Genomic DNA, 62,790 nt, shown 5'->3' on the forward strand with positions numbered 1-62,790 from the left:
AATTTGGAGAAATAAAAGTATTTGCTACATTCAAAGCATAGGGTTACTGTGAGAGTGACACGTCGCTAGACAAAGCTAGAAAAGTGCATTTTTAAGTTCTATCACTATTTTTAAGAAAAATATAAGCCAAAAGATATAAGACAAATTCAAAGACAGAAGAGTATTCGAGTAAAAATTAATATTTTTCATTGTTATTCAGATTATTTCATTGTGAGTGTACAACTCTTTATCTTTTATAATAAAATTTGTTGAAGTATTTTTCTGAATATTAAAGAACAGCGTAGATCGTTTGCCGCCCCAAGACGTTGCGCCCAATACGTTGCGGGGCGGGTAATGTGGCTAGCATCAGAGACGAAGTGAGTAAAATTGCTAAGCAAAATAACACACTAACTGACAAGTGTACTCGTCTTAATAACAGGATTGCATCAGTGGAGGAGAAACTCAAGTCTCATCCTGATTTGTCTGTATCCACTGAGGACATTATTGCTGAACTGTCTGAAAGGAAAAAGCACCAATCAAATGTAATAGCCATGAATGTGGCTGAATCAATAAAAGTCGATGGTCAAGATCGTTTGGAGGAAGATAGAACAAAAGTCCTCGCAGCAATACCACCCAGTCTCGCTAGCAACACAATGAATTTTAGAATACGGCGACTTGGTCGTCCGTTAGCTGGCCGTACACGGCCGTTACTCATTGAAACACCATCACCAGATAATGCGTTAACTATTCTCAAATGGAAATCAACAGCTGAAGCAGAAGGACCTCAGATTACCTTCAAGTCTGACTTAACACAAGCGCAACAATAACATCTTAAAAACCTACGAGCTGAACTTGACGCCATAATAAAGGGTGGTTATTTAACAAAAACCATTAAATATATCAATGGCATTCCTAAGATCGTTACTAAGAATTTTCGCCCGCTCACCAAGAAGAATCCATCCAACAGCGCTGATAATTAATTATCAGAACGTGAGTGGACTGAGAACAAAACTAAACAGGTTCCTAACATCGTCGTCAGCCAATAACACTGATGTATTTTGTATCACCGAGTCTTGGCTCCATCCAGCTATACTGGATGGTGAAATTATAGATAATACTTATTCAATTTACAGGAAAGATAGAATCCCTTCAACCAGTGGCTGTATACGTGGCGGAGCAGTATTTATAGCAATAAAACGTTCATTTCAATCTGAGCTCGTCACAACTCCTGACGATAGTTTGGAGCAAGTATTTATTAAGTTTAAGTGCAATACTTTAGATATAATAATCGGATGTGTTTATCTACCACCACAGTCAACACATGAAGTTTATAACACTCATCTTCACCAAATATCTTACCTGAGAGAAAAATTTAAAAATGTCAAGCTCGTTGTCATAGGTGGTTACAACTTACCAAGCAGTTCACCCCGCCTTGACTGTGAAAACTTACTATATGAGGTCTATGCATCGCTGGGATGCACACAACTCAACGACATTCTAAATGAACATCAAGCATTGCTGAACCTCTGTTTCTCCAATTTTGATGTCAGCATTCAAAATACCCAGTCCATCACGTCTTTAGACAAATATCACCCAGCTCTAGAAGTCACAATAGACATATTACCTCAACTAAAGCCAGCTAATATACCATCGTTATCGTTTAAAAAAGCGGACTACGCAAGTCTAAACACATTTTTCTTAACGACCGATTGGTCACAGTTATACAGTCATGAATCTCTAGAAGATAAAGTCAATTATTTGTACAAGATAATCAAATATGGTATCTCGCTCCACGTGCCAGTCTATATAAATAAGCTAAGTAATTATCCATGTTGGTTCTGAACTGAATTAATTCGCAAAGTCAGGCTAAAAAAGGCAGCTCATTCAATATATAAAAACAAAGAATCCAGTCAGAACTATAAAAAATTTAGCCAACTCAGACGCGAATGCAAAGAACTCAGTGCCTCATGTTACAAAAACTATGTAAATAAAGTTGAACAATTGGTCAAGTCAGACCCAAATGAATTTTGGAAATTCGTCAGGAATAAAAGAAGAAATGGCTGCGACATTCCCTCCACCTTATCGTGGAATAATCAATCAACTAACAATGGTGAGGAAGTCAGCAATTTATTCGCTGCTTTCTTTAAAAGTGTATATGAGACAGAGGTACAGCAGCTAGGATTTGTCCAGGATATTCATCATGATCGCTTACACGCGACTTTAGATAACTTAGAGGTAACTACTGACAATGTCTTTAGAGCAATTTCACATTAAATCCTAAAAAAGGTGCGGGACCTGATGGGATCGCCAATATTTTTCTCAAAAACTGTGCAGCAGGACTTTGTGAACCACTAACACACATCTTCAGCGTCTCACTACAACAGAGTGCTTTCCCTACAATATGGAAACTTTCATATGTTAGCCCGATACACAAAGATGGAGAAGTCTCAAACTATAGACCAATATGCATTCAGTCTGCGCTAGCAAAGTTATTTGAAAAACTAGTCTTACCTCAGCTGAGTTTATTCTTTACAGACATTATTACCAATAGACAACATGGATTTACTGGCGGGAGGTCGACATCATCAAATCTATTTACATATGTCAACTATGTACTTAATGTAATGAACAATGGGCACAGAGTATATGCTGTTTACACTGATTTTAGTAAGGCCTTTGACAGAGTTAATCACAGCATTTTGCTGAATAAACTAAATTCGCTCGGCGTACAAGGTAATGCCCCGAACTGGCTCAGCTCCTACCTAACAGATAGACAGCTGCAAGTCAGAGTAGACGGTCACCTGTCTGCTAGTTATGATGTAAAAACAGGAGTACCACAAGGATCACATCTTGGACCTGTCCTGTTTAAGGGGGTCATCCCATGTAATGGGCTCAAAAAATTAATTTTTTTTTTTTCATAAATTGCTATCTTATCATGTCTAGAATACAGTAGTAAAGGAATTTTTGAAAATTCCAAGTCGTTTTAAAGATACAGCAGGTAGAAGCAAGTGCTGTTCGGAACGCTGAGTTGGCAATCACGTCATAGTTTTAAATGGACTTGAAACTTTAAACGCGTTTTTCTCAAAACTGTGTTTTTCAAACTTTCCTCCATCGTATCTCAAAAACGGCTTGACCGAATGACTTGAAATTTATAGGACATACTCAACACACATAAACGCATCGAATGAACTATTATCAATCGAAATTTCTATTTTTTTACCGCAAAAAACACAAAAAAAAAACGGAAAAATCGCAACTTTTATTTCAAATGTCTACCAAAAGTCCAATTTTTTGTATATTCATTTGATGATTGAATAGTTAATTCCGTGCATTTAGGCATCAGTTTAAAACGCCGTTTTTTTTTGTCAGATAAGCCAATCCACCGGAATCGTGGAGGAAGTGCAAGCTCATTTTTTCGAGACGGGGGTGTTCAGAACGCTGTAACTCCAGTTATACACAATATTTTTATTTAAAAATTTATATTTATATTGTCGAAATATATATTAACAAATAATATTAAACTTAAATCTCTATCTATTTACTGGTCGTAGAAAAAAAATCCTAAAAAATCCCTAAAAAACAAGCCATCACATGGGATGACCCCCTTAATATATTTATCAATGATATTGGTACAAACTTCAGCTCGGAGTACCTTCTTTACGCCGACGATTTGAAAATATGCAGAGCAATAGTAAACGACTCAGATATCCAGGCACTTCAGCACGATATAGATCAGCTCTCTGCATGGTGTCTCAATAATAAATTAGATCTAAACATAAAGAAATGTGCAGTGATCTCTTTCTCGCGTTCACATACCACGCACCCCACCAATTATATGCTGAACAACAAAGTAATCTATGAAGTAGAGGACATAAAGGACCTGGGCATCATTATAGACAGCAAGCTGACATTTACGAAGCACATCAGTAAAATAACTTTACAAGCACACAAGATGTTGGGCTTCATTACCAGAACTTGCAGAGATTTTGCTGATCCTCGATCACTTCTCTATTTATACTACTCACTAGTCCAACCAATCCTGGAATACGGCTCAGTTGTTTGGTCTCCATATACAGATATTCTGATCAGTAGAGTTGAGAAAGTCCAGAGAAAAATGTGTAAGACATTAATTTATCATCGTGCCCAGCCAACGCGGAACATCTCTATGGAGGAAATCTGCTGCCAGTACAAAATTAATAGTCTTAGGTCACGCCGTCAAATTGCTGATCTGGCCTTTTTCTATAAAGTGGTGAATTGACTCATTGATGCACCTGAGATCAACAGTAGTTTCGAATTTGCACCTATAAATTTAACACTAAGACGCAAACGTCTGCTTAAAATCACTAAATCCACTAAAAACTATGTTGTGAATGAACCGCTCAATCGCATTGCAAACCTTGTCAACTCGCTACATAACGACCTGGATTTCTACGGCGGAACATATAGTAACTTCATCACAGCCACGAAGAACAAGCTACTCAACTATCATTGATTAATCAAACTTGAATTTTATAACTAATATTATTACCCTTGTCTTGTTGTATTTTCCCTTATATTAAATATTAATTATTCAAATGTATATTGCCGATTGGCGTTGGTTTAATTAAATAAATAAATAATTTTTCTAACATTTCCATATTACAGAGAGAAAATAGGCAAAATAGGACAACAACCACGCCTACTTCTCTTATAACACAATTTGAAATTCCATTTGATTCTTTCACTTTCCAGTACACAAATAACGAAGTAATTAATATAAGGGAATACAATTTTGCTGTAATAATTCCCTTAAAGTGTGCCACCTTTTGATCAAAAATTGTTTAAATCCAATCAAGACCCTAGGTACCGAATATGTGGACCCCAGTATCTATAGATAACTTTTGACCGAAAACATCGGTCAATGGGTGAGATATATAATTGAAATTCAGGAATAATTTTCCTCTGAGAATGGTATGTCCGCATGTCAAAAATGTGTCGAATTGGGCTAAGACTTCCCTGAGCTCCCATATACCTAATATAAATATTTTCGAACTTCCAGGTGACTATGCTGGCTATATCAGCCAATATCCCTGACTTTAATTCGAGCAAGTTGCAGCAGTATAAAATGTTCGGTTGCACCTGAACTTAGCCCTTCCTTACTTGTTATATATGGGTTCTTAATGTTGCCAAGTATTTTAATCAAGCTTTTGCACAAAGTGACATGATTCGGTCGAAGAAGACGTTCTGAATGCTTACTCACTCTCAGAGGTAAAAATAGTATCAAATGACGTTATATTCGTTAATTACAGTTTAAAATGTTCATCGACAAAAGAAAACGCTATAAGTAATGAAGAGCCTGAGAAGTAAGGAATGTCAGCTTCAAGTAGTGTGAAAGAATTTCCGGATTTAATGCAAGTTTCAATTCAAAGAAAATACTAAAAATAGATATATCTACGACTTGTTTGAAATATACTCATGTATGCCGTCCAAACATTTCATAAAATGTTATGAAATGTAAGATAAGGGGATAAAATCTCATAGCTAAATAAATTGAATGCTTCTTAAAGAGTTAAATAATAGGTTGTCAAAAAAGTCTTGCGGTATTTTCGCTAGTTGGCGCTACGCAGTTTTAGTTTTATTCGTCGCATCGGCTCATGCTATACCTTTTTGGAAAGCTCATTTCACGCGCTAACACGATTTTGATTGATTGTCGTTTCTTTTAAGTCGTTCGTGAGTTATAGCGTCGCAAACATAGAGCAAAATAAAGAGAAAACACGGCATATTTTACAGTACTACTACGATAAAGGCAAAAATGTATCTCAAGCCGCCTATAAAATTTGTGTAGCTTATGGGCCCGATACAGTTTCCATTTCCACCGCACAAAGATGATTTCAACGTTTTCGTTCTGGTGTAGAGGTGGTCGAAGAAGGCCTGTCGTCGAAAATTGCGATAAAATCACTGAATTGGTCGAAAGAGACCGGGCATGAGTCATCAAAAATTCATTTCAATTTCAATAAAAAAAAATCAATAAAAATACCGCAAGACTTTTTTGACAACCCATTATGTTAGTTAATCAACAATTGTTATTACTTCTCGACAGAAAAAGTCGAACCTCGAAATATATGTATAGGTATCTGGCAACAGGAAAAGTAAATTAAATTTTTAATAGACGAAATTTGGACAAAATGTCACTAATTCACAGTCTTCACAATGGAGTTTTTTTGAAAAAATTGGTTTTTGTCGCTGTGAAGAACAATTAATAATTTCCGTGATGCTAATCAAGATGAACTGTCTGAAATAAATAGTTTTAAATCTATTTTTATTGCATTCGTTATTTATTTGATTTTTTTGTCATTATTACAATTTTTTCGCGCTTACGTATGTACTCATACACATATATGTATATGTACATACAAGTATGTATGTATTACTTAACATGCGAACAGCATGTGCTACATTAGCAGATAAAAACTTGGACGAATTTTGACCCGCAAATATTAGAAGTAAGGAAGAGCAAAGTTCGAGTGCAACCAAATGCTATGGACCACTACCATTTTAGATAAACAATTTTTCTCGAAATATTATGATTCCTTTCTGGAGAATCAATGTCGTGGCATCTTCAAAATCTTCCTATTCAATATACTCCAATAATGAAGTAGATAGATTGTCACCTAATTTTTATCCATTCCGTATATGCGCGCAGTCTAAGTGGACCCTTATTATATAAGTAGGTATATACATATTTTTAATATTAAAGCTCGAAAATTCTACGAAATAATGCGGCGACTAACAGAAGGTTTCAAGACCGGAGCATATTCTTGTAGAAACCCCAGAGGTGATCTAGTGATTGATACCCAGAGCATACTAAAATTATGGAGGGAACACCTTTCCAGCCTGCTGAATGGCCGTGAAAGCAAAACATCTGGAGATGGCGAACCCGATTCCCCAATCGATGACGATGGAGCAGTCGTTCCACTGCCCGACCATGAAGAAGTTCGAATAGCAGTTACTCGTCTGAAGAACAACAAAGCGGCGAGGGCCGAAGAATTGCCGGCCGAGCTATTGGATGCATCATCTATGTAGAATATAGTTGGACAGAAGCATGTCCGATTGTGCTCTGCCCAATCCACAATAAGGAAGAACCCATAATCTGCGCCAACTACCGTAGAATAAGCTTTCATAACAACGCATATGAGGTTCTATCGAACATATTGTGTGAAAGATTAAAGCCCATTGTCCACAAACTAATTGGACCTTATCAGAGTCGCCTTAGGCCTGGAAATCAACAAGTGACCAGATATTCACTATAAGCCAAGTTTTGAAAAAGACTAGTGAAAAGAGGATCGATATACACTAGCTCTTTGTCGATTTTAAAACTGCTTTCGACAGCAAGAAAAAGAGCTACCTTTATGCCGCGATGTCTTAATTTGGTATCGCCGCAAAGCTAATACGGCTGTGTAAACTGACGTTGAGCAATACCAAAAGCTCCGTCAGGGGTCGGGAAGGACTTGTCCGAGCCGTTCGATACCAAACGAGGTTTTAGACAAGATTTAAACGAGGTTTTAGACAATCGCACGCGATTTCATCAATCTACTTTTGTAGAAAAAAATTCGAGCTGCAGAACTAAATAGAGAAGGTACCACATTCTATAAGAGTGTACAGCTGCTGGCGTACGCCGATGATATTGATATCATTTGTCGCAACAACCGCGTCGTTAGTTCTGCTTTCTCCAGACTGGATAAAGAAGCAAAACAAATGGGTCTGGTAATGAAAGAGGGCAAGACGAAACATCTCCAGATATCGTACGCCACTATTGACAGTCAAAACTTCAAAGTCGTAGACAATTTGGCTTATCTTGAAACCAGTATCAACACTAACCATAATTTCAGCCTCGAAATCCAACGCAGAATAACTCTTTCGAACGCCTGCTACTTCGGACAGAGTTGGCAATTGAGAAGCAAAATCCTCTCTTGACGAACAAAGATCACAGTTTACAAGTTACTCATCGTCCTCGTTCTGCTATATGGTGCACAGGCATGGACGATGACATCGTATGAGTTGATGTTACGAGTTTTCGAGAGAAAGGTGCTGCGGAAGATTTATGGTCCTTTGCGCATTGGCCACAGCGAATATCGCATTCGATGGAACGATGAGCTCTATGAGTTATGCGACGACATTGACATAGTTCAGCGAATTAAAAGACTGCGGCCACGCTGGCTAGGTCATGTCGTCCGAATGGACGGAAATACTACAGCTTTGAAAGTATTCGTCGTAGTACCCGCCGGGGAAAGCAGAGAAAGAGGAAGACAAGAAAGTGATATTTTTTTTACTGCTTCAAATATATTAAAATTTATATAATAAAGAGATTCTAGATCAGAGCAGGATATAAAATTTAAATCTGCTTGTCATCGTAACACTACTTGGACATTAGCTAAGAGTGCTCTTCCGATTAAAAAAAACAAAATTTTTGAACATAATACAATTATTTCGACTTTACTGGTGGATGGCTTAACATATAGTAAAATGGGACATAAAAATCTTTGGCTTTCGTCATAGATTGTCATGCTTCAGAGATAAGCTTGACTTATAGTATAACTACAAAAATGGCAAATTCCGCACTACACCTCCTTGGTATGTACATTTGTATAGATAAATCGGAGTGCATATTAAGATAATAATATTGCTGATTACATTGAACGAAATATAATCATAGAAGAAGGTTGAAGGTTGTTTATATCAAACAACATGGCTAGAATAATACTACCCATGTTTTCCAAAATAATGATACATTTGAGTAACAAAAACATAATCTCAAGGACTGTCAACTGGGCCAAAATACATATTTGTGAGATGTTGTTGCTGTTAACACAAAAATAACAACTTTATCTGCTAATAACGGATGGTTTTTTTTAGACCTGTGGTATTCAATGTGGCAATACTAAGTTACTTTCTTTGGCAGTTGGTTTGTCATTTCATAATCAGCAGTCTTACTCCGGAACAACTTTTCTAAATCCTTATTGTTGACTTGGATGAATCAGTAAACAGAGCCGATAATTTGAGCAATAAAGGGTCGTTCACTCTAGTTCTCACACACGCCGTACAGTGCACACTTTTTTATTTTATTTATTTTTTTTTTTATTTTGTTTATACATTGCAACTAGTCCAAATAAAAAAATAACTAACAAGCAACTTAAATATGATTTAAACGTATAATTACAAAATTACAAAGCTACTATGAGAGAATTGCCTAATTTGAAAGATCGCTGGGTTCGAGGCTTTTGAGCCGTCTTGGTGGTCCATCTCTGGAAGTTGGCTACTTCTTCGTTACAATGCTGTAGCAATTTTGCACTATGTGCTGTTGCAATTTTTAATATTTCTGCATTAACCGAGTTTACGCCTAGATCACGCTCTGTATCTGCACATCTACAATACCAAGGCGCTTTGACAATTAGTGTCAGTACTTTGTTTTGAAATTGTTGGATGACTTTATTATTGTTTGCGTTAGTACATCCATGTCGCTCGGAGTATTTGTTTATAGATAAGTAACTTATTTTCGATGGAAGACACTGATTTGTTACCGATTAACCAATTATAATTTTTAAGCTCCTTACGTTTGTTTTTTACGTGAACTTTCCACCGTTCCTTAGAGTCAAGCGTCATTCCTAAGTATTTAGCGGAATTAAAGTACGGTATTCGTGTATCGTCTATGAAAATTGGTAAGTGCTGTATCTTGTTGTATGTGAAAACAATGTGTACAGACTTAGCTTTATTCAGTTGTACGAGGGCTGCTATATATATTCTGGCCTAGGGCAACACTAAGTGTTGCCAGGTGCAATCTGACATTTCCATTGGAAAGTTTGACATTTTTTAGCATAACATCACTCAGAACGTTTTTCATTTAATAGTGAATTGTTTTATCTACAGCCAAAAAAAGGAATTAACTCGTGAACATTTTCGTGCGATCATTTTTCACAACTTTCGACGTGGATTATCACGACAAGAGTGCATCGATGAACTAAAATCTTTGTATGGGTATGAAGCACCATCCTATAGCACTGTGAAAAACTGGTACAACGAATTCAATCGTGGCCGACGCTCGCTCAAAGACGAATTCCGTGAAGGTCGTCCAAAAAACAGCCGTTGTGCCAGAAAACTTCGATGCCGTACGTGAACTGATAATGCAAGACCGTCATGTAACACATGCCTTCAGATAGAGGCATACCTATGCATTTCTCCCACCAGCATACATTCGATATTGCATGAACACCTGGCCGTAAAAAGGTTTGTTCTCGTTGGATCCCGCACAATTTGACAATCGCTCAAAAAAAGGCTCGTGTGGCTTGGTGTAAAGAAATGCTGAAAAAATACGATCGCGGTGCTTCAAAAGACATTTATAGGATCGTCACAGGTGACGAATCATGGATCTATGCGTATGAGCCTGAAACAAAGCAGCAACCGACAAAAAAAAAATAAAAAAATAAAAAAAACCATTTTCGTTGATAAACATGCCTATTTACATTATTAGGCCAGAAATATATATAGCAACCTACGTATCTCACATTTCTTTGCCCATTGCAAGACTTTCTTTACAGCTTTTTGGACTCGTGTTCACTACTACCAACAGCAAGCAACGCGGTATCATCTGCAAATGTGGCTGTTGTATAATTGCAGTCTACTGGCAGGTCATAATGGTGTTTCAGTAAAATCAGTTTCAGTTTCGAAAACAGTTCTTTTTGACAAACTGTATCGAATGCTTTTGCAACATCCTAAAACACGGTAGAACAGAATTTTTTTCCTCAAGGGCTTTTTCAATAATGTGTGTAGTCCTGTGGTTCGATCAATCGTAGAATGGTTGGTCGAAACCCAAACTGATGCGCTGGAATTATGGTTTTTCGTTCTATGATTTTACTGAGACGTTTTATGAGAATTTTCTAAAAAGCTTCGATATTATCGGTAGAAGTGATATGGGCCTGTAAGAAAATACATCATATCCTTATTTTTTCGGCTTTGGAATCATGATAACTTTTTTGCTTGTGGAAGTTGAGATTTCTCCGCTTTCTTGACTGGAAGCAATTTTTTTGGCAGAATATTTTGGCTAAATAATTCGAAAATACTTCGGCTTTTTTTTGTGCGTACTAAAGACACTACTTCCGCTATGGTAATTATTTTGATAAGTCCGAGACAATTGATAACTTGAAAAAGAATATTCGACGCGTTTTGCTGAAAAACGCAATAACCCTCTCATTCAACTCCAATTTTAGTCAGTGAATAACTTTTTGAGGTATAGAAACCAGGGAGGATTTCGTGATTCGTCTAATTTTGGCCATGTATACGGTGATGTTATGGGCAGTGCGATTTTATTTCTTCATAAATGCTACTGTTTTTCTGCAATTTCACGTCTATTCAACCCAATAGTTCAACATAGTCAACATAGTATATACGTGTTATCCTCCATCGCAGCCGCTTTCGGGGCACCTGGGCGTGGATAATCAAGAAGCTAAGCGTCCAATTAAGAATGATTGCATCCTCTTGGATCAACTCGGAGATTATGTATCTACCGCGACTTGAAAGCTATTTGAGAATAATAAGACATTTAATAGGGTTTGATGGTCAAGTATACTATAAGAACCAATTAAACTTGTCAATAATTTATGATTTTCATAGACTCCGCTGGCACGTGGTGTATTTTTATATTCAAAATTGAGAGTGTTTGTTTATTTACGGTGATAGATTAATGATTAAGCGTATACATATGTATGTCTGTCTTGCAGATAGAAATTTTATATTTCATTCTTTGGTATTTAAAATATCACGCTTCCGTTTACAGGCAAATCGTGTCCGTTATCAATCCGAATTAGTTACAAATTTTATAGCTTTCTTTGCTATTCTAATGCGTGCTTATTACGCATAATTCAACAAAAAGCTTAAGTTCGTGAACCAGTCGTAGTGTTGCTAAGGCACATCCCCATTAAATAATCCTGCTTTATAAAATTTAAGCATTTAAGTTACATAAATTTACAATAAGGTAACAAATATGTTCAAAGCATGATTAAAAATCACATAGTGAAACACCGCATCACTCCGATATAAGTAGGTGACAAAAGACAACTCAACTGAAACGTACATATATGTAATAAGAAACGAATATCTGATGAGAGTCTGGTGGAGCTAACGCCTCCTTAAGTAAATGTTTTCAGAGTTAAAGGGCAACTCATATAAACCTCCGGTAAGATACCCAAATGCAGACAAAGTTTGAATGGCTATGATATGAGACTTGTACATATATTCTCTCATAATGAGACACGTACATTTGACATGCCAAACTTCTTACAGATGCTTTTGCAAAAAGATAAATGACTCTCACTGCTACTAGCGCTGTAAAAAGAAAAATACTCCACCGTTTAGAAATTCTTTTGATAATAGTGGCAATAGTGGCAGGAATTAGACCCTTCTATTAATATATTTACATGTAAAGCACACGCAACGACAAAACTCCTCGCAGATCAAAGGTATTTGAATGCTTTATAAGCACTTTTTTAATAGTGGGCAAGAAATACCGAAAAAACTAACATCGGCGTGTTGTATTAGCCGTTTCATCTACATATATGTATAGTATATATATAGGTACATACATATGTACGTGATTCTTATCGTGTTTGTGGTTTGCTGTTTATTGTATTAAGTATCAAAATGATAATTAGTAAACAGCAGCGAATCGACAGCACCGACGAAGCTGTGGCCGAAGACACAGTTTTTAGGAGGCTCTTTTGCGAATTGGCTGTGAAACGGCGAACAACACGCGCTGTGCTACATATAACGAACTAAGCAATTAGGAAATTCAGAAAAAGTTTAAAATAATTAGTAAAAGCATTAAAAAAAAACAAGTTCTGTTTCTTAAAAAGTATAAAAATCCAACATTTATTCGGTCGAAAGCTGGTGAATATCTTGAAAGACTTTAGAAAAGTTCATGTCGAGTTATTTGAGTGAGAATAAATTGAAAATAAACTATAATTCAGTTAGCTACATTGATTACCTAATAAATAAAAAAAATTAACTATCAAACAATTCACAATCGCAGTTAAGTTTTCAACTCTTGTCAAACATCTTTATTAGTATATAAAAATATAAACAAGTGTTTAGCCTTCGCACACAATGTTAGTAATACATCAGATGTGAAAACCCACATAACATAGGAAACCACAGTAATAACACAACAACAATATATGATAAAAACAGCAATAGACAAGAAGTAATAAACTCTAACATCAGCCGCGCTGCAAACGCTCTGACGTGCCGCAGTGTTTGTTATCCAGTTGTCAAACCCACCTGCGGTGTCAGTGAATGCTCAAACATCGCGTCTAACTATAGCACAGATCAGGCTAAAAATAGAACAAACATTGACAGCCGCGCTATAGATACGCCAAGGAATCCACCGTCTTACACTTACACCTAGCAATACGTACATAGAAGGTATTTAAACATAAATTTGTGCGCTGTTAGGTGGCAAGCAGCATACTCGTAGGCAGGCATTGGGGCTCCAAGCTATAAGCGCTCATTCGCGCTCTGTGGCTAGCTGCTGCTGGACGCTTGCTGAAGATAGGTGCCACGGCTATTATTGTATACTGTGTCGTAGGCAAAAACAGGTCCAAAAATAGTCACTGGCGTGTCAAACATTAATGCCGAGCAGCAACACCAATACACAACAAACGAAAAAGTGGAAAAAAATACTGAACAATCAGCAGCAAACAGCTATATTCCCTGCAATTGAACATAGATTCATTTGTAACGTGGACACAACTTCAAGAAAACAAACACAGTAATTTTAATAACAAGCAGCGGCAGTAGTGCATTGAAAAAGTAGTCAACATTGTAGCCGACTAGAAGACTCCAAAGCACCTCGCGTACGAGCGCTTGGACCAGAGCGATGTTGAGCTCACACCGAAACAGTGCGAACCGCGCACCACAACACTGCAAACGTCAATAAACATAAACGAAGAATTGCATTATTCGGTGGCGTTACCGTTAGTCACATAAGTAAAAATCATAAAAATAAATTTAAAAAATAAATTGCAATTTTGTTTAAAAAGAAATTAGCAAAAAGAAAAAAATATAATTATATGTTTTAAATTGCTAGTGATGTGCAACTTGTGATCTTCAATTACGCGTTTACGTAAAATATAAATTCGATTAATATAGTAACTCAGTTATCTCAAAATAAAAAAAGTTCCTGAAAAGGTGGTTTTGGTGAAAAGAAGCGAATCATATAGTTAAAGCTTTGAAGTGGAACTACAGAGTACGAGTGTAATAGCCAATAAATATAACAAAGTTTCAGAAAATTTCGGCAAAATCTGTTGCTGTCAGCGCGGGAGACGTCAGTTTGTTTATTTGTGTCCACAGGCATATAATGTTTAGATATCGCCTAAGTACTCATATACGTAGCGGTCAGACAACAACAATCACACAAAGTAAGTAAAAATTTCAATATGGTATTAGATATTTCTGCAAACATTGACGGCAGGCATTTTTTTCTTTCGGTATCAGCTGCTTTATTTGGATATTCTTAAAATCGCATTGACATTTTAGTGCACGTAATCATATGCGCACAAGTAAAAAAAATCGGGCAAATTTAATTTTTTTTTGGTATATAATCGACCTCGTTTAAATTGATGTCAATGTCTTTTTGTGCATTCATTTTACGGTCAATGCCAACAGTTGAAAGAACTAGATAATTGTTTATTAAGCTGGGATTAAGAAATCTAATATACATAAGTATGTACATCAAATACATTAAAGTTCATTAATGCTGCTAAAAGTAAAAACAAAATATTCTAAATTATTTTAAATTCAAAAATAAGTCGCTGAAAAGTCAGTCATTATTGTTGTTTCTATAAAATTGTCTCGATATTATGACAAATAAGGATCAGGAAATGTTATTCAAAAAAGGAATTAATACTTAGTCCACACATACACCAACATACTTATGAAAATAAAAACCGTAAATGGTTTAGAGTCAGCTATTCGACGCTGTCCATCAGCTGAATACTTGTCTGATTATCAGTTCTGACGGGGAAACAGTTATTGCTGAAGCTTAAGTAAGCAATAAAAGTAATAAAATCGTACTTGAAATCGGCATTTAGAAGCCTTTTAAATTAGCTTTACTAAAACTGCGCTAAAGCTAAATATACCTATATATAAAACAAGTAAGGAAGGGTTAAGTTTGGATGCACCTGAACATAGTATACTCTTGCAACTTCCAAGAATCAAAGCCAGGGAAATCATGAGTAAAGTAAGCCGGATGTTCGAAAATCCTGATTCTCGTATTGGTTACATAATAGGTTGTCAAAAAAGTCTTGCGATATTTTCGCTAGTTGGCGCTGAAAGCGCGTGGTTCTAGCTTTATTAGTCGCATCGGGTCATGCTATACCATTTTGGAAAGCTCATTTCACGCGCTAACACGTGTTTGATTGATTGTCGTTTCTTTTAAGTCGTTCGTGAGTTACAGCGTCGCAAACATGGAGCAAAATAAAGAGAAAATACGGCATATTTTACAGTACTACTACGATTAAGGCAAAAATGCATCTCAAGCCGCCAATAAAATTTGTGCAGTTTATGGACCCGATACAGTTTCCATTTCCACCGCACAACGATGGTTTCAACGTTTTCGTTCTGGTGTAGAGCTGGTCGAAGATGCGCCACGATCCGGAAGGCCTGTCGTCGAATATTGCGATAAAACCGCTAAATTGGTCGAAAGAGACCGACATAGTACCAGCCATAGCATCGGTCAAGAGCTGGGCATGAGTCATCAAAAATTCATTCCAATTTCAATAAAAAAAAATTCAATAAAAATACCGCAAGACTTTTTTGACAACCTATTATATAGGGGATAGACCAAGGTTTCATTCAAATTTATCAATTTTTGGCACAAAGATACACTGTTGTGAATAAAACACAATCTTTTATTTTCATCAGGATAACTAACATATTGGCCGATATATGCGGTACAAAGTCACCCGGAAGTTCGAAAATCTTTATATTAGGTATATGGCGGTTAAGGGAAGTATTGGTCCGATTCAAGCCTTTTTTGACAACAGGCACACCATTATAGGAGAAGGATTATACCCTAATTTCAGTTATATACATACTATATCACACATCGACCGACATTTTCGATCAAAAGTCAGCAATAGGTACCGGGGTCTAAATATTCGTTACCTACAGTTTTTTATTGGATTTTAACAATTTTTTTCCATAAGGTGGTACACACTAAAGACATTATTCGTACAAATTTTTATCACGTTATATCAATTGCTTCTTGATTTGTGTACTGGAAACTGAACGAATCAAGTGGAATTTAGAATTGTGCCATATGGAACGTAGACGTGGTTGCTGGCCGATTTCGTCAATTTTCACAATGTGACATAATAATGTAAGAGGAACGTACTACATTTTCACCAAAAAGTGGGCGATATCACGCCCATCGCCCAATATTCACAGCGGCTCCTCTAAAGCTCTCTCATCCCATCCCGATGGTAAAATTTAACGTCTCTGTTTAAACACTGTCGGTAGAAGTTCTTATAAGATGTGTTCTCAGCAAATTGGGTTGTTGTAGCTAAAGTGGTTTAGGAGGTATGCTCATTAAACCTATTAGGGACGGGCTCATCCCACTTTTTCAAAATATTTTGCCCACAGTGCATCTTGTTACTGCGATATTCTGTACCAAATTACAGTTTTATATCTTAATTGTGTGGTTAAAGTTGTGGCACTTTATATGTTATCGATTAATGACCATTTGTGGGCGTGCCAGTGGTCCGATTACGCCCATCATGAACTCGTATTTTTACTCAAGTTACAGCTTGCACGGAAGACAGACTCATTCTGATCATTTAAATATGTATATTGTATATAACCCTATAGGACGATGGAGTCATGTCTAGAAGTTCACGCAAGTGAGGATGATCGCCATTCACTTGGGAGTGGCCAGAAACGATTATTTTACATATGGCTCAAGCAGCTCACGACTTCTGGTCTTTGACCAAGTATCTTCTGGGTAGCTTAAGAACATCCGTTTGAAGGCGAGCTAAAGTGAGAAAGCGAAACATCCCCTACATAGGGTTGTGCGCAGCGGCTACGCCGGCTATTTCATGTCGTCCGAATGCACGAAAATACTCCAGCTGTGAAAGTATTTGACGCAGTACCCGCCGGGGTAGCAGAGGAAGAGGAAGACCTCCACTCCGTTGGAAGGACCAGGTAGAGAAGGACCTCTTCGTTTGAAATCTCCAATTGGCGCCACCTTGCGGAAAACAGGAAACGACTGACGCGCTGTTGTAAACTCGGCTATAACCGCGTAAGCAGTTTCAACGTCAGTAAAGAACAAAGATATAACCCTATATCAATCTCGCTAGTTTTAGGTAATACGTACAACCGTTAGGTGAACAAAACTATAACACTCTGTACCAACTGATCGTTAGACTATAACTAGTAGATCCGACGATGGGTTGTTCTCTACTATTCAATACAGTGAAAATATTATTTACGAATAAAGACGAATATTGCGTTTTACTGTAAATTATAATAATAATACTTTTTTGAGAATTTTGAACACATGCTTATGTTTAAAAATATGTATACAGTGAAATTCTCCATTACGCACAGTCCTTATAAGCGGAATGATGCGAAAATTTGCACGGGTATTCCTTTAGTCCTGGAGTAGGTCCTAATAACCCTCGATTTCGCAATTTATGTATATATTTATAACTCAAGAACGGCCGAAAATTGGTGATGAGGTAGTTTGGAACCTCGGGACGGGCATAGGCTACTTTCTAGCGGTTTATCTTAAAAGCCATAAATAGAAAAATATATTTCAAAACAGAGGTATTCACGTAAGAATTACATATTTGAATATTTTTTTACTTCAAAAACAAAAATTGACATCATGCAGCTACTGACAGGGTACAGTAGTTTATTACATACACATCAGAGAACTGCAACGAGTTATAAATTTTTGCTCATACTTAAGTAGATACTGATCCATTACTCTGTCTGATTCTGTCAGTTCAGTTCATATACACGAAGCGCACTGTTTGTCTTTAAAGCAGCGATAGAGAACAACTTTAAATCACTAGCGATCAGCTTATACCTGATTTGTTTATGAACGTTCGTATCAGCAGAAACTAGCCGAAGTGATGCAAACTTATGCTTCAATGATTGAAATGATCAACAGAGTTTGGTTGATCAACAGAGGGGATCAACATCCCCTAAACACTGATTTACTAGTGCACTTTTGTTCTATTTCAAATACATATGTTTGTATATACATGTAAGTATGTATATATGTACATATGTTATATGTATAATGGAAATTCCATCGAGTACATATGTACATACAACAAATGTATGTATATATGTATGTATGTACGTTCCCGATGGAATTTCCATTGTTTACGCTTCGAAAATTTATAACATGCGCACATATTCATTTGTTAATAGGTTGTTACATCATACGTACTATTTAAGTATGTACTATTCCTTAAGTGATTTACGAAGTCAACAAAAAATGTAGATTGCCAATTTAACTATTCCATTATATTGTTATCAATTAATTTTTACGGAACTGATAAATGTCCTACCTGATATTGGCATGCATTTATTAATTCAGTAGAAATATAGTTTCGAGTTGCTGCTTCTGACTCTAACAATACATTTTAAACACACGGTTTTGCCACGCTCAATATATGGACATCTCCCATAGCCGGACAAAAACACTGCGACGGTGCATGTCTGATTATGAGCAATTTTACAATAAAATATTATTTTAATTGTTTTACTTTTAATATAATTGAGATATAAACTAACCTATCTTATACTCAATTTGAACACAGTGTACAAAAATCTTCATTAGCTTAGAAGAAAACGTGACACATAATTTTTATATATGTGACCTGGTCTACGAAAAGGGAGCTAACGTGCGAAAACTAGTTTTTAAAAATAACTAGTTGTTAAAAATAAACAACTCGTTTCGTCAGTTTCTCGTTATCTCATTAATTTTGACACCTAAGCCGCCTTTCCGTAGACCAGGTCACATATAGAATTAGATAGACAAGCAAACAAATTCTTTACTGATATATTTAATAATATTTCAGTTTTTCTTAAAATGACATCACTTAAAACTCATTGAAATAAATTTTATTAAAATATAGAAACAATTATGTATATCTGATACAATCAATCAAAATCATAATAACCGCTCTTTTGCTTTGACGTACAAATAAATTGTAGGTTCAACGTGACGTATGCGTAATTTTTAGTTCCCAGCGTTTCCAACCTGCTAAAAGGATTATGCTATTGTAAATTAAAAACTAACATCTCCACAGAATGTTGCCACTTCTGGAGAAATATACTATAATTATTCATTAAGAGGAAAGTTATGGAATTAAAATAGTGGGCGAGTTTTTAACATATCACACACATTATTTATATACGTTTTTTGTATATTCTTGAGGAATGAAAATTGTAATCATTCCATTTTACTGCTCATCCTTCATTTCTCTAGTGCATTTAAAGAAAAACGATAATATTTACTTAAATTCCACAAGTATGAAAAATACTAAAGTATACCATATATCGCAATCCGACCAACCGTCCGACCATTATTTTAGTAAACATACAAACATAAACATTAATTATATTTCACAAATGTAAGATGACCCTTTGCTAGTTATCACGCCATAATAAAAATCAGATTTTAATCGCACCTCCAGTTTACTTTAAGAATCAATAATTGTGAAAATAGTTCAGTAGGAACTTAATATTTTGGGATGATAATATTTATGTCCTTTTATTAAACATTGGCAACTATTTTTCTAATCTGCAAATTACTTTGTATACAAAATATGACTCCTGCAATCAGCATTTGTGGTCTTTCAATCTGATGAGCAAGTCGATAGCTTTCTATGGGCCGCACTTTAATTCCGACGATCGTAATCATTCCTTTACCTTAAAAGCATATTTCTATATTTATTCAGTCTTTCACTACGATGCCCACCATAATCTCTTTGTCAAAAAACCTTTTCCGACGGACCAATAGATCTATAATTTGAGCAAGGTACTATATAATGGGTTGTCAAAAAAGTCTTGCGGTATTTTTATTGAATTTTTTTTTATTGAAATTGAAATGAATTTTTGATGACTCATGCCCAGCTCTTGACCGATGCTACGGCTGCCACTATGCCGGTCTCTTTCGACCAATTCAGCGATTTTATCGCAATTTTCGACGACAGGCCTTCCGGAGCGTGGCGCATCTTCGACCACCTCTACACCAGAACGAAAACGTTGAAACCATCGTTGTGCGGTGGAAATGGAAACTGTATCGGGTCCATAAACTGCACAAATTTTATTGGCAGCTTGAGATGCATTTTTGCCTTTATCGTAGTAGTACTGTAAAATATGTCGTATTTTCTCTTTATTTTGCTCCATGTTTGCGACGCTATAACTCACGAACGACTTAAAAGAAACGACAATCAATCAAACACGTGTTAGCGCGTGAAATGTGCTTTCCAAAAAGGTATAGCCTATATATATGACCCGATGCGACGAATAAAACTAGAACTTCGCGCTTTCAGCGCCAACTAGCGAAAATACCGCAAGACTTTTTTGACAACCTAATATTAAATTTGCTACAAAGTTTCTAACACCCAGAAGAAAACAACAGAGTTCTTAAAAAATATATATAAAGGATCAGTGTAATGACCGATTTAACCTCTGTCTGTATATACGCGAGCTAATCCCTCACCTTTTGGTATATAGTTGCCGATTAAAATCAACTTACCCTGTGAAGGATATAGCTTTGTTGCAGCCAAAGATAACGTTTTTTTTTCTTGTTAAAATACAATAGAAAATTCACTCGCGGCCGTCAGCGTTTGCTGGACTTTTTCTTCATTTCAATTCTTTTTCATATTCTTTATACTACGCATATGTTTTCTTAGACATACAAGGTCTGTCGCAAAAGAAACAGGACTGTTAAAAAAAACAACGAAAAATTAATATTTTTCAAAAGTTATATTTTTTATTCAAAGTAGTTTTCTTGTGCTTCAATACAGCGTTTAGCCCGGTCAATTAGCATTTCAAATGAGTGTTTAAGGTAATTTTTCGGAATGCTCTTGAGAATATCGGTCGTCGCCTTTTGAATAGCTGAAATGTCCTGAAACCAGTGTCCTTTCATGAGCAAATGAAGTTTTCCAAATAGGTAAAAATCACAGGGTGCCAGATCAGGTGAGTAGGGTGAGTGATTAATGGTTAATATGGAGTTTTTGTCAAAAAATCAGTGACAAGCGTCGACCGATGACACGGCGCATTATCGTGCAACAGGCGCCAGGACCCTGCCTCACGGTATTGTGGTCGAGCACGACGAATGCGTGACAAAAGACGCTTCATAACACCAAGGTAAAACACAGCATTAATCGTTTGGCCAGGTGGGACGAACTCTCAGTGTACAATACCCTCGGAATCGTAAAAACAAATCAGCATTGTCTTTATTTTTGACTTCTGAAGACGACTTTTTTTCGGTGATGGCTTCGGTCCTCACGACCTTCTTGGAATCGCTTAAACCACTCATGCACATTACTACGGGATAGGCACTGATCACCATAAACTTTTTTCATCATTTGAAATGTTTCAATAAACGTTTTCCCTAGTTTAAAACAAAATGTAATATTTGCTCTTTGCATTTTACGGCCGATGACCAAAAGCTGCTGTCACTTTTTGATCGATAGCATCGATTGCAGTTATCCAATTGTCTTAAAATTTTTACGAAATGTCAACAAGAGATCAAACTTTTTATTTCATATACCCACCATTAGGTGGCGCGACCAGAAACAGTTATATTTAAAAAGTTCTGTTTCTTTTGCGACAGACCTTGTAAGTACTGTATATAAAACAAAAATATATGTAAGAATTGGTTTTTTCTCTGGTATCAATTTTCATTAAATAGAACAAGGAAAAATAATATTTTCAAAGTGAAAACAATTGTTTATTGAGCAATTTTTTCTATTTAAAAACAGTTGAATAAAACTGTTATATATACGAACAATTTAAAAGATTTATAGGGTTTCTATGTAAGATGTTGGGCAATTCTCATCTACGCTTTGCCACACTCCAATCGCCATTTTTATTAGAAAAAGACACTGAAAGCAAAACGTTCACTGTGGCAAACCCTTGGTTTTTTGCGCTTCGTTGTTTAAGTATGAACTGTCACACAAAGCCAGGAAACTTTTATGTCAATATGTATTTATGTATGTTCGTACCAAACGGTACTTTCGACTAAATCCGATTTGATACCGTTATGATAAAGGTAAACTGAAAACACATTTTTACCCGAAAGTACATTATAACATAGTATCTATCAATTATCATTGCTAGTGTTACGAACACTATCGGCAAAGGTTCAATACAATGAAAGGTCGCCTTTATAATAACTGTCAATCACAATATTCAAGAAAAACACGCTTTGAACATAAAAAATTTAATCTATTCAAATCAGCATTTAGTTTTAAATGAATGAATTAAGTCAAGCTTATCTCTGTTTAGTAACATAAGCACATGTGGGGTAATGCAAGTTTCAAATGTAGATCCAAATATAAACTCCAAACACGAGCATGCACACTATCATCTATATACATATGTTTATATGTATGTACATTTATAGTAATTGCCTGGTATGCAGTCAGTATTATTTATAATAATTTGGATTTTATTCTCTTAAGTACTTAATTGCATTCTTATACTAAGTACGGATTTCTATGAGAGCGCAAACGAATGCGAGCTGGCGTCTTCTGGTAATTTTGTGTTATTATATTTAAAATAGTATGCATACTTGTGGGATGTCGTTGTTAAATCGGCAAATCTATGCAAGCTATAATTACATAGTTGCTCATACATTTGTTTGTTCATGTTGGGTTCCGAATTCCCCAAGGCGGTCAGAGTTTTTAAAGTCTTTTTTTGTCGTGGCTTTATTAAAATAGATTATCTACTTTTTCCCAAGCAAAACTTAAGTGACAACGCTACACCAACGCTACACCAACGCTTTCGAAGCCAACAACTGAAATGTAAACAACAATAAGTTTAATTACAAAAGCAACAGTGGCGGCGGCGGCGGCAACAACAAATCCATGCCCTAAATGATAAGAAATGCATTGAGCGAGCTCCTCCAAAGTTATTCGTAAACATTTATACATACATACAAGTATATGTGTAAATGTTTATTTTTAAACATTGAAATTTATTTTAATAAGTACACACGCCTGTACTCTTAATGATTAATCGAAATACAAAGCATACAAGGAATTAAAAACAATTATATATGTATGTATAATTATTTATACTCAATGTAGGCGATAATTATCTACCAATTTGTAACCATATACACTCATGAGTACATCTAGTTATAGTATGTACAAGGTCTGTCGCAAAAGAAACATAACTTTTTAAATATAACTGTTTCTGGTGGCGCCATCTATTCGTGGGTATATGAAATAAAAAGTTTGATCTCTTGTTGACAAAAAATTTTGAGACAATTAGATAACTACAATCGATATTATCGATCAAAAAGTGACAGCAGCTTTTGGTCATCGGTCGTTAAATGCAAAGAGCAATTACTAAATTTTGTTTTAAACTTGGGAAAACGTTTACTGAAACATTTTAAATGATGAAAAAAGTTTATGGTGATCAGTGCTTATCCCGTAGTAATGTGCATGAGTGGTTTAAGCGATTCCAAGAAGGTCGTGAGGACCTCTGTGACGATCAGAAGTCGGTCGTCTTTAGAAGTCAAAAATAAAGACAATGCTGATTTGTTTTTACGATTCCGAGGATATTGTACACCGAGAGTTCGTCCCACCCGGCCAAACGATTAATGCTGTGTTTTACCTTGGTATTATGAAGCGTCTTTTGTCACGCATTCGTCGTGCTCGACCACAATACCGTGAGGCAGGGTCCTGGCGCCTGTTGCACGATAATGCGCCGTGTCATCGGTCGACGCTTGTCACTGATTTTTTGACAAAAACTCCATATTAACCATTAATCACTCACCCTACTCACCTGATCTGGAACCCTGTGATTTTTACCTATTTGGAAAACTTCATTTCCCCATGAAAGGACACTGGTTTCAGGACATTTCAGCTAACCAAAAGGCGACGACCGATATTCTCAAGAGCATTCCGCAAAATGACCTTAAACGCTCATTTGAAATGCTAATTGACCGGGCTAAACGCTGTATCGAAGCACAAGGAAACTACTTTGAATAAAAAAATATAACTTTTGAAAAATATTAATTTTTCCCTGTTCCTTTTGCGACAGACCTTGTATATTGAGCGCTCTTAGTGTTGATATGTAACAAATCTGACAATTCAAAAATTTATTCTGCGAGGAAGCAAAGGTTATCTACCTCATAACCATTTTATAGTTATGTGGTCATGTATGTATATATTTTGTTATTGACATCAATGAGAACAACACCCAATATGTGTAGACTCCCTGTAGCCGCTTCATGAACATATATTACATGCACCAACATTTGATAATTATAATAATAGTACTTCGAGAAGGTAATTTTTTTAATCTCTGGAAGTAAAAACTTACGCCCTAATAGTCTTCCTTGACGTAGAAAGCGCTTTCAGTAACGTCCAATTTAAGGGCATACTGAAAGCGCTTAAAGATCTGAACATCACCGAACCTCCATAATTTCATGATGTGTATATCTCTCTAAATAGGTAGACTTCAAGGAGGGATGTTATTTTCACTTTTCTGGACCTTAACAATGAATTAAATTTTGTTAAACCTAGAAAAGAAGGGGGAACATGTTGTGAGCTACGCTGATGGTGTGGCGGTTTCGGTTAGAGGTAAACTCTAATATGCCCCCGCAAACCCTATGCAAACAATTGTAAATGACATAAATCGATGGGACGTATCGTGCGGCTTATAATTAAATCGGCATAGTACTGTTCATTAGGAAACAAAGAAATCCAGACGTTATGCCGGCATAAATAAATCGTACCAGGCTATCAATAGGAGAGAAAGCACGCTACTTAGGTCTAAGGATTAGAGGCACAGGGATACGTATGTAAAATTAGATACTAGAATCGCCTTCCGACTACCAGAAAACTGCAGTGTTTTCCAATCGGAGATCGCAGGTTTTCCTTGAAGAGAGTGAAATAATGCATCGATCTCTTAGAGGATCTAACACCATATTTTACGATAAACCTACAATGGGTTCCAGTACACAGTGATATTCCTGGAAACTGCCTATAACATGCAATAACTATTGTTCTGTCAAGACGTTTAAGAAAAAGATACTTTAGAACACATTCCTTGTGAAAGCAGGGCTTTGTATAAGAAAAAAATCGCACCATCGGCCGAGGGTTTTTTGACGGTGTCTCGCAGGTTGCACAGATAAAGCATTAGCAGCGATTTAATAATTTCATTTTACAATGGACCTCCTTAGAGCCTAAGTGCATCGTCACATGTCTACCCTACCTACCTAAATACCTGTTCCTTTCAAATCTATATTTTATCAAATGGTTTGAATTCCTTCTCAATTTTGTCACAGCTGCAACCTTCCCCGAGCTATTATAACGCTACTCTTGAATGCCAATAATATTTCAGCTAAATAAGAACAGCCTTACCTTCATCAGTAACCCGCCACTTTCTATAAATAATCAGCAAACACATTTCAGAAAAAATGAATTTCACTGGATGAAAATGGATAAGACTATTGTCGATGAGTGGTCGATTTTAAAACCGTTACGCGGTCTTAATGCTGGTATTTATAATTTTGATAACACATTGTCTTTTGCGATTGACTTCCTCTAAGTTAGTGGCTCGCAAGAAACACTTTGTAAAAATAATATACAATACATACCAATAATACATTTACATTTATTCACTCGCTCATAAAACAATTCGGTATTTATGATCCTAATGCCCGGTTTCACAGTTCATACTTAAGTTGTGCTTAAGCAGTGGCGTAGCTACAACTTCAGGCGCCCGAGGCCAAGGATGTTCTGCCGCCCCCCTTTATCTACCTACGTACAAGTTTCATGAGGTGGTTCGAACAAAAGTGAATTTTTACAAGATATCTTCGATATTAAGTATATAAAATTTATTAACTAGAAGCCACGCAAATTCTGAAGTTCCAAAATTGAAAATCCAAAGGAAATTGATAGTAAATTTACAAGCCATCTTATAAAAATCCATAGAAAAAACCCATTTTCGCCCTATATCTTGTACACTTTTGACACAATTTGCAGGAATTTTTGACCGAATCGGATTTTTAAATACCATTTTTGAAAATTTGGAGAAACAAAAGTATTTGTTACATTCACAGCATAGGGTAACTGTGAGAGTGACACGTCGCTAGACAAAGCTAGAAAAGTGTATCTATCACTATTTTTAAGAAAGTATCAAAAAGATATAAGACAAATTCGAAGACTGAAGAGTATTCGAGTAAAAATTAATATTTTTCATTGTTATTCAGATGATTACATTGGGAGTGTACAACTCTTTATCTTTTATAATAAATTTTGTAAAAAAATTGTTGAATTTTGTTGAAGTATTTTGCCCCCCTTCGGCCCCCTCTAGCTACGCCACTGTGCTTAAGTACTGAAAATGGGAGACTTAAACAGTGCTCAAGTAACAGCTGATTTTTGTTTTGAATTTTCAGTTATTTGTCAAAAGCAGAATAATAAGAAATAAGAAATTATTTTTTGTGAAAAAATATGGAATCGGATTGGGATTTCCACCAGTGCTAATAGGTGCTCTGACTCGCTAGCGGTGAAATTCGGGGTTCCTTTATTGTTTTCATCCATTCCCATATAACTTTCCTCGCAAATTTATGTATTGTCTGTTATAATTTAAATATTTCAAACATATTTTTATGGATTTGTAAAACATGTGTTGCCCATAACGTTGCCATATATCATAACAGAATTTTATAGAACTTAAGCATTGATTGTGAAACGCAAACGACTACTCAGTTTGCAACAATGCTTAGCTAAGATTTAATTTGGGCACAACTTAAGTATGAACTGTGAAACCGGGCATAAGTCTTACATCTTTTGCTTTTATAATGTAGTCTTTATTCTATTTTACTCGATATTACTTAATTTTTTTTTGATTTTCAAACGGGGAGCATATTTTAATTATTTCATAATTTTGTTATTTACTTACAGATGATGTTTCCAAAACACACCGTAAATTTTCCTAACCTGCTGTGCCTTAGTTTAGTCGTTATCAGTTTTGTATTTTGTGTGGAACTATCGCCGCACTGTACAGAAGCTCTACCTTTACTTCCTGGTGGCAGTAATGATGTGGAGTTCAAACGCTACTGTAGTACTAATCTCTCAGATGCGATCCGTCTCATATGCGGTGGACGCTACTACTCACTGTCTCGAAAATTTCGTAAATATACAAACAAATTTCAGTTTTTTTAACACAATTTAATTTTGTATTATGTATTGTTTATTTCATGCAGCCGATAGTGTTGGCATGGGACACGTGTCCAGCCTGAAGCGGTTAGCCGGTGAGGAAGGTGAATATCGGCAACCTTTTCAAGGTGCCATACACGAGTGCTGTCGCCGTCCGTGCGGGTATCCGGAGCTCAAATCATATTGTGAACCCGATTACTGATCTTCAATGATACGATAAAGACGTATGCGAGAGATTGGTAATAAACCATTTGACTTAGGCTCACGTCAAATTTCATTAATTTACATACTATACATACGTATTAGCCACAACCTCATGCATTTGAATCATACGAATTTGTTTTAACGTCTTTTTAGTAATTAAATTAAAATCAATTATCTTAGTTTAAGGATTAAATGTCTTGGACATTATATGTATATTGCTATATACATACATACATATATTTATGTATACATAAGCGCATTGTGTGTTAGTTATGAGTAGTGGAAACAGGAGAATTTAAAGGTTGATAATGTGACCCATGTGATATAATACGTGAAGTTAAATAATTTTTATCAAACAATGATGAAAACAACAAAGCAGTCAGCGGCAATTTAAGAACTGGAGAAATGCTAGCCCAAGAAAGTTTTTGAAATGAGTGAAAGCTGCCAATTTGCTGTACTTTGTTTTGCATTTTTTGTTTGTATGTACATATGTATATGCATATAAATATATGTACATATATGTGTTTATATGTATGTATATATGTATATTGAAAAACGTGGCTTGTGCTGTTTACAAATTTTATATTAGAAGTATTTGTTGAAATTATTGAATAAATTATTTGTTTTGTTTTATTGCTACTAAAATGCATTATTTCTAGTTAAATTGAATTTAGTTGAATTGATAAAAAGCAACGTACAGCGGATTTATAGTTAGTTAAATCATTTATAATTTAATATAATTTAAATTGTTCGCTATAAAACTTTGTATGTATTTGCAAATATATAATTTATATAAATACAAACTAGAACTAATGGCTAATAAAAAGAAAAATAATGTAATTCAAGCAAATTAATGTGGTTTCCTTCGAACTTGAAAACGAATTTGAGTTTCGAGAACTAAAAAAATCGGACGGAACAAATATGATGAATAGGTTGGCCGAACAATAATCATGAGAGTAGACTTCCAGAAATAATTTTTCGCAGTAAAACCACGCACACGAAGGTGCAGTTTCTACCAATATGTATGTATATGAAAAATTATATTGATTCCGCTCAGAAGTGTGTTTTTTATACTCTCACAACATGTTAATACAGAGTAAAATAGTTTCTACAGATATTGAAATGTTTTTTATTAATGTAAATTTTAGCACACTGTATTCAATTTGATCTAATAGCATTGACAGACGGCAGCGTTAAACCAGATTAATTGCATTTTTCGGGATTAATTCAGGAGTTACCACAGCTAACTCCGTTGCTGAATCCAAAAATAACTCTCAAAATTTTAGGGAGTTTGTGAGATTTTCGTTGGCAACATTGTTAAAAATGGCCAATTTTCATCTATTGTGAATGAAATACAAGCAACCCTGACAGCTGTTTATCAAATTCTCAATATAATATCAATAAAACTTCTATGTTATGATGCAGTTTTAAAAATAATGTGTTGATATGCTTTTACAATAAAAAATGGTTTGGTAAAAATTGGTCGGTTAACAACCGTAATGTTTATCTTCTATCAATTTTCATTGAAAATATTATAAAAAGGACAATGAGCTGTTTATGAGAGTTTCAAACTCGCATAGCTGCCGTCTGTCACCTACAAATTTGGATCTGATTAAGTGCGCAATTAATCCGGATTGACGCTGCCGTCTGTCAAGGCTATAACTTAAAAGATAAGACTATGCCCAAAAAAAAAAAGGTGACATTTGAATTTAAACTGCGCGCGTCGAAGGATTTGGAGAATTATTTTTTTTTTAGGTTGGTAGTACTGTCACATTTATGTCCAATTCATGTCAAAATATTCATTAGTGTTTCAGATACGTGTCGTTTTGTGAGCTGCTAAAAGTGAGTTTTTCGTTTTTTGCGATGTCGAAATTTGTTGAGCAAAGAATTTGCATTAAATTTTGTTTACGGAATCAATTTTCTGCTGCGGATACGTTGAGGATGGTGCAGAAAGCCTTTGGTGATGAGGCTATGTCTAAAAAAAATGTTTACAAGAGCGTCCAGGGCGACCATCAACCTCAACCGACGAAGCTCACGTTCAACAAATCAAAGGTTTGGTGTTGAAAAACCGTCGATTAACAATTAGAGACCTTGCTGATGAAGTTGGCATATCGAAAGGCTCAACCAATACCATTTTGAAGGATGTTTTGGGCCTCAAGCGCGCCAAATCTCGACTGGTATCGAAAACATTGAATTTTTCGGAAAAAAGGCGTCGCGTTGAAGTGTGTGAAACGATGCTTTCCGACTACCAGGTTGTCATGAAATACGTTATAACTGTCGATGAGACTTGGATCTATGCTTACGACCCTGAAACAACCGATCAATCGAGCGAATATCGTGCCAAAAGAGAGCCGATACCAAAAAAATTGCGCCAAAGTCGCTCAAAAATCAAGGTCATGTTGACTGTTTTCTTCGATTGTCGTGGTGTTGTGCATTATGAATTCCTTCCAACCGGTCAAACAGTCAACAAGGAATATTATTTGAACGTTATGCGTCGTTTGCTTAACGCTATCCGCCTAAAAAGGCCGGAATTGTGGAAAGACAATTCTTGGTTTTTCCACCACGATAATGCACCATCCCATACTGTCCTCGTAATTCGTGATCATTTCGCCAAAAACTCAACCCATATCGTTCCGCAACCACCGTATTCACCTGATCTGGCGCCGTGCGACTTCTGGCTGTTCACCAAGCTCAAAATACCGCTTCGGGGACACCGTTTTTATACGATAGAGGAGATTCAAGCCGCAGCGAAGACGGAACTGAAGGCCATCCCGGAAAGTGACTACAACCAGTGTTTCGAAGATTGGAAAATCCGTTGGCATAAGGGAGGGGATTACTTTAAAGGGTCACCTTGGGCACAGCACAGTCAAAAAATAATTATTTTAGTTATAATTTTCAGTAAAATGCCAAATGAGAAATACAAAACTGTTGTTTACCACAGAACATCGGAGTATGAAGGGGTATATGTGGTTCAAAACTTAAACAAACAAATAATTTAATATTCATATCCCACCACTAAAGCTATTTAAACCAAAGTAGCTAAGAAGTAGTATTTCTAGCACTTCTTAAAACACTGTGTATAAATGAGCATCCTCCCCCGAGCATCCACTCACACATCACATTAGCACACCACATCCACTCCACAGTTCAACACTGACACGCATCCTTCACCACACTCATCACATCACCATTTACCATCCACATTACTCACGAGAGCTTACAACCCACAGTCCACACTACACACCAACCAACCACATCACACCATCTGATTTCAGACACAAAGGGAAGAAAGGAACCAAAAGGAGATCAGTTCTTCACTTCGTTTGCGACTTTCACAGCGACTTGAACGCCTGTGCGATACCTTTTTTTTCTTCGGCCTCTTCGATCGGTGTGCATTCTTTTTCGCGAGTTATTCACTCCATGCTAAATTAACATACATACACTCTTTTACATTTTTATATTGTTCTCAAATCATTTTTAATAAACCCCATTGGGACATTGCCGATTTGGTATAACCCTACGCGTGTGCACAGACACTAACCTTATTTGTACGTAAAAGTGGTGGTGTAAAAGGCGAGTGCGGAGCAATCTGTAACACACTGTAAATTGAAAGGATAACCACGCCCACTACCTACATATATAACGGTTATGTTGAAAACTATTTGACGATAAGGCAATAAGTAAACGTTCCAGAGATATATATGTAGTATAATTTTACAACAGAGATGGTACGGTAGGGCTTCATGGGAGCCGATGTAAAAGTTTATCAACGGGAGTGACATCTCCCACCTTTGGGGAAATCATATATGTACATCAGGAACTCTTGACCAATTTCAACCAAATTTTTTGCATAACTTTGTTTTTGACGTTCTTATATTACGTTGTTAAAAATTGTCTCGCTGTGGCCTTGCGACTAAAATGGACAAAATCGTTCCCATAATAACCCTAGCCCCTATATACCTAATGATTGATTTTAAAATAAACTAACAAAATGTAGTAATAAGCTAATACGATACTAAGTTCGACTTTTAATTCTTTCAGGCTTCCGCGAAGTAACTAATGCTGAATGCAACATTTTTTACTTTCGCAACATTTTGCGAGTTGAGTTGATATACATATATGCAAGCTATAACTGCAGAAAAAATTTAAATATCTTGATGAAACATAGTATAGATGTGCGTAATCGGACCATTGCCGTGTCTACAAAACACTCCTAATCGAAAAGTCTAAGCAGCAAATGAATATACAAAGCTAAATATTTAGTTTTATATAATAATTTACCAAATTATATAATTAGGTACGGTGAAACGAAGATTGAAGGAGCATCGTTATTCCTCATAACAACTTTGAAAAATTTCGTCCTTCAAAATATTTAGCTTCTCCGCGTGAGTGCCTATGGGACAGTGTCCAGTTATGACGCCTATCATTGCGGCGAGTGAATGTTGTGAAGAGCTAGCAGTTCAATGGATTTAGAAACCGTACGCTGATTGTGGACCAACGCTTTAACGACTCCCGCAAAGCCTAGATATCCAGCGCCCGAGTTCACGAGCTCTTTGTCATAATCATTAAATTTCACCTTTTACATAATATTGAAGATAATGGGCATGGCACCGGCTGGATGCTGGATAACGGCGAGGTTGCGATCTGCGTCTTCCTAGACATTGAGGGTGCCTTTGATAATGCGTCTCACACTAGCGTGATCAAGGCACTTGAAAGAAGGAACGTTATCACTCCAATATGCAGATGGATAGAAGCCCTTCTGCGTACTAGGCTAGCGCAAACAACGGTGGGGGAAAGCAAGACTCGTTTTGGCACCACAAGGGGCTGCCCACAGGGGGGAGTACTATCCCCTCTGCTATGGAGCTTGGTAGTAGACGAACTCCTCGAGTTGCTCACCAGCAATGGAATCCGCTGTCAAGGGTACGCGGATGACATCGTCATAATGGCGAGAGGCAGATTTGAAAACACTCTCTGTGTCATTGTCCAAAGGAGCTTAAACCTGGCGAAAGGATGGTGCAACACGGTAGGGCTAAACATCAACCCAGCAAAAACTACCGTAATCCCATTCACTAAGCGGAGATCTCTTCCGGGCCTGAGGTCCCTAACAATAGGAGGCACAGAGGTGGAAATGTCGAAGAGGTCAAATTCCTTGGCCTCACTTTAGACTCATCACTACGGTGGAGTAGGCATTTGGACTTAACGCTGTCCAAAGCAACTAGAGCACTTATGGTATGCAGACGCCTGGCCGGCAGATCATGGGGCTGCAAGCCAAGAATCATTAGATGGCTGTATACCATGATAGTAACGCCTATTATCACCTATGGAGCGGTTGCTTGGGCCACCAAAGCAGCTCAGTCTTCGGTGATCCGGAGGCTGTCAAAGCTGCAAAGACTTGCCTGTGTCTGTGCTTCGGGGGCAATGCGCACATGCCCCACTGTGGCACTGGAAGTCATACTGGAGCTCACACCGCTGCACCAGGTGATAAAACAAGCAGCAAACCACACCATGCTGCTAATGTCAGCAGAAGGCTGCGGAAGAGGAAAGTTAATGTCCTCCAGACAGATGGACGTACTGGCGGAAAGCACACCGCTAGTCCTCTTCCCAAAAGACGGCACAACGAAGAAAATAAACCTCAAAAAGATTTTCAAAGTTACTCTAGGCAGCAAGACGGAGTGGAGCGATTCCACGCTGTAAAGACTGCTGGAAGACAGTACCATTCAGTGGTACACCGAAGGCTCAAAAACACCGGAGAGTATTGGGGCAGGTATTGCGGGGCCGCGTACTAAGCCGTCCATACCAATGGGATGCTTCCCAAGTATCTTCCAGGCTGAAGTTTTTGCCATATGTCAGTGCGCTGAAATCAACCTCAGCCGCAACTATCGCAACCAGCGTATAGCTATTCTCAGTGATAGCCAAGCGGCACTAAAGGCGATTTCATCATATGAGACCCAATCACTTTTAGTCGAGGAATGCATAGAAAGGCTAAACCGCCTGTCCTTGTGCAACCGGGTGCACCTAATTTGGGTGCCAGGGCACAAAGGAATAGAAGGAAACGAGAAGGCCGACGAACTGGCCCGCGCTGCCGCAGCGTCCAAGGTGATGGGACCACACTTTTAAGGAGCTGCTCCGCACGGAGGAAAGAATGGAAAGAGAACGGTATTGGCAACAGGCATCAGGCATGCTCCACGCCAAACTGCTACTAGGACGGTACAATCTCTCCAGGTTTAAGGAACTTATTCACCTCCCCCGTGACAAATTCCCTCTCTTCGTCGCAATTTACACAGGGCACTGCAGGCTCAGGAAGCACTTGTCCTACTTGGGCATAGTCTCCTGTGCTAACTGCCGGTTCTGCGACCTAGAACAGGAAACACCAGCACACCTAATCCTGGATTGCACAGCAATCTGTGGAAAAAGGCTTAAGGCCCTGGATGCCATTTATATCAGCAGGGATCACATCACCTCAGTAGCGCCCGGCAAACTCCTAGAGCTATTCAGGGAAGACATGTGATATCGAAGAAGGTACAATAGACTCTAGGTCGCGATGCATTACCTCATAACACTATCTATCTATCTATGGCACCGACTACTTTTGGGTGAAAAACTATATAGCGTATAGGAATTTAGGTAAAAAAAATTCTGTAATATTGCAAAATCTAACAGTTATATTAAGAAATCATTACAACTACTGACATCCGGTTTTGTACAAGATAGTTTTTAAAAAGTTCCATGTAGGCTTACACCTAACCCGAGCTTATACGCAGTCAAACATACGTATGTATATATTCTTTCCAACTTCTGTATTAAAAAAGAATGACCTCTACTTTCGGTTATCAAATATATTCAGTTTCCATTCCTTATTTTTATGTGGAAGTCAGATCATTTGCAAAAAACCTCATGAGCTATTTTACAATAGTTTATTACCTTGTTTGAGTCTCTGTTGGAAAAGCATTTCTTAAACCAAAAAAACTAGACCAAGAGAGCGTAGGAATCAGAGAGCAGCTAGTTTCTGCTAGCTGTATATACTTATGTAATTGCTTTCTTTAGTTAATTTTTAGTTAAAGTGCGTCCGAATGAAGAGTAAATGAACTAAAGTTCTTTAAAAACGTTCAAAATAGGCTCCCTCTCGTCGATGTAGCGCTCCCAGCGCGATTTCCAAGCACTGAAGGCTTCACGAAAGGCATTCTCCGGAATAGCCTTGAGAGCCGAGGTGCATGCTGCTTGGATCCCCTCTGTCGTCTCAAAATGCTTGCCTTTCATCGGGATCATACTCAAAGATCCATCACCCGTCAGCTGTGATTACGTTATTAAAAAATTAGGGATCACTTTCACACATGTTCAAATTTTCTTGGCACACTTTCAATCGCCGAAATTTCTGGTCGTCAGTGAGCACTTTTGGGACCATCTTCGAGCACGCCTTGCGCATTTTCAAGTGCTCCATCACACTGTCATAACCCAGGGATTTTGATAAATTTAACATCTAGGGTATCAAACGAATACTTAGTCGACGGTCTAAGTTCAAAACTTTGCGCACACGATTACATTATCTATGTTTGTCGAAGTCGCAGGTCTCCCAGCACGGTCTTAATCAGCGACCTCTTCCCGGCCCTCCAAAAAGGCCTGGTGCAACCGAAACTCGCAAGTTCTTGCTAAAGCCACATCTGGGTAAGCCTGCTTGATCATATCAAACGTCTATGTCGCAGATTTACCGAGTTTCACACAAAATTTAATCGGAAATAACAAAAGATTTTGATTACCTATGTATATATGTATATTTCTTTTTCTGCTGGCTTATCAGCCTGTACATCAAACAACGGTACTGACTCCAGCAAAAATCTTGCTCTACTCTAAGTAATTTCAACGTAGACAATTTCTTAAGTAATTCCGTTACGGTATTTTTCTGTCAAACGCATTTTAGAAGTCTCGGAATGTCACTATTTATTACTTCCAACGCGTCGATATGTTTTCAACGTAACTGTAGTTTCTTAGAATCTTAGAAATGAAAATTTTTTTTTTGTTTTCCTTTCATTCACAAGTTTTTGATACTCAAGTTTAAATCATCTTGTGTCGATTGTCTTCATCGCAACTGTAAATTTTTTTAAATTATTACATTACTAATATGTGAGATAATTAAATTCTTATTTAATTAACTTTTTTAATCATCAACATTATTCATTTCAACTGATGAAACTTTTCTAATATTTCTTTTTCCCAGATGCAATAAAGTCAGTCCGTGAAAGAAGCGCCACTTTAAATTTTAAATACACTCACACAAAAAATAATGTTTTTGAATAAGTTGATTTTTTCTCAGCAAAAAAAAAATGAAATAAAGTAAAAAAGAAAAAGAACTAAAGATGCAAAAAATATTTCTACGCGAAAAACTAACAATGCGTTATTTATTTCTTGCCAATATTTGTAAAATATGTAGATGGGGTAACACTGATTTTTATTTAGAATGCAACCCTTGGTTATTGTGTGAAAGATTTAAACAAAAGTAAAAGATTTAATAAAAGTTATTTTTGCACTATTTAATAAAAAATAAAAAAGTTAAAAATATAACAGAGAAACATGCACTTTTGGTAGTAGACTTTTTGCATTTTAAATGCAAATATAAAAAGTATACATTTAAATAATATGGAGTACCTCCTTTATCCGTACATACCCATTTTAACATCGAAATGGGGGGATGCTATTCTAAAATACAACCAAATGTATGCTCTGCATTAAAATTAACAAAGTTTTGTGAGAATTTCACATCATTATTACCATTTTAACATTATATCGATATAATAAAAATCGGGTTAAAAAAATTACGTCAAGACATCAGATAATAATTATATTTAATTGCATGGTGTGAACACATTTATTGTTTCCAATGCAACTCTTCGTCATATTATTTTTGTTTGTTACAGTTTATAATTGTTTAGTCACATTATGAACCAAGTATCTTAAATTTATAATACTGCGAAATATTACTACTCCTTCATTGAAAAACTAATAGTATGAGATATTTTTAACTTTAATGTAGTGCCAAATATAATTGTTTTAAAATGTATCGAAAAGCTCAACCTGATTGCCTTCGCTACTTTCTGTCGAAACTAAGTTCAGGCAGCTCGAGCTCTGCCCAAGTTGAGGACCTTGTACGCGTGCTTGTGGAAGCAGGCAATTACGAAAAATGTAACTAGATCATTATTGTAAATTCTTTGATTTAATATGAGTCTGAATAACAGCTCTAGCCTCGGAAACGGTACAAAATGCTTTGAAGGATGGTCTACTCAAACCGGTGCTACACAATAACACAGGCTCCACCAGAGTACCGCGTTTATTGCGTTTGCCAAAACCTGCAGAAATTGTTGTAATCCCATATTAAATGATCTATGTTCTTGAAATATCTTTATATTTGTTTTTTTTTTTTAACAGGAGAATAATTTACATGATTTCTATTGTTTTGAGTGTAATTTACCGGGCACCTTAACGCACTGCCGGCAGTGCTGCCGTTCGTTTCATCGACTGTGCTATCGTAAAGAACCAGAACGGCCCAACTACTCAGTACCATCAGGAAAATTTCAAAAAAATCGTCCTCCGGCGTTCAGTTCAGACACTGATGCTGACTCTGATGCCAATGACACCGCACAGGAAAATACTTCCTTTGAATATGAGAGTGACGTAAGGGTACCATCGTCTTTGCTGCAAATAGATACTGGTTCTACTAACAGCGGAGGCCAACAACGCTTCACCGAGGAGATTACAGTTGATAGCACATCTTCGCCTATTCAGTCCGATTTGAATAACTTTGAAGATGAAGTACCGAATACGTCAAATGCAACAAAAATTGGCAGCGAGCTACATAGAAATCAGAAAATCTACCGGGAAGATTTTGAAACAGAGTCAAAGGCTAAAGTGGAAGTAGTTTGCATGGGCGAAATACGACCCCCAACGCGAAAACGTCCACGCACTCTCACGTCAAATTTGTCGTATAAAAGTGAGATCTGCTTAAATGAAGAACAGGAATCAGATTTTGAACTTTGTACGTGTTGTCGACTGTTAAAAACAGCTGAGCTGCGACATCCTCCAAATATGCGGCCGGACGAATTAAGTTACTTGATTAATTTTACGTTTGAGCGTAATCGTTCGTGGGTGAGTATATACCGAGGTTTATGTAATACTTTAACCTTGGATTAACTCTATAATTAATACAAAGTCATTCATACGAACAGAAAAGTAATACTTTTATTCATAAACAGGTCAGTAATGACGTACGAAGTTACTTGGAGTCAATAAAAATACCTGTGGGATTGATTTCGGACATTTCAAAATTACTATTTAAATTTCCCGATAAACATTTGGAATCCATCGCAGCTAAACTGAGAGAAATGCAGTATAACCTATTGACTGAATTCTTTGTTGACATACTTGACTTGCAGCATAACATTGGTGTATTTTTTGGTCGTAAGTAGTTAGATAAGGCAATTCGCCAAAAAAATATATACAATTTTTCCAACAGCTCATAGCATGGAAATGGAAGCTACGAAGTGGATGGTTCGTGACATAGCTTACGATTTGGCTGAGATTCGGCGTTGTCCAGATTGTTTTCGGCATTCACATGAAAAACATTCTAGCGTATGGTTTGCGAAACCATGCGTTCAACGACACGAATTAGTGTTTGCAAAGCACAGTGGTTTCTCATATTGGCCGGCAAAAGTAATTCGACTTCTACCAAACAATAAATACGATGTTCGTTTTTTCGGCGGCAATCATTCACGTGCACTTATCGAATCACGTTTAATTCGCTCAATCGACACAGATATAAAATCTTTGAAGATCGGCAATAAACCGGCTATTAAAAAGGCGCTGGAAGAACTAAGAATACATCAAATTTTGTCAGCATACCCGCCTAGTATATTTTCTTTTCATGCTAACAAAAATGAAATGGAGCAAATTATAAGGAATGCTTTACAAAGAACAACAAATCAATTCTTGGAGAACACTAATAAGACGAGAAAACCTCCAGTACGTCGACAAACAATTTGTAACACCGCTCCACATATTAGAATAGATACCCGCTTGAATGTCTCCGACGACATACTGTCTTTGCCTAATGTCGAACCGCCTGTTCTGAGTGACAGCGGATTTCTAAATGATACGGAAACCAGATCAAAAACGAAAAGGTTAATATTTTCTTTAAGAATAATCTCAATTTTATATAGAATAACTGTTCTTAATTTTTTTAATTTTCCAGATCGCAATATGGCAATCCAAAGTCACCGAAACGGCTTACACGTTCTGCAAATACAATAATAAGTGTGGTAGATTTAAAACAGGTAGATACAATTACATATTCAAAGATATTGTCAATAAATAAATGTAAATATTATCAATTTAGGTTCAAGACCAACTTGATGACGCCTTAAAAGTGGTAGCAGCTACACAAAAGAAAAATGAAAAATTGCAAGCTAATATAGAAAAGCTGAAAGCATCAATCAAAAAACATGAACATGAAAAGAAAATCCTTAAACGAAAGCAGTGGGTGGGTAACTGTACACTGCAAAGTACACAAAGTTTTTGCTATACGTTGGTAAAATATTTTATATTTTTTATAGTGCTACTGGTGCCTCAATGAAGCTATTTACTTATGTTGCTTTCGTGCTGCGTATTGTTCGCAAATTTGCCAGTCACGGCACTGGAAGGACGGTCACAGTAAAGTGTGTAGAAATCAAAATGACCAACGCCAAGCAAGCTCCACAACATGAAATTGCAATATTATTGAAACTTTATTGTTGGATTTTTTAATGATATTTTTGTAATGACATTGGTTTTAGCTATACTCTGATTAGGTTCTGTGAAATCTTTTTTGAAAACGAATACTTTTATACATAGTTACATTATTAAGTGCACACATAAGAGAGTTTATTTCGATTAGGCCTTTGAAATTGCTTACCTTTCCTTTTTTATCTATGACACTATATTTCGTACGCGACTTGGTTATGTTTAGTTATTTAACATACCTATGAATACATCACTAGTACTGCATCACTAATATTGCGATAAAATAAGCAAAATGAAGTAAACGCATAGTTATCAATGTACATACCATAAAACAAGAAGTTGTTGAGAGAAGAGTTAAATAAAAATGTCTAATGTTAGGAATAATTTTGATGCATTTTGCACTGTGGATGTCGGTTTATACGATACAAAATGCAAGTGGTAAACCGACGGCACGAAAACGTCGGAGGGCATTGGCGCAGGGGTCTCAGAACTAGCCATAAAAACTTTCCTTACCTGTGGGTAGTTTTCCAAGCATACTCAAAGCACAGATCTTTGCTGTAATTCGGTGTGTAGAACCTCCAACACAACTATCGCAATGAACGTATAGCTATACTAAGCGATAGCCAAGCGGCACTCAAAGCGATTTATGTATACGAGATCAAATCGCTATTGGTGCAGGAGTGTATAGAACGACTGATTAGTCTATCAGAACGTGACCAAGTCCACCTTATTTGAGAGCCAGGTCACAAGGTATAGTCAGGAATGAACTGGCTGATAAGCTAACCCGCTCCGCAGCATACGATAACATGGTAGGACCAGAACCTCTCATTGCGGTTGGTCCCAACACCATAAAGAAGCTGCTCCGCAATGATGATACAGTAGGTAGGGAGTGGCATTGGCAACAACTTCCAGGCATGCGTCATGCCAAGTTGCTAATAGGTGGTTACAATCTCAAAAGGTTTAAATATGTAATCAACCTCCCAAAGGAACAACTCAGACTACTTGTCGCCTTCTGCATTGGCCATTGTAAGCTCAAGAAGAACTTATTTAACATGGGCCTAGCTTCCGGCGCAAATTGCCGATTCTGCGACTTAAGAGTCTGAAACACTAGAACACCTGCTAATGAACTGGGACACTTGGATCCATGTTTCCAAAAAGGGATCACATCGCATAAATAGCTCGAGTTGAGACGTTGTGCCTTGCAGAGGATACAATAAACTTTAGGTCGCGGTGCTATCCTCACTTACCTAATCTCCAAAAAGTAATTGATGTTTTCCTTATATAAAGAAACTTTTATAACTATTTCATAAGATTTTCTTTCAATCAAAATTTCTAAAACCAAAAAATAACTTCTGCCAGTTTCACCTTATACTAGATAAGTACCAGCAATCTTGTGTATTTCATTCGTTCAGATTTAAATAGTGTTTCACATCATGACTATCATTTTAGAGTTTCGTTAGATTTCAATTCGCTTTATATAAATATTTAATATAAAAATAAGTCTCAATAATTATTTTGGACCCAACATTTCCGATGGTTTAACCCATTGCTCAAATTGTTCGGCAGTTAGGTAGCCCAAGTTGATGGCTTCCTCCTTCAAAGTGGTGCCATTCTTATGGGCAGTCTTAGCAATCTTGGCAGCTTTATCGTAACCGATGTGGGGATTCAATGCAGTCACCAACATCAAGGATTCAGCCATGATCTTTCCAATACGATCGCGATTCGCCTGTATTCCATTGACACAATTGGAGGTGAATGTGCGTGAGCCATCAGCTTTTAAAACAATTAAACCATGAATAAACAGTTATGTACTTAATATAATATCTCGCACTTACATAGCAAACGAATAGAACGTAGAACGTTCGAGACGATTAAAGGTTTGAAAACATTCAATTCGAAATGTCCATTGGCGCCGCCTACAGTTACCGCAACATGATTGCCCATAACTTGCGCTGCTAACATAGTTAGTGATTCGCATTGAGTTGGATTCACTTTACCTGGCATAATCGAACTGCCTGGCTCATTTTCTGGCAGCATCAGTTCACCCAAGCCGCAACGTGGACCCGAACCGAGGAAACGAATATCGTTTCCAATTTTCATTAAGCTAACGGCGATTGTATTTAAAACACCATGTACTTCCACCATTGCATCACGTGCTGCCAAGGCTTCAAACTTGTTTGGCGCTGATACAAAAGGCAGTTTAGTAAGTTGAGCAATGCGTGCGGCACATTTTTCCGCAAAGCCAATACGGGTGTTAAGGCCAGTGCCAACAGCTGTACCGCCCAAAGCCAATTCATAAACGCGCGGCAGAGCGGCATCGATGCGATCGAGTGCATATGCCATTTGCTGAGCATAAGCGCTAAACTCTTGACCCAACGTCAGTGGCACTGCATCCATAGTATGTGTACGTCCGATTTTGATGATATCCTTGAATTCTTCAGATTTCGCTTTAAGAGCGTCATGCAAAATTTTTATGGCAGGTTTAAGGTTATTGTTGAGTTCCAATGCAACCGAAATATGAATAGCTGTAGGGAATGTGTCATTAGAGCTCTGCGATTTATTCACATGATCATTAGGATGGACAGGGCTCTTTGAACCCAATTCACCACCCAGCAATTCAATGGCACGGTTGCTGATCACCTAATATGTAAGTAAAAAGTACGCAAAATGTTATACAATTATGGTAATCAATCAAAAAAGACTCAAAGTTTAATCGGCTATGTGTTCACCTCATTGACGTTCATATTAGTTTGTGTGCCTGAACCTGTTTGCCAAATCACCAAGGGAAAATGATCTTCATACAATTTACCGGATATGACATCGTCAGCAGCTTTCGAAATAGCATCACTGACCTTGGCGTCAAGACCAAACTCCTTGTTAACCTCAGCAGCAGCTTTTTTTAAAATTCCCATCGCTTGAATAACCGGTTGCTAAACACAAATGTAAATGTTAGATTCTTTTACTACCTGTAATTTAACGTAATGCAGCTTACCGGCATGCGCTCAGAAGATCCGCCAATCGGAAAATTCAACTTAGAACGCATTGTCTGGGCACCATAATACTTGTCAGCTGGAACTTTGAGTTCGCCAAATGTGTCCGATTCGACACGATAAGCTTCAGACGCCTGCAAACAAATGAATTATTGATACGCTTACATAAGCCAAAATTATTAAACAAAGCAATAAGAAAAAACTAAAAACAAAAAAAGGCTTCGTACCATTTTAAAAGTGTGCAATTCTGGCCAGTCGCTCTGCTACTGAAACCGTAAGGCTTAGAGACAATGAATTTGACTGGCTAATCGACGTGCAAATGTTTATATGTAGATAACCAAATAAAAAAAAACGCGTTATCAGCATATGTAAGCATTTATATACATACATACATAAGTTAACACACAAATAGATTTTTAAGTAAAAGTTGTTTGTACACAATTTGCTGCCTTGCTATTTTGGGGGCTTGACAGAAACTGACCAAAATACAAAAAAATATACAAGTTTCAAACTGATAGAAAATTACAATTTATAAGATTATTCAATTTTAGTTCAATTTATAATCCTATTAATATGCAGTATAGGGATTAGTACATGTGTGGTTGTATATATAATACATACATGCTTACGTATTTTTAACTGAAATCGGAAAATTTAAATAACCGGAAAATAAGACGCTGTTACTATACATTTCCGTTTATAATAAGCATTTTAATTGGCATATACTAACTACATATATTCCCATAATATTCAATGTAAACGACTTTTAAATTTCCCTAGCAGTCAGCCTACTTTTCATAAATATGCATCTGTATGGAACTTATCGTAATGCGTCAAACAGGCATTTACGGGTGTGAACGGCAAAAAATAGCATTAAATTAACATACTCGTATCAAAAGCGAGAGCATGGATTAAGGTCTGTGTCACAGTAAGTACAATATACATACATACATATGAACATATAAGTATGTACATAGAAATAATTTATGACTATAGTCATACATATATACATAAATGTATGAGGGGATATTATAATAGCTTTCCAACCGTTTTAAGGTGGCACTACTATGTTCTATTAAACTTTTTGATTTCAAAACATTAAACATTGAAGTAAATTAGTGCGAGAATTTCTTATGTCTTTATAAGATTTTATAATTTAAAGTCTTTGTTTATCAATTCGTGGTTCAATTGAAAGCACCGAAAATATATTTGAGTTTTAATTTTAAAAATATAATGCATATTATAAGAGACTATTTGGCAAACCATTTGGTTCCACCATGAAAGTAAAATTCGGAAATAATTTTTAAATTTATCCAGAAGTGATAGTTTTCCTTAGGAAACTAGATCATCTATTAATAAGCATATTTCTTTTTTGTTCGATTGTTTTTAGATGAACCTCCAAGGATTAGTGATCATCACTGTTAGCAGCTTCGGTTGGAAATGGGTCAACGCAAACAGTACCTAATTACTTTAAATATTATATATTTTTTTCGAATTTCTGTCAAGTCAAGTCGAAACCATATTTAATTGATTTAATTTACTATTTTTACTTTTATAAAATATAATAATTTACTGGCAAAAAAATATTTATATTATTTATAAATATAATTTTTCAAGTCTCAGACCTAATGCAATACATGTACTTTGGAGACTAAGCACCCATAGAACTTCTGCTTATCAATTAATACTTTTTTCCGAATCCTAAAACGCGTATTCACGTCTTAATTTTTATCAATGTGTTTTTTTTTTCCTTTTGTATTTGACGAGATAGTTATTTACATATGTACTCATTATTATCATCTAGACACCGAAGTTAGATACAACTTTTAATACAAGGTTTTTCAAATCTGTCACATTCTTACACAAATGGATGTACTTTTCCAATAGCCTGCACGTAGCTGTACAATATACATATATGTACATACATATGTATGTACTTACATATGTATATGCATATGCGGTTTAATTGTACAAGTAATTGACAACAAATATCTTGACAAGCAGAGTGGGTGAACTATTCTAGTTTTTAAGGATGAGTGCCAATCAAAGAGCTTATAGCGGTATTTAGATTAGCAATAAACAATTTTAATTTTTTTTTATAAAATATTAATATGAACTGTGTTTTATTGTTCAAACAGATACTAATTTACCATTCCAGACATTAACACCGCTTTCAGTTAAAGTAGATTTTAGCTTTAAGGGTTCTTTGAAGCCTGCTATCGGCCAAATCAGTTATCATCGTGGTAAACTTGTATCGAAGCAGAGGCTTAAAATGCTACAAGCCTAGCTGCACTCCTAACTTTCAGGGAAACCCTAATTCAGTTAGAATAAAACGTCAAATTTGTGTATGCGCAGCGGCCGCGCATATACAGCATATACAGCTATGGACAGAGATTTAGCGCACTTTCTTAATGTGAAATATGATACTTAATAATGTTATATTTAAAGAAAGTAGAATCGTTATAATGTAAAAAAAAAACTATTTATTACCTCACTACAAAGTAAAATAGTCCAAAATTTCTTAGTTTTCTATAATAAAAACAACAATTTGTTCAGTTTACATTAAGTCAAAATTGGCTTGGACAAGTATTTAGCGCATCAGTAAGGAAAAATAAATAATAGGTTTCCAAAAAGGTATAGCATGACCCGATGCGAATAAAACTAGAACTACGCGCTTTCAGCGCCAACTAGCGAAAATACCGCAAGACTTTTTTGACAAGCCATTATTATTAACACGGGGTGTGAAATTTCTCATGATATTATATCTAACTTGGTTAATACTTAGTGGAATAACCGTTATTCGTTAGCGCCGCTTCACATCTGCGTGGCAAGATCTCTATTAACCTTTGGCATCTGTTCCACGCTTCCTGTACTCCTGCTTAAAGCATTCTACAAGTTCTCGATCGGGTTTAGATCAGGACTTTGCGCTGGCCAATTGAGAAGTGGAATTTTTTCTTGCGCAAGCCAGTTTTTTACAACATTTGCTGTATGCTTGGGATCGTTGTCGTTCATAAAGATCCAGTTTACAGGCATAATATCATAGGAATATGGCTCCATTGTATTCCTCAGTATATTAAGGTATGCAAATTTATCCATATTCCCTTCAATCTTTACTAGGGGTCCAACTCGACGCCATGAAAACAACGCCCATACTTTTAAATTTCAATTTTCAATTTTCATTAAAGCATGGGGGAGCTTTACGGTCTTTTTGGTGTACCTTGGATTAACTTCTTGGTTTTTTTGACGATGTACAAATGTTTTACCATCAGAACCAATCCGGTATATTTTAGTTTCGTTCGTAAAAAGTATCCTTTTCCAAACCGTAAACTACTATACTCTATCTGCCAGAATACCAAAATGAGACTCCTGACTAACAGAATCACTAAATTACGATTGTGACAATTAGAGACATCAGACAATCGTGACAAGCAGAATACCGGCATAAGTCTGCATTATATTAAATGTTGTTTATTGTAAGAAAAAATATATCCGTATGTACATATACATATGTACATACATATTTATAAAAGGTATTTTGCACGAGCGCATGTACATACTTATACATATGTAAGTTCACATTTTTTTGACAATCAAACCATTTATGCATTGTTCGTATGTACATATGTATGAACACGCAGATGCCGAAATTCAAGTATGTTAAGAATAATATAATCAGTGCATTTCCGCTTACCATTCTTAAGATTTTTGATTTTAACAAACTTTTTCTGTATATATTTTCTTATTGACTGTTCATACAAAAACAATTTTAATGCAGAAAATAACTTTCTCAACGTGAAAGTACTTTTAACACGACCGACAGCTGAAGATAACTAAACAATACTAATTTGTTGTTATGTTGTCCGGTATTTACACCGGCACTGGTATAGTAGCTTTGAGTGGTTTATGAGCAAATATGAAAGCATCGTAATTTTTATATAATTAATTTATACCCATTGGTATGAAAGTTGTTTTGACTGCGCGTTACTAAATCTAACCTCACATATTTTTATATTTTCCTATAAAACTCTTACGTTTTATTTCATTCAAATAATAATCTTTGTATCTTTTTAATTGTTACTTTAGCAAGGGTCCAAATTTCAGTACAGTAGTTGAGCAGAGATATAAATATAATTCATATTACATAACCATCACCCTATTTAATTTCTCCGGCTGTTGCAAGCATTCACCTATTACTTACCAATCCTCTCTTGATAAGCGGTGAATGCACCCAATTGCGTTGGCTCAATTGGTGTAGACTACGCGCAAGATTTGCAGAACGTCTCATAGCTTGAAGCACCATTTTCTCTAAGAATGAATACACAAGATTTGCTTATTAATTTTATGCTAATAGCAATGCAAATCCACTACTTAAATCGACTACAGATGAGGAATAGTTTGTTTTGTTATCGAATAATCAGCTGATAAAATAAAAATAAAAGAAAAGGAAGTAGCGAAATGAGAACATGAAAGATAGAGAGTTGACAACAGTAAACCTTGTAAAAAAAATTCTAATTAATAAAACTGGCAAATTTACTTAATAGAGTAACATTAAATTTTTCAGTAGAGTAGAAAATTCTATATCATATTTTTAGTAATTTTTTGAATTATTTAAAAATAATCTAATGTTAAAATTAGTATAGAAGAAATTGCGGTTGCACTATGAAGTCTATTGTGTTCTTTGAATCATTGAGCTCCTGCTTAAATATATGTAAATATCTAAGGACTTTCTTCCTGAGTCTGCAAAATAAACTTAAGTTGTGGTTAAACGAAAGTCATAAATTTAAATGCGCGTGAAAAGAAATTTTGTCTGCAATTTTGTACTATAAAATAGTGACACAATATTTTTTTGTTATTTTTTTTATTTGCATAGCATTTTTAGTTAACTGTAATAAAAACACCAAGTTTAACGTCGAAAAATATTAATCATGTATTTGTAATACAATGTTATGAGAGGGTTAAGTTCATTATTATTACAACCCTGTTATCAAGCAGCTGTTTTCTGCTCAATTACATTTGTCAAAATAATCGTAAAATTTGTTTACTATTCGGTTTGTCTACTGCAAAATACCTTTTTTAATTATATTGAAAACCTCTTCAGCAAGATGGATAGACCACAAAAAATGCCCAAAGTAGCCAAGGTAAGTTAATATTTAATACCATATATAAAAATCACATTTACATTATTATTATTGCAGGTGAAAAACAAGGCACCAGCGGAGATCCAGATTACTGCTGAACAATTGTTGCGCGAAGCTAAAGAACGTGACCTAGAAATTCTTCCGCCGCCTCCTAAGCAAAAGATTTCGGATCCTGCAGAATTAGCGGACTACCAACAACGGAAACGAAAAGTATTTGAAGATAATCTGCGAAAAAATCGCATGGTAGTAAGTCACTGGATTAAATACGCGCAATGGGAAGAATCACAGAAGGAAATACAGCGGGCACGTTCAATATGGGAACGCGCACTGGATAACGATCACCGTAATATCACTATATGGCTAAAGTATGCTGAAATGGAAATGAAAAACAAACAAGTAAATCATGCGCGCAATTTATGGGATAGAGCCGTTACAATCATGCCGCGTGTTAATCAATTTTGGTACAAGTATACATATATGGAAGAAATGTTGGATAATGTAGCGGGAGCACGTCAAGTATTTGAAAGATGGATGGAGTGGCAACCGGAAGAACAAGCTTGGCAGACCTATGTTAACTTTGAATTGCGTTACAAAGAAATCGACCGTGCGCGCGAAATCTATGAGCGTTTCGTATATGTTCACCCTGATGTTAAAAACTGGATTAAATTTGCTCGTTTCGAAGAATCTCATGGATTTGTACATGGTGCACGTCGTGTTTTTGAACGTGCCGTCGAATTTTTTGGAGAGGATTACATTGATGAACGACTTTTCATTGCATTTGCACGTTTTGAAGAAGGTCAAAAAGAACATGATAGGGCGCGTGTGATTTACAAATATGCACTAGATCATCTATCAAAAGATAGAACACAGGAACTTTATAAAGCTTACACAATCCATGAGAAAAAATATGGCGACAGAGCAGGTATTGAAGATGTTATCGTTTCAAAGCGCAAATTCCAATATGAACAGGAGGTAGCTGTAAATCCGCAAAATTACGATGCTTGGTTCGATTATTTGCGACTAATTGAAGGTAACGATATATATATGTATATATAAACTAAGTATTTTATATCAGATGTTATTAACATAGTTTTTTTTTGTTCATATTTTGTGTAGGTGAAGGCGATGTCGATCTTATACGCGAAACATATGAGCGTGCTATCTCTAACGTTCCACCTGCCAATGAAAAAAACTATTGGCGCCGTTACATTTACTTATGGATCAATTATGCACTCTATGAAGAACTTGAAGCAGTGGATTTCGAACGTACGCGACAAATATACAAAACATGCCTCGAACTTATTCCGCACAAAAAGTTTACATTTAGTAAAATTTGGCTAATGTATGCACAGTTTGAAATTCGTTGCAAAGAATTACAAAAGGCTCGGAAAACTTTAGGAATGGCAATAGGTATGTGTCCACGCGACAAACTTTTCCGCGGTTACATAGAATTTGAAATTCAGTTGCGTGAATTTGACCGCTGCCGATTGCTGTATGAAAAATTTTTAGAGTTTGGGCCTGAAAATTGTGTAACATGGATGAAATTTGCTGAGCTTGAAAACTTACTTGGTGATACGGATCGAGCCCGTGCAATTTTCGAACTGGCAGTTCAACAACCGCGTCTTGATATGCCAGAACTGTTATGGAAAGCTTACATAGACTTCGAGGTATCACAAGGTGAAACGGAATTGGCACGCCAACTCTACGAACGACTTTTGGAACGAACGCATCACGTTAAAGTGTGGATGTCATACGCGAAATTTGAATTATTACAACAAGATTCTGAACTTGCTGATGACCCTGAGATAAATATAAAATTATCCAGACGGGTTTATGAGCGTGCTAACGATACTCTACGTAATGGCAGTGACAAAGAATCCCGCGTTTTGTTGCTAGAGGCATGGCGTGATTTTGAACGGGAATCGGGAGATAGTCATACGTTAAACCAAGTGATGGAGAAAATGCCTCGCCGTGTTAAGAAGCGGCAGAAGATCGTATCAGAAAGTGGCGTGGAAGAAGGATGGGAAGAAGTGTTTGACTATATTTTCCCAGAAGATGAGTTGGCGCGTCCTAATTTGAAACTATTGGCTGCCGCCAAAATGTGGAAGAAACAAAAGGAATCTATTAATACAGAAGCTCCCGCAAGTAATTTGTGTGATGAAACAAATGTAGAAAAAGATAAATCTTAAAGTTTGGCATAAGTAAATACAATAAATATACATATGAATTATAGTTTTCGACTTTAAATAAACAATAGATATGCTTGTTCTGCTAATATTTTTTAAGAAAACTTACAAATGTTTCAGTGAATTTATATATGTACATTGTAAAAATGTATACAAATGAATTGGCTTTTTTAAATGGGATACACTTAAAATACCGAAGTACAAAATGCCCACACATCAAAATACCGACAAAATTTAAATATGCAGCTAAATCAAAATATCGACAAATCGGAATATATAAACATCAAAATAAAGACAAACCAAACCAAGAGAAAGACAATTCTACCGATTAAGGGTTATATCCTAGCGTAGTATAATTAATTTGGCGTGATAAAAGTTTTATCATAAATCTTTGAACGATTTTGCCTTTAAGGTAAGCCATCTTAGACCTAAAAATTGTCAGAATTGAACTACAACTTTATTTATCTTATGGTTGACGTTTTGCACATCAACTTAATATATATACATACATATATCTCATTTGAAGATGATTTGTATATGATCGCGGGTCCACGCACCAAGCTCTACATACCGATGGGTAGCTTTCCGAGCATTTTTCAGGCAGAAGTCTTTGCCATAAGTCGGTATATAGAGATAAACCTCCATTGCAACTATCGCAATGAGCGAATAACCATACTTAGCGATAGTCAAGCGGCACTAAAAGCGATCTCCTCTTACGAGCCTAGCAGAACGAAACCAGGTGCACCTAATCTGGGTGCCCAGTCTCAGAGGTATAGCCGGCAACGAACTGGTTGATGAGCTCGCCCGCTCCGCAGCCTCCACCAATATGGTAGGGCTCGAACCATTCACCGGGGTGGGTCCCCATACCTTAAAGGAAGAAGGTGTGGGCAAGTAAAGACATTGGCAACGAGTACATGGTATGCGACATGCCAAGTTGCTAATTGGCGGGTACAACCAGAACAGGTTTAAATCGATAATCAACCTCTCAAGGGATAAACTCAGGCTACTGGTCGCATTTTACACCGGCCACAGCAAGTTGAATAGACATATATTTAACATGGGCCTATCCTCTTGCGCTAACTGCCGGTTTTCCGACAGGGATCAGATAGGGATGAATTCGCCTCACTAGCACCCAGCAGGATATTGGACTTCATCAATGTGCTGGGACTAAGTGAGTCCCTGTGAGTTAGGAGAGGGCACAGTAGATCTAAGGTCGACTGCATTCCTCAATTATGTATCTATCTATCTAAGTTTTGCCAATACCTTACACTATTTCCGTGGCTTGGAAGCTTGCAAATTACGAGAGTATAAAACGTTCGGTTACACGCGAACATAGCTCTATATTACTTATGTTTATTTCTTTTCTTCTTTGGAGAATGACCAGTAATGTACGATAGACTTATATTTTTCTAGCACACTAATAAATTTCGTTATAGATAAATTTTTCCAATAAATTGTTTTCCGTGTTTCTGGCATGTATTTTCGTTAGATTCGAAATTAAACAAAACCGAATATTTCACAATTCCTAGCGTAAATAAAACACAATTTCATGATTTTATATGATTTATTTAAATGTTTACGCTGAAATAGACATTTATTACAACTATGTAAATATTTATAAATGTGTATATTTTAAGTTATATTATGTGTCATTCCGTTTCTGATGAAACTTCATAGGGCCATCATTGTTGAAATATCCTGTGGCAGAGCTAACTGTGGTAATGGCGTGTGAGCGACACTTAAATAGGTAACCGGAAGTTTATTGTTGTTTCAACAAAAGCAATCGGTTATGCGTTCAAACACCATATACCACACCACAAACTGCCATTTAATACAAGACAAACAAATATCGCCGTTTACACACGTACCGCATCTGCTCTGGATAAGCTCAACGTACATTCTTCCATTCATAATGAAGTACTGATAAATTTTGGACGATTATACAAATTAATCGTGTTCATTTTTTATTTTCAAATACATTTCTCAATTCTCATATTATTTATCAAATTTGCTTTAAAATAATATGTTTCATATACATATGTATACAAAGAAATTAATTTATCGGCAAATACTTGCAATGTTTTATTTTACGTACTCATAAGTACAGTATAATTATTATTTTGACAATCTATAGATATGCTGAACTTATATTATATAGACTATAAGGATAAACTTTTAAAAGTTTGAAAATTACAATTTTTAGAATGACTTTAAACATTTATCCAAGCAATAATATTGTTACTTAATACGGTTGCACACGCTAATAAAGTAAGCGTGATTTTTATGAGTTTAACGAAAAGTATACAAGAAACATTATTTTGTGCAAATCTATAGCATAATTTTTTTGTTAAAATTTATTTTGCAGCTATCTTTTAAATATCGATGTCTATATAAATACTTGCAAATTTGTTTAACAAAATTCATACACCTCTGGTGTTTAGCAAAGTTGCTTATTATTGAAATCATTTAATCAATTTATTTGACTCTAATTTTGTATATTTATTTAAACAGCAGCAACGTGCTTACAAATTTGTATTACTTTTATTATTTTTTCTTAACAAATTCTAATATATGTTAATTTACACACTACGTCTGGACAGTTCACATAAACCATTTTGTTTTAAATGTTTCGTTTATGTGTGCAAATTTGATTGCGTTTTTTTCAGTGTTAAATACTCAGATTTCTATTTAAAGGTAAATTTAATTTTTTCATTTACAAATTTATGAATGAAACTCATTCATATATTTATATTTGCTAGTTATTAGTTAATAAATTAACTTTGATGTGAAAGATTTTACTTTGCTTTTGCATCATTCTTGTTTTCTTCCTTTGTGGCGGTCTTGTTAATTGTTTGTTTGTCTTTAGCATCCTGTAAATAAATGCGCCCAAAGCATGGTTTAAGAAAACAAAAAATTTCCATATTAAACATTCTCATAAGTTAAAGAGACAAATTTAAAATAGCACATCATATTAGCCATGTGAAGTGTTTATATATACGCATCTGAGAAGTATATATTAGCAAAGTGCTACACAATCTAAATAGCGATATGCATATCTTTATTATTATAGCTTAATATTTAATTTTTAAAAGTAATACAAACACTTTTGCTATCATGACAGAGATATGATGTGACATTAATGATGCCAAAAATATATTTTTGCGAGATATGTTGGCAATTTATTCTAAGCAATCGTTCAAAGTACGTGTGGCAGACGGATATTAATTACTGTATGCGTATAAAATCATACGGAAATATACAAGAAATCATAGATTGATACGTAGACAATATCGAAGGGTTTTAAAATATGACATTCAACAAATATGTTCCTTCAAAATAAATTTGCAAAAGCTACAAAAATCATTTGTGTTTCTCAAACTTTTAAATAAATTACCGAGAACGCAGTGAAATATTTTTTATAAATTTGAACAAAATTTTAATAATATTGGAATGCAAATTTTGATATCTCATTAGTGATTTAATATACAAGTACATTAAATAAAGATTGAGATTGATTAAAATTGACAAAATAAGTTTGAAAATTTTGAAATTACTAAATCCGATTCGATATTGTTATACATATTTTTTTTTTAATTAAATCAAAACAACACCCTTCATCGACGTAACATATAAATTATGCATAATGAAAAGGTTTAATGTTACTTATGTGTGTGTGCGAAAACATTGCTATGGATTGGTTGTTACCCTTCTAACAAAGAATATGTTAATATTTATATTTATTAATAGCTGTAAGCTCTCAATATTCTTTTACTTTAGTGTCAAATTTTGGTATGCAATCCATCACAAATGTTTTTTGCAGACACCGATAATGTTGGGAATAAACAATAATTATTGTTTGTGGACGATTATACCATTTAGTCTTTTCAAGATTTTACCTTTGCCTTAACGGCCTCCGCCTCCTTTTTCAAATATTCCTCCCGAGCAGTTTCGTACATAGATACAAACTTGTCACGTTGCACTTTAAATTGGGCGAATAAATCATCATTTTTATTGCCTTTGAGCCTATTTTCAATGTCAACTTTCTTGTCATACTCAGCTCGTATTTCTTCCGTAACCCAAGGCTTTTCGATGGGATATTGATTCACCAGATTTTTTAGTGTCTTAATGGTACTTTTTCCTTTTACCACCTTTTTCACTAACTTCGTGTTTGGTTTTTTAATTTTCCCAGCATTGCTAAACGGTGCTGGCGGCATAGCACGAGGCATGCGCGGTGGGATCATTGGTGGTATTGGAGGTGGGATAGGTGGTATCGGTCCAATACGTCCACTACGTCGGAGAAATGGTGGTGGCGGTTGTATACCCATTGGAGGAGGCATTGGGCCTCGACCCATTGGTGGCATCGGTGGGATCATAGGTGGCTGGAATCCGTGCGGTGGTGGCATGGCCGGCATTGGTAAATTTCCTCGAGGAACTGGACCAGGTGGTCCCATACGACGTCCGCGATTTGGACCGTTTGCCGGATTTGGAGCACCATTAATAAAATTTCTTGGACCACCGACATTTCCCCCATTGAATCTATTATTTGTATTATTTGAACCTTGATATTGAACTCCTTTATTTTTATTCCAATTTCCACTACCATTTTGTTGTGTTGGTGTGTTTACTGGAGGTTGTTGAAATTGCGTTTGCGGTTTTCCTTTAGGTCTATTTTTATTATTCTTCTTTTTATTTTGCATTTGACCCAGGCCACTTCCACCGCCAATACCTGCCGGTGGCGAAGGGTTGTTGAAATCTAAATAACCAGGATTATCAGGAATTTGACTACCATTGAACATCATCGGATTGAAATTGCCGTGATGTACTGGTCCCCCACCGCCATTCCCCAAGTTCTTGAATGGTTTTTTGTATGGTATAGCCGCAGCTCTGTGCATGGGTCTGCCATTTTGAAAATTTTTCGCCATTCTCTATTTCGAAATCTTTGAAAAAAGTACAAGTCGTTTTTCTGTAATATTTCCAATAAATATAAAAATTGTTTTCGACCACTTTGTATAATGATTATATTTCTTTACTAATGGAAACTAATTTATTCCACAAAATACAGTTCTTAATGATTTTTAAAGCACTATACAATTATTTTGTAACATTACGTTTTCTTACTTATCAAATTTAGAGAAAGCAGACAGAAAAATAGAGTTGAAATTAGGATTGGGGAACGGACGAAAATGGAACAGTGTACAGAGAATTTTATATGCAAAATTTTACTGAATTTATACCAACTCCGAATTAAAAATTTGCTTATAACTATTATTGGTTATTTTCGAAAACACAAAGATAGTATCCTTAGTCTCAATGAATATCATTGTTTCAGTTCACTAGAATGCTTTTAACAAATTCACAATATCCACATTTGTGAATATTTTTTATGCAACAGATTTGTCTCCGATTTGTCAATTCATAAATGGATGTAAGTTTGAAGACCGAAACCGACCCTTAGGGATCTTGTTTTTTTAACATGTTTTATATAATTATATTTGAGTTAGCTTTGCCCTCGGCTCAGCTGGCATTGAACCCCTTAAATAATAAATAAAAGGATTATTAGCAAATTCGACTAACTACATAGTGTGTACTCGAATACAATACCGTGATGATCGGCGGTAACCAGAGAACCCCAATTTCTCTGATTTACGCTTTTGATGCATTTTTGTTATTTTCAAAATTCCCGTCAAACAATCATATGCCAAAATAATCTTTTTCAATTTTCAAATTTATTTTACAAACAGATTTGATCCTTCAAAATATCTGAAAATTTAAATTTTAATAAAAAATATCTTGTTCTTTCCAATACCCTAAGCCATTACATACATATGTATGTATGTGCGTATGCCTACAAAGTTTCATGATAATAATAAAATTTAGAGCAGATTTAAACCTAACTTTTCTTTAAGTTATTGCATTTTTTAGTTAATAATTTATTTGTATTTTTTAGTAAATTATTTTGTTGATAACATTTCCGTACGTTGTCATCTCACTAAAAGCAACTTTTTTACAGAAGCTAATTAATGAATTCAATTATGTATAAATAGGGAATAACCTCAATAATAATATTTAGAGAATTTTATTATATATACCGTGCATCGAACAGTGTCAGGAGCACATTCAGTTAAATTTCATCAAAACGGAATACCATGAGAGCAGTACTTGCAAAAGGTTTATATGTATATATTCTTGCTTACATATTTAAGCTTAAAAATTATAAGATATTTTTTTTAAATATACGCACGTATAAATCAATATATTTAGCATTTATTGCGAAAACTTTACTTATTTGGAAATTAAAAATATTTTTATTGTGTAGCCCCTTTTTTGTCCAATCACCCAAACGCCTAATGATAAAACTTCATTGTAATAACAGTTGTTTAAGCTAAAAAACAATTACAAAATTGCCAATGAATCTTTAACATAGAAAATTACAAATTATACATATCAATATATCATAAAAAACTTAAATCATTAACGGCAAATAAAATTACATTTCTTCATTTCAAATTATAATAGGTAAATTTTTCGTTGTAAGTTTTCGGCTGCTTGCAGCGGGCGACATTTTGGACGGTGTGAGTGGATGGTGAAACCCAGCACGGGGATTAGGCAAGTGTACAACACAGCTGTCACTCGGATGAATTCGTTTGGACCGAGTCGAAATAGTCGATGAGGTTGCAGCAATGCGTGAAAAAGCCGTGTGTATTATAGAAGAACGTGAATCGGGATCAATGCTTTTCTGGAAGGATTCATATGCATCATCTGTAGCTTCATCAGTGTTCCAATCAGAGGCATCATTGATAAGAATTTTTGGTGTAGCAACTGTATTTTTCTTTACGGTCTTATTCAAGGAGGACCGCTTTTTGTTTCCAGAACTTTGACGCCCCGACCTACGACGTATTGTGGTTGCAATGACACGTGATTTCTTCAAAGGCGATTTGAACGATTTTGTTGAGCCTGTATTACGAGCGTTTAACATTGGTTTTGTGAAAACGCTAGGACTGTTAAGTGGAAAAACTAAACTTCGTTTAGCCAACGGGGTATTTCTTTCATTTTGAAGCAGTTTCCGTTTCTTCGCTGAGTTGGCAGAGGCAGACGGGAGTGCGGATAAGTTAGTGTTAGAGGGGGCTTTACGCATTGAAATCATTGAACCGTTTTTTGCTGACATAGGTGTTCGACCTGTAACTGGGTGAGGGGTTTGAGCATTTTTACGTGCACTGCTCATTTTCTCCTTTTCTTGACGTTTCTTCTCCCATTCTTTTTCCATTAACTCTAAAATATTTTCGCCATAAACACGAAACTCTTGATGCTCTTTCTCTTCAAAGGCAACAACTAACTCTCGAATCTGCTGCTCAATTTTCGGCAATTTAGTAGCGATTGTTTTGCGTTCCTTTTCCTCTTTAAGTAATTGGCCCCCACGATTATTATACCGGCCTGGATCTGAAGCTTTAGCCTCGAGAGCAATCATTCGATCCCAAAGCAATCTCCTATTATCGTAAAGTTCAAATATCTGCCGATTATTTTCATAAAATCGTTTTATATCTTCCAACTCAATTTCATGTAATACTAATAGATCTTCTGTATAACAATTATTGTGAAAATTAGAAAAACGATTTCTCTCTGTTTCCGATTTAAGTGTTTTATCCCACCATTCCACAATCTCCGTTCGGATTTGTTGGAGGCATTCTTTTATATTTTGACTCTGCAAAGATTCGCATCGATGCAGTTCGTCTTTAAGTACATTATACGTTCGCTGGTTATATTCTGTATGACGCTTAAATTTATTTCGAGTGTTCGGCGATGTTTTCAAGCGCACCCAAAGGGAATCTAATTTCTTACGCATACTATCTATGCGCTCAGACAATGCTTGTACCCGCGCCCCATATAATTCTTGCATACGTTTGAGCGCTTTAAAAGTCTCTTCATTCAGTTTAATTTGTCTGTGATTTAATAGTCTGTCTTCCGTGTCTGTATTAACTTGTGTCTCTAATATATTTAAGTAATTTTTTATCTCCCGGCGTAATACTGACATCTCATTCAAGCGTTCCATACGCTCCATCTTTAATTGATCTAAGTGAGTACGAAATTCCAAAATATCCTCTTCTGAAGGTAAAGGGTCAGCCAAAAGAGGACGAGGAGCTTCCCCCAACTCTTCACATAGACCTTCTTGCTCAAGTAACAACTCGCAGATTTCTTCTCGGCGCCGCCGTAATTGCTCTCGCAATTCAGTCAAACTTTTATCCATTTTCGACTGTAGAACCAACAAAGGTACATTTTTGTCATCAATTCTGGGGAACTCCACGTCTGTTTTTAATAAGCGACAAAGCATATCTGCTTCTTTTTGTAACTCCTTTATTTCATCTTCTATAAGTCCTCTTCTTTGCAATGACTCTTCTTTCAATTCCGTAAAAAAAGTTTTCACATGTTCCTTCAGTTTTTTAAAATTATATAAGCACATTTCTTCATCAAACATTTCCGTCCATATTGAAGCAAGATCGTTAACATTTTCTGCCATTAGCCTTTGCAGCTCCAAATTCTCCCCCTCAAAGTCAGCCATTTTACAGATTTTCTCCCGTTACTTCTGAAATCACAATCAATTTATTTATTCACTTTATATAATTCTTTTTATGCATAAATGTTAAATCGTACCTTAGTGTATAAAAATTTAATAAGACACTTATTTACACAAAATTATTACAAAACACAAAAATTCTCAACTTGAAATGTTCGCCGCGTTTTATCACTTTTCAGTTGTAAATTTGATTTCAAACATGTTGATGTCACTAAAACTATCGATAAACATTTCAATAGTAAACAGCGTTGTATTTAGGTTTTACTGGTAACAAATTATATCGAATATATAGCTAACCCTATGTCCAGACTCAAATATTTCCAAAACTGTTTTAAAATATTTTTTCAAGCAAATTTAAACATTAATTATTCATCATTCACCGTCGAACTGTCATCGTAACCGGTTGCTTTTCGCTCTGTGCTTATTGAGTTTGTTAAAACGGTATAACGGTTTGTTCTGCGTTTATATTACGCTCGTGCTTTGTTTGTGAATTAATTTTTTATCGTTTTATATCTTTTCAATCACTTAATTTCTTAATTTGTTAAACTAAAATTCGCGTTTACTATGGCCCCTGGGGCCACCAAATTAGGGGATAATAGGTTTTCCCTATTATCTCCAATAATGAAAAAGAAAAGAAAAAAACCAAATCCGATCCCGTTAGACCAATTTCCAGAATTACCAGTCTCAAACACGGATGATCCAAAATTTTTGGTCATGTCATCGCTGGACGACAACAAGCCACTTAATTCGTTATCATGCTTCGCTACGTATAAAGGTATTCAAGCAATCAGTAAGGAAGTAAGTAAAGTTACTGAGCTACGTGATGGTAGCCTACTGCTCTTTGTAAATAACAACAAAACAGCTAGCAAATTTCTTTCTGCAAAAATTTTACCTGGCGGAGGTCATATCAATGTCAAGCTTCATAATACTTTGAATACGGTTAAAGGCACCATATACGCCCCATTCCTGAATAACTTATCAGAAGAAGATATTGTTGATGGTCTTAAGGAGCAGGGTGTTTCTGCTGTACATAAGTTTTCACGAATTGCTGACGGCTCCCGTAATCCTACGGGTGTAGTTTTATTAACTTTTGATAAATACAAACTTCCTGAAAGAATTGATGTTGCCTGGAGGAACCTCACTGTCCGTCCGTATTACCCTAATCCTATGCGTTGTAAGCAATGTCAATTAATTGGCCACACAGCAAAATACTGCCGTAATTCACCTTCTTGTGTCTCATGCAACCTCCCTTCCGATCATACCCCACCTACTGAATGTAAGAGAATAATGTGTGCAAATTGCTCGGGCGACCACCCGGCATCATCTAATACTTGCCCTAAATATCAACAATCCAAAGAAATATTAAAAATTAAAACTATTTATAAATGTAGTATGCGTGAAGCTGTTACCAAGTATAAAATTCAATTTTCTCATACAACTTCTAATGCAAACTCTTTTGCCTCTATAGCTAAAATTTCTAACAATACTAATCAAATCAATAATGAAACAACACCTAATAACAAATCCAACAATCCTACCAAAACTAATCTAACAACAACTACAGACATCAATTCATCTAAACAATCCCTTCCAACCCATCCTACCTCCTCTTCTGTCACTTCTCCTTCCCCTCTCTTTTCCCCTTTATCCATCTCTGACTCTCCTCTCAATATCCTTTCCTCCTGTCCTATCACACCCTCTCCTGCTCGCAAGATCCTCTTGCATTACCCAATTTTCCTTCTTACAATGAAGACATTTAGTTTAAATAAAATATTCGTAGCTTAACTTTTTTCTTTTATAAGTTTACATATGATATGATTACACTTCTTCAATGGAACATTAACGGTTATGTTAATAATTATATTAACTTAGAGTTACTTATGGGATCGTACAATCCATCTATTATCCTGTTGAATGAAACTCACCTATCTTATAATGCCTCAGCTTTTACCCCTAGGGCTTATGTGGGATATTTTATTAATCTCCCACATAACACCACCAACAAGCAGGGAGTTGCCATCCTAGTTAAAAGAAATCTACCTCACGTATTACTTCCCATACCCCTTTCAATTTTTTCTTCTGTAGCTATTGAGATCCTCGCCCCCTATAAAATTTCAATCATCTGTGCTTATTCCCCTCCTGATCAATCATTTTCTACTACTGAATTTTTAAATCTTAAAAAAAATCCTTTTATCTTGTGTGGTGACTTCAATGCTTGGAGTCCCCTTTGGGGCTCTGCTTCGGCTAACTCCAAGGGACGTAGCATTGAGGATGCCTTACTAAGATCCAACTGCATTGTTTTAAATGATGGTTCCCCCACCCATTTTTCCACTCACTCTACCTTCACTAATATTGATCTTTCCATATGTTCTGCCTCCCTCTCCTCAAAAATATCCTGGTGTTGTATTGATGATCTCCATGGCAGTGATCATTTTCCCATCCTTTCCAAAATATCTACTTCTCGCCCTCATTCATTTTTTAAGCCCAGGATTCGGTTTAAAACTGATTCGGCTGATTGGGATAGGTTTGAAGAAGCCTGTTTTTTTCATTCACGTTATTTCCCCTTTTCTTCCAATATAAATCAAGAGGCTTCTAGAATCCAAAAAATTATACGTTCTGCTTCTAACTATTCTTTTCCCCTTTCTTCTTCTAAACCAGTCAAGCTTGCTCCTCTTTGGTGGAATAATGAGCTTTCTGCACTAAGAAATCTGAAACAGATCGCATGGCATCAATTTAAACGTTTACGTTCTAGTGCAAACTTAATAGCTTACAAAAAATCCAATGCACTTTTTTCGCCATAAAGCTAAAGGCTGCTAGGTTCATTGTTTCCAAGAATTTACGAATAATATCACTTCTTCTTCGGATTCTAGAAAAATCTGGACTGATATGAAAAAGACTGGCTGGTTTATCACCTTCTTCTCCTATCACTTATTTAAATACTCCTCGGGGCACTCTACTATATCCCAAAGATATAGCCTTAGAGTTTGCCACCCACTTTTCCAATATTTCTTTGGACTCCAATTTCTCTTCTGATTTTTCCTCTAGTAAACTTTCTTCTCTTTGCTCTCCTTACCATCCTCCTTCCACCTTATCTCAATCAGCTGAATATTTAGATGCCGATATATTTGAACTTGATTTTAATTTAGCCCTCTCGTCAGTCAAGGACAAAACTCCTGGCATTGATAAAATCTCTTACCTTATCATCAAGCACCTTCCTCCATTCCTTATATCCCGTCTAGTCAAACTTTACAACAGTATTTTTCTCAGTGGCAACTACCCTGTCCTCTGGAAGACTAGCGCGATTATTCCTATTTTAAAACCTGGTAAACCTCCTGGTGTGGTCAGCAGTTATCGTCCCATTTCCCTTCTTCCTTGCCTTGGTAAATTGATTGAAAAGATTATTGCTACTAGACTCGCCTGGTATGCTCAATCTAATAATCTCATTTCGCACAACCAAGTTGCGTTCAAGAGGGGGCAGGGTACGTTGGATGCTCTCCTGCACCTTGATCACTTTATCTCTGATACTCTGTCCCACAAAAATCATGTTTCTATTCTTTCTTTAGATTTCCTAAAAGCATTTGACAGGATTGGGATTCATGTAGTGTTAAGACAGCTTAGTAGGTGGAGAGTGGGTTCTCGTATTTTTAACTTTGTCAAATCTTTCCTATCCAACCGTAAATTAAGTGTTATCATATCCAATGTTTCATCCTCTGTTCTACCATTAGATAATGGTAATTCCCTCACAAGGGTCACCGCTCTCGGTGATCCTATTTACTATTGCATTTGATGAAATCAGTACCATTCTATCAGATTTTGTTACTATCCGGCATCAGATTTATGCTGATGATTTAATTTTATTCTCAAAAACTTCAAATTTGACTTCAGTAACAATTACTTTCTCTGAAATTTTATTGCGTCTTTCTCGTTGGTCCTCTACTTCAGGCACATCAATATCTTTTCCTAAATCGAAACTTTTTCATATTTGTAAAAAACATCAATGTACTATCCCAACGCTCACATTTGATAATACAAAAATTTTGTGTACAGATAGTATTAAGTTCCTTGGTATTGTATTAGACTCTAAGTATACATTTAAGAAACATTGTCAGTATATAAGAAAAAGACTTTTTGTTAATTTAAATATTATTAAATACCTCTCATGTAAGCGCTCACTCATCGGCTCGGCTTTACTGGTCAACGTCACTAAAGCCCTCATCTCATCTGTAATTAATTATGGCTTGGAAATTTATGGACATCATTCTAAGAATCATCTAAAGATGCTTGCTGCGCCCTATCATTCTTCAATTCGTTGTTCTCTTCGAGTGTTTCCAACATCGCCAATTAAAAACATACTGACGGAAGCTGGCCTACCTTCTCTAAAAGATGCAGTGGAAGATAGCTTAAATAAGCTTTATTCAAAACTCATACTCAGCAAGAATTTTACTATAAAAAAGGACTTTCAATCATCACTTTGCAGAAAGAGGTCTCCTCAAAATACCGTCTTCTATTTTT

General features: G+C 36.0%; 6 protein-coding genes across 11 annotated transcripts; 3 read left to right on the top strand and 3 right to left on the bottom strand.

Moving 5' to 3' along the window:
* Positions 1–12,774: 12,774 nt before the first annotated feature.
* LOC120775764 (insulin-like) lies at positions 12,775–28,156 on the top strand. The gene is made up of 3 exons (XM_040106096.1): positions 12,775–14,423; positions 27,174–27,402; positions 27,476–28,156. Exons 2-3 carry the CDS (start codon positions 27,174–27,176, stop codon positions 27,628–27,630), a joined length of 384 nt encoding a protein of 127 aa, XP_039962030.1. The 5' UTR covers positions 12,775–14,423; the 3' UTR covers positions 27,631–28,156.
* An 8,395-nt stretch (positions 28,157–36,551) lies between these two features.
* LOC120775230 lies at positions 36,552–39,779 on the top strand. 2 transcript variants are annotated; one of them, XM_040105302.1, is made up of 8 exons: positions 36,552–36,806; positions 36,860–36,984; positions 37,050–37,766; positions 37,874–38,078; positions 38,134–38,797; positions 38,869–38,950; positions 39,013–39,156; positions 39,230–39,779. In XM_040105302.1, the coding sequence occupies exons 1-8, from the start codon at positions 36,680–36,682 to the stop codon at positions 39,377–39,379; spliced, it is 2,214 nt and encodes a 737-aa protein (XP_039961236.1). In that variant the 5' UTR covers positions 36,552–36,679; the 3' UTR covers positions 39,380–39,779. The 2 variants fall into 2 exon arrangements, with proteins under 2 accessions (XP_039961236.1, XP_039961237.1); XM_040105303.1 differs by having other exon boundaries at positions 36,860–36,981.
* A 962-nt stretch (positions 39,780–40,741) lies between these two features.
* On the bottom strand, positions 40,742–46,771 carry LOC120775214 (fumarate hydratase, mitochondrial-like). 3 transcript variants are annotated; one of them, XM_040105277.1, is made up of 5 exons: positions 46,584–46,771; positions 42,388–42,519; positions 42,125–42,325; positions 41,231–42,035; positions 40,742–41,168 (listed from the first exon to the last, which is right to left on the bottom strand). In XM_040105277.1, the coding sequence occupies exons 1-5, from the start codon at positions 46,683–46,685 to the stop codon at positions 40,906–40,908; spliced, it is 1,503 nt and encodes a 500-aa protein (XP_039961211.1). In that variant the 5' UTR covers positions 46,686–46,771; the 3' UTR covers positions 40,742–40,905. The 3 variants fall into 3 exon arrangements, with proteins under 3 accessions (XP_039961211.1, XP_039961213.1, XP_039961212.1); XM_040105279.1 differs by lacking the exon at positions 46,584–46,771 and adding an exon at positions 46,077–46,114; XM_040105278.1 differs by lacking the exon at positions 46,584–46,771 and adding an exon at positions 42,613–42,684.
* Positions 46,772–47,394: 623 nt separating this feature from the next.
* Positions 47,395–49,779, top strand: LOC120775377 (protein crooked neck). The gene is made up of 3 exons (XM_040105538.1): positions 47,395–47,523; positions 47,581–48,553; positions 48,640–49,779. Exons 1-3 carry the CDS (start codon positions 47,488–47,490, stop codon positions 49,710–49,712), a joined length of 2,082 nt encoding a protein of 693 aa, XP_039961472.1. The 5' UTR covers positions 47,395–47,487; the 3' UTR covers positions 49,713–49,779.
* A 1,475-nt stretch (positions 49,780–51,254) lies between these two features.
* LOC120774929 (DNA-binding protein K10) lies at positions 51,255–54,884 on the bottom strand. Of its 2 annotated transcripts, XM_040104807.1 has the most exons (3): positions 54,828–54,884; positions 53,606–54,672; positions 51,255–52,579 (listed from the first exon to the last, which is right to left on the bottom strand). In XM_040104807.1, the coding sequence occupies exons 2-3, from the start codon at positions 54,629–54,631 to the stop codon at positions 52,505–52,507; spliced, it is 1,101 nt and encodes a 366-aa protein (XP_039960741.1). In that variant the 5' UTR covers positions 54,632–54,672; positions 54,828–54,884; the 3' UTR covers positions 51,255–52,504. The 2 variants fall into 2 exon arrangements, with proteins under 2 accessions (XP_039960741.1, XP_039960740.1); XM_040104806.1 differs by lacking the exon at positions 54,828–54,884 and having other exon boundaries at positions 53,606–54,810.
* An 885-nt stretch (positions 54,885–55,769) lies between these two features.
* Positions 55,770–58,466, bottom strand: LOC120775336 (protein regulator of cytokinesis 1-like). Of its 2 annotated transcripts, none has more exons than XM_040105478.1 (2): positions 58,356–58,466; positions 55,770–58,287 (listed from the first exon to the last, which is right to left on the bottom strand). In XM_040105478.1, the coding sequence occupies exon 2, from the start codon at positions 58,261–58,263 to the stop codon at positions 56,212–56,214; it is 2,052 nt and encodes a 683-aa protein (XP_039961412.1). In that variant the 5' UTR covers positions 58,264–58,287; positions 58,356–58,466; the 3' UTR covers positions 55,770–56,211. The 2 variants fall into 2 exon arrangements, with proteins under 2 accessions (XP_039961412.1, XP_039961413.1); XM_040105479.1 differs by having other exon boundaries at positions 55,770–58,284; positions 58,356–58,463.
* Positions 58,467–62,790: the final 4,324 nt, after the last annotated feature.

Source organism: Bactrocera tryoni, chromosome 4 (genome assembly GCF_016617805.1).
Source record: "Bactrocera tryoni isolate S06 chromosome 4, CSIRO_BtryS06_freeze2, whole genome shotgun sequence".
Classification (NCBI taxonomy): Eukaryota; Metazoa; Arthropoda; class Insecta; order Diptera; family Tephritidae; genus Bactrocera; species Bactrocera tryoni.

Coding starts and splice junctions, on each gene's coding strand:
- LOC120775764 (XM_040106096.1), top strand. CDS start 27,174: ATGATGTTTCCAAAACACACCGTAAATTTTCCTAACCTGCTGTGCCTT. Junction 27,403..27,475: donor CTCACTGTCTCGAAAATTTC/GTAAATATACAA, acceptor TATTTCATGCAG/CCGATAGTGTTGGCATGGGA.
- LOC120775230 (XM_040105302.1), top strand. CDS start 36,680: ATGTATCGAAAAGCTCAACCTGATTGCCTTCGCTACTTTCTGTCGAAA. Junction 36,985..37,049: donor CAAAACCTGCAGAAATTGTT/GTAATCCCATAT, acceptor TTTTTTTAACAG/GAGAATAATTTACATGATTT. Junction 38,079..38,133: donor CATTGGTGTATTTTTTGGTC/GTAAGTAGTTAG, acceptor TTTTTCCAACAG/CTCATAGCATGGAAATGGAA.
- LOC120775214 (XM_040105277.1), bottom strand. CDS start 46,685: ATGGTGCTTCAAGCTATGAGACGTTCTGCAAATCTTGCGCGTAGTCTA. Junction 42,520..46,583: donor CGCTTATCAAGAGAGGATTG/GTAAGTAATAGG, acceptor ATTTGTTTGCAG/GCGTCTGAAGCTTATCGTGT. Junction 42,326..42,387: donor GATCTTCTGAGCGCATGCCG/GTAAGCTGCATT, acceptor ATTTGTGTTTAG/CAACCGGTTATTCAAGCGAT.
- LOC120775377 (XM_040105538.1), top strand. CDS start 47,488: ATGGATAGACCACAAAAAATGCCCAAAGTAGCCAAG. Junction 47,524..47,580: donor AAATGCCCAAAGTAGCCAAG/GTAAGTTAATAT, acceptor TTATTATTGCAG/GTGAAAAACAAGGCACCAGC. Junction 48,554..48,639: donor TTATTTGCGACTAATTGAAG/GTAACGATATAT, acceptor TATTTTGTGTAG/GTGAAGGCGATGTCGATCTT.
- LOC120774929 (XM_040104807.1), bottom strand. CDS start 54,631: ATGGCGAAAAATTTTCAAAATGGCAGACCCATGCACAGAGCTGCGGCT. Junction 52,580..53,605: donor CGGAGGCCGTTAAGGCAAAG/GTAAAATCTTGA, acceptor ATTTATTTACAG/GATGCTAAAGACAAACAAAC.
- LOC120775336 (XM_040105478.1), bottom strand. CDS start 58,263: ATGGCTGACTTTGAGGGGGAGAATTTGGAGCTGCAAAGGCTAATGGCA.